This window comes from Tursiops truncatus, chromosome X (assembly GCF_011762595.2).
Source record: "Tursiops truncatus isolate mTurTru1 chromosome X, mTurTru1.mat.Y, whole genome shotgun sequence".
Lineage (NCBI taxonomy): Eukaryota > Metazoa > Chordata > Mammalia > Artiodactyla > Delphinidae > Tursiops > Tursiops truncatus.
In genome coordinates this window covers 34,320,086-34,392,174 of record NC_047055.1, presented here as the reverse complement: position 1 = coordinate 34,392,174, position 72,089 = coordinate 34,320,086, and the positions used below count along the sequence as shown (strand labels likewise).

At 42.0% G+C, this 72,089-nt stretch overlaps 2 protein-coding genes and 1 pseudogene across 2 annotated transcripts; 2 read left to right on the top strand and 1 right to left on the bottom strand.

Annotated features, from left to right (window-relative positions):
- The first annotated feature begins 23,042 nt into the window (after nucleotides 1-23,042).
- On the top strand, nucleotides 23,043-37,246 carry TRPC5OS (TRPC5 opposite strand). Its single transcript, XM_033850021.2, has 2 exons — nucleotides 23,043-23,954; nucleotides 29,074-37,246. The coding sequence occupies exon 2, from the start codon at nucleotides 29,377-29,379 to the stop codon at nucleotides 29,701-29,703; it is 327 nt and encodes a 108-aa protein (XP_033705912.1). The 5' UTR covers nucleotides 23,043-23,954; nucleotides 29,074-29,376; the 3' UTR covers nucleotides 29,704-37,246.
- Nucleotides 37,247-40,443: 3,197 nt separating this feature from the next.
- On the bottom strand, nucleotides 40,444-67,924 carry TRPC5 (transient receptor potential cation channel subfamily C member 5). Its single transcript, XM_033849272.2, has 2 exons — nucleotides 67,544-67,924; nucleotides 40,444-40,974 (listed from the first exon to the last, which is right to left on the bottom strand). The coding sequence occupies exons 1-2, from the start codon at nucleotides 67,919-67,921 to the stop codon at nucleotides 40,444-40,446; spliced, it is 909 nt and encodes a 302-aa protein (XP_033705163.2). The 5' UTR covers nucleotides 67,922-67,924.
- Nucleotides 53,825-54,366, top strand: LOC141277637 (ubiquitin-like FUBI-ribosomal protein eS30 fusion protein; annotated as a pseudogene).
- Nucleotides 67,925-72,089: the final 4,165 nt, after the last annotated feature.

Here is a 72,089-nt window from a genome sequence, read left to right as displayed (position 1 = left end):
GTCTCCTAGGACTGTTGTGAGGATTAAATGAGATACTCCACATGAAAAGTCATTGACACAGTGTCTGGATGCCTTGCACATAGTCAATTCTTTAAAAAGCGGTAGCTGGATTATTTGGAGTATTAATGACAACAGATAGACAAAAGTTAGCTCTGTGCTAGGCACAGAGTGAGTGTTCACTCAAATACCAAATAGTCGTACTTGTCTTATTCTTGCTGATTTGCTAGGGCTTTGGAATGCTGAAAAAAGACTGAAGTTTAGAGCTGGAGGTAGAGGTGTGGGAATCAGCAGGGCAGTGAACATAGTGGTTTTGGCCTAGAGGAGAGCTGACAGCAGAGGATTTACTCTGGAACAAGCTGTTTAATGCTTTAAGCCTAAATAAGCTTGAACCATATTATATGACAAAAGACAGGTGTGTGTGTGTGTGTGTGTGTGTGTGTGTGTGTGTGTGGTGTGTATGTGAGTGTGAGAGAGAGAGACAGAAAGCAAGTTCCAGCTCTCTGAATTTTTTTTCTCGTACCTTCAAAACCTCTCTCCCTGTGTTACACCTGAATGAACTCTAATTCCATTCTTTGAAAAATTTAGTTTTCTCTTTTTTTGCACTTTAAAAATCAACTTTATTGAGATATAATTTACAATAAAAAAGCAGCTATTTTAAGTGTACAGATCAATGACTGCAGTTTGAGTTCATCTTCATCACCCTAAAATTGTTCCCTCATGCTTCTTTATTTTTTTGAAGTTTTCTTAAAGATTCCAGTGTTATTTGTCCAAGTTACTATAGCAACTATAGAAAAAAATGACTATGCAATCTACTTCCTTGCTGTTAATCGTGGTTATTGGTCTCCCTGATTAGACTCTAAACGCCTGTAGGGCAGAGACCTTGGCTTATAATCCCCCGGCTGAGAAGTTGTGTTGCTGCTATTAAATGATGAAGGAATATATATTTGTTCATGATGTATGCGTGTGTGTTCCTGACTAGGGAGGTCCCTGATGGAGAAGGGAGAATGAATTTCAGAAGCAAGGTCTTTGGGAGATGAATGAAATGTGTTAATGTCTCAATGCCCCATTAAGTGATGGAAAAACTAGAAAAAAACAACGGGCCCCCCAAAAAAGAAAAAACGAAAGGTGGGACCCTAGCTGGGGGGAGCCTTCTTCTGATGGGCGGCTACATCTCTTACTTACCTAGATGGACGAGGAAGTTACCTACAATGCGATGGAAATTCCTATATTAGGGAGGTAAACCGTTGGGTTATGACACTGCTTTTTCTCACAGCCATCTTTTTCTAATGCCTTTGTGAAGGTCAGCTTTTCACTCCCAAGGTGAGTTCCTTTGTAAACAATTTACCACCTGCAAGTGTCTGAGAGGAGACAGAGGACAGTTTTGTTTTGCTGAGGGAGGGAGGGAGGGAGGGATGAGCTCTCTTTCCCCTCTAGGGAGAACATTTGGCTTTTTCTTTATCTGGCAGTTTTCACTCTCATAATCTAAATTTGGTTGCCCCCCATCATTATTCAAATGGGACACATATTTCCTGACACTGTTGTAAACGTCACTCAAGCAAATTCTCCTTTTTCTCGTCAGGCTGGATGGAAAGCCTATAGCTCTTGTATGGGGGGTGGTGATTTGAAAGTCGGGCCACAGACAAGTTAAAACTTAGCCTAAGGGAGCAAATGTATTCTCTCACAGACTGTCTTAGTTTCTGCATAACGTAACTTCCAGTTGATTCTATGTCAGATGAATATCAAGGCCATAACTGGTCTATACTATCCGGAGTTCCCTGGCAGTACTTAACTTACCTTAACTGTGGCTGTCATATACTTCTCTGAAAAAGTGAGAAGATGCAAAACTGTAACCGACAGACTCAAAATTCTTGGCTTCTCAAGACTATGGTGGTTGGTTTTGTTTTGTTTTGCTTTTCCCTTTCACTTACAGCTCATATTATTACTCGGTGCATTTTAGTCAGTCATGGCAACATTTCTAAGGTATTACACCGTGTAGTCGTCATGCTTGAATACCCCAGAGCCTAGGTTTAATACTGTTTTGGGGGTTCAGTCTGTAAGACTTCCATGTTGATGAGATGATTACGTATGCACGATCAGACTTGTGTTTCAGAATGATCCATCTTGGCTGTACGGAAGGTGAATTGGCAAAGGGGATGGGAGGGAGGGGACTGAGTAGGAGTCTTTTGTAACTTTCCAGGTGAGAGGCAATAAGGGCCTGAATTAGAGCAGTGGGAGTTGAAAGGAGGCGACGGTGACAGAGATATTTTGGAGATAGAATTGACAATATTTGGTAATAAATTGTGTGTTGGGGTGGAAGGTAATGAGGAGTTGAGGATACTCTGCTATTAAACGGTATATGGGAATCAGGAGATCAGGACGAGAACTGGATTTGGGATAAATGTGATGAATTCATTTCAGATACGTCTGGTTGGTCTGCTGTTGAGGGAATTCTCAGGATGTGGGGAATTTCAGTGCTAACGCCGGGAAAGTCCTGGGCAAACCAGGACTATTTGGTTACTCTAAATTTAGGATATGCTGGATTTGAAGCGTCTGCGGACAGTGGCCCGGAGGTGGTTGGGTATGGAGGAGTGGTGTGTAGAAAGGACATCAGAGTCAGAGGTGTAGTTTGGAGAGTTGCTGATGTAGAGATGATGGGTGAAACCGTAGGAATGGGTATGAGAATTAAGGGAAAATACAGAGCATGATATTGTAACTACCTCAAATCCCTTGTGGAATTATATCTATATCCTTGTGGATATAAATGAATGAATAAAATAATTAACGAAGAGAAAACAGTGAATGAGAAGAAGACAGCAGACTGGAGTTTGAGGCCCACCTACCTGTTGAGGTTAGCTATAGAAAGAAAGAGGCTGAGCCCCAAGAGATCTAAAGGGAACAAGATGATGATTTCATAGAAGCCAAGGAGGAAGAGAATTTCAAAAAGGTGGGAGTCAAGGAAGATAAATATTGAGGATAGGTGACTAGGTCTGGTGATTAACATGTTACTGGTCACCTACAAGAGAACATTTTCTGTGGAGTCCTCCAGTCTGTGGAGTCCTGAAATCAGATTACAAGATGCTAATTAAATGGAGAATGGGAAGAAAGGAAGTATGGGTAGTGAGCATAGACTCATCTTTCTCCTAACAACAAGAGTAATTTTCTCCATCGAACACCAACTCAAGATTCAACTCTTCTTGCATTTTCCTGAATGATTGCCATGCCTCCTGCTCTTCTCCTGAAAGTTCCTTTAGTACCTGGGGGCTAGACCATACTATGTAGGAAAAAATAGCTATGTGATGTACTTCTTTATTTTCTGGTAGCTTCATTGTGCTTGGTTAGTCTCCATATTTGAGTCTAAGCTTCCTTAGGGCAGAGACCATGTCTTATATCTCCCACAGTGCCAAGAAAGGCTTTCAAGAATATTTGCTAGTTATTAGGATAGGAAGGATAGAAAGATTTTCTAGTGTAGATTTTCTCACTCTCGACACTATTTACATTTTGGGTTGGGTAGGTCTTTGTTCTGGGAGACTATCCTGTGCACTGTAGGATGTTTAGCAGTATCCCTGGCTTAACCGACTAAGTGCCAGTGGTACCTCCCTTCCGGCCTCCAATAGTTGTGACAACCAAAAGTATTTCCAGAGAGTGACAAATGTCCCCTGGGGTGGGGGGAAACTGACTCAGTTGAAACCCATTGCTCTAGGTGAGTTGGGCCTAGCTTATTTATTTCTCTCGTACTTCAGCAGGGGCAATCCAAAGCCATCTCCCATTGAGAAACATTGGTGTCCAGTTCACAGCCTCCAGAAAGGGACGGATCTTCTTCCTTGGTTACTTGCTTTCAGTTCTGAGACCCTTACACTCATTCTTTTCTCTGTCTCTTCCCTGGAGTGAATGAATGGCTCAGTACTTGCACTGAAACACAAAGTGCTGAAACGGTGTCAACATACTTCCCCTAGGATCCAGACTATCAAAGCAAAGCTGGAGAGAGATTTAATTACAGCAGGGGTTTGTAGCATTTCTGCAACTGTAAGGGAAGCATTTATTAATTTGTTTGCAAAGTCCAACTAGTAGTTAATAATATTCAGTATTCTTCTTTTCAAAGTATGTTTCAAGTATATTGTATGTAGCCTCCTCAGAGATTGGCCAGAGGTTGGAGAAATCAGAGAAAGAGGGAATGTATAAAATAAAGGTACAGAAGGTTTCAGTGCCCCAGCAGAGCAAAGAACCCAGGAATCCTTGGCTCTCATTCTTTAGGCTAAACCTGAAGTGTCTCCCTGACACTTTTAGTTATCCCAGTGGGGCCTATGGTTCCGGGAAGACACTTCTTTGTTGTAGTTCAAAGCAATGACTATATGTGGGTTGAGCTCAACTGGGGGGGGGGGTGTGAGGATAAAGAAAAACTAATATCTCATCCTGTTCTTTCACCCTGTTCCAGGCTTCTGAGGTTCCTTGGTAGTGCCTTACGAACCTCCCTAGTGCCCTACGGGCAAGTCCGATATACCAGTCAGTACATTTTAATCAAGTGCCTGCTAAATACTCTTAAGACACCCAAAAGTGATGCAAATAAAAGGAGTGAGGTTGCACAAGGGTCATGTTTATTTATTGAACTAAGCATCTTCCAAGTAGTCTTGGATTTTGGCCCCATAACAGCCCGTGAAATAGGTATTATTACTCTCCACCCCCTTTTCACAGAGAAGGAAATGTGAAGCTCAGCGAGGTTAAATGCCATGCCAAGGGCTTATAGCGACAAGGTGACAGAGCTGTGATTCAGACCCTGATCTGTATAACTCCACACCCTGTGCTCTTATCCACTATGCTGATATGATTCATTTATCTAGTCCACTTTCCCCCTTTTTCAAGTGGGTAATTTACTGCATTTTATAGAAAGAAGAACTGAGGACCAGAAAGTATAAATGACTTGCTTAGGATGGCGTGGTGGTGGTAGTGGCGATGGTAGGCGTAAAGAGCAGAGGGAGAAGCTAGAAAACACACTTCCTTCCTTATACTGCATGTTTTTTCTACCTACCACATTCTTTCTAGTTCAGAAGATAAGATACTTCTCATTCTGGGAAATAATTGAAGAACTAGAAAAAGCAGTCTGTCATTAATTGTGTGATATTGAATTTCTGGATTCTGTGGTACAGACAAATCAAACGATACAGCCATTTTCTTTCCCAATGGACATTGAAGACCATTAGTCATACTTAGCCTGCCAGCAGGCTTTGAGTGGGGAGTACACTGCATCCCTGTGGGATCTTCCAGGGAGATGGAGGAGACCAAAGAATATATACGCTTTGACCAGGGAACTGGGCTAGAGAATCCAGCTGCCATAAAAAAGAAGCTTGCTATAGCATTACTAAGTTGCTTCTGAGACACTTTGAGGGGGGGTATGAGAAGAGATGCAGAACTAATTGGTATTTTCCAAGATTTAACTGAGTGATGGTGGCAGTACTGAACAACCTTGGGAGTTCCTTGGCCTTGAAGCAGATTGGCTTCCTATTCTCAACAGGACTTCCCCTAGATACCATTGTGCAATGAACTCCCTCCCGTCATTGGATCAAGGTGACTAATCAGAGGGATGGGGCTAGTCTCTTGCTTCCAAGAAACTAAATTTTACTTTTGCCTGATATAGACAGTCTATTTACATGCAAGAATTTGCTGTTTTCTTGGCAGACTATGGACTATTAAGCATTAGCATTCCTTACAACCCCAGGGATTACTGTAAATCCTCAGAGAATTTTGTTACATTGGATAAGTCCTAAAGCTCCTGGTTATTTTCACCCCCTCTCAATAATTTACTGTAAAAGAATCCTCATGAAGTAGTCTTTTTTGTTTGTTTGTTTTCCCACAAAAGTGGTCATAGCCCAGAGGTTTTATACAGTTGTAACCATCTCTTTCTTTTCAGCCATTGCCCACACCACACTCCTGGAGGCCTGTCACCAGATTTTCATGCCTCCCTCCCCATCAAAACCATATGCCTACACTACCGAACGTAAAATCGATAGCTAGTGGGAAGCAGCCGCATAGCACAGGGAGATCAGCTCGGTGCCTTGTGACCACCTAGAGGGGTGGGAGGGAGGGAGACTCAAGAGGGAAGAGATATGGGAACATATGTGTATGTATAACTGATTCACTTTGATATAAAGCAGAAACTAGCACACCATTGTAAAGCAATTATACTCCAATAAAGATGTAAAAAAAAAAACCATATGCCTGCTCCATTGGGTTTTTTTTGATGACTTTTTAAAAAAAATTATTGGAATATAGTTGATTTATGCCTACCCCAGTGTTGAGAAGCAGGCAGAACTGAGGAATAAGGACTGAGCTGATGAGGAGTGGTTTAGTCAGCATCTAAGGATGCTTAAAGCTCTTTGCTCATTTCCTGAGATTTTCAGGGCCAGAAATCAGTCCTGTAGTGTGATGGCTCTGGAAAGCACGGGGGTTCTGGAGTCAATTAGTTCTAGGTTGATATCGTATCTCTGTCACTCACTAGCCAGGTGATCTTCAGCAACTCTGTTTTCATACTTATAAAGTGAGGATAACAACTCATTTGTTGCAGCTGTCTATTTTTCCGACCTCATGGCCATTCACCTAAGTCTTTCCTCCTACTTGCTAAGCTATTCTGTCATTTTTGAGCTTTGCCCATTATATTTGACTTTGCCCTGTGATATCCATAGGGTATAGATTGTTGTAATCTAGGCTTCAATTCATGACTGTGCAGACCCTCTCTTTGTTTTGTTTGTGGAATGAAAACTCCATGAGGGCAAGGGCTGCGATTATTTGTGCTTACTATCATATTTCCAGTACCTAGGACCATATCTAGCACATAGCAGGTGATAAATAAAATTTGTGGGATGAGTGAATGAATGCATAAACTCCCCGGTCCCGGTGCCCAGATCAGCCCCATTGCCATAAGGCTGCACACAGCCTGATGTAAGGAGTGGTTTCATCCTACAGGAACAGGTCCTGTTCGGGCACTATCCAGTGAGCAGGGCTACTTACTCGCTTTGCCCTAGATAGTACCTACAAATTTCATTTGGTTCATTCAGGGCTGATACTGAGTCACCCTGTACTGAAGGGGTTAATAGGACTATACAGGCCTATTTAAGTTTAACTTAGAACCTGATAAGGATGACAAAAATGATTAGTTGGCCGAAGTGACCTCCCAATGAGAAAAGAATCAAAAGTATTTTACTAATAATTGAATTATACAAACACATACTCCCAAACCAAATAATATAGCAGGGTTTTGGAACCAATAACCAGTCTCTTGTCTCTAGGGTATTGATGAAACCATTAGACAGGAATTCATGGTTCATGCTCTGAGCTGCATTCATCATCCTGTTCTTAAGTCATCAACTGAGGACTTCAGTATCCTTTAATAGTCCAAGCCAGTATGCACCAAACTGGCTACTTCTTCACATTAGGCCTGATAAGCTAACTGTGGAGAGTTCACAGGGTCTACACATGCTCAGAGTTCAGCCTTGTGAAGCTTACACTCCCTTTACTGCAATTGTAGTGTGTCAGCTCTCTCTTTTCTTAACTGCCAATTGCACATTATAGGCAAAAGCTGTGGGTACAGCTCCTGTACTTGGGAACACTTTCTTCTCTAGCTATTAAAAACTGGTTACAAAATGTAGGTGTCCTGGAAAGAGTTATATAAACCATCTTGACTGGGTGAAAAGGAAATGTACTTCCAGGTGGTGTGTTACCTAAAAAAGTATCCCCCGGTTTCTTGGGGGGAGGGGAATTCAGTGGTTGCTTCCTGTGTTACATTATAAATACATCTGGCTGCAACGAAGCTAGAAGTAGTCTATTTCCTGTTGCAGTGAGGATACAGTGGGGTCATGTCTGTTTCCTTTTTATGACTCAGAGGGCAGCCTGAAACTACAGGAAAAGTGAGGTAATGGCAGATGCAAACTAAGTGAGCTAAAGGCTGAAAGGAATATATGATTGAGGTTACTCTTAGTAAAGAGTAACTGAGATTTAGCCGAGGCCTAAACAGTAATTAAGGCAAGGCCAGAGTCTATCCAGGACGTCAGGCTAGATAAGGCCTAGCTGGGGCTTAAGTTCAGTTAACTTATAGCCATGGCCTAGTCCTAGTTACACCTAACAAGAGTGTAGCCAGGTTCAAAGCCCAGTTAAGGCTAAACTAGGGCTAAGCCTATTTAAGGGCTAGTAAGCCCAGTTAAGAGGCAGCCAGGGCCAGAGCCTGCTTATGGCCTAGTTGCTCAGTTAAACTCTAGATAACCCAGATAAGGCCTAGCCTAAACATAGTTAAGGTCTAGTCAGTCTAGTTAAGGTGTAGTCAGGGCCTAAGTGTAGTTAAGTACTAGCAAGGACATAGTTAGGCCTGCCCAGAGCCTAAGCATAGCTAGACTTGTCAGAACCTTATTAAGGTGGAGCCAAGATGTAAGCCTAGTTAAAAGCTGGTTATCTTGGTTAAGGCCTCATCAGGGTATTGTTAAAGCGTAAAGAGTGCCATAGCCTACCTTAGGTCAAGTCAGAGCCCAGTAAAGGTCTAGATAGGGCCAAAGCCTAAATAAGTCGCTGTCATAGTCTAGTGAAGTCGTAATAGGAGGATAAAAAAAATTTAGTCCTAGTCAGAGCTTAGTTAAGACTTAGGCAGGGCCTAAGCCTAGTTAAAATGTAATTGAAGCCTAGTAGGTCAAGTCAGAACCTCAGCCTAGTTAAGTGTTACAACTCCGTTACACCTAGCCATGGCCTAAGCCTAAGCTTATGTTTGGTCAGAGCCCAGTTAGGCCCTAAACCTAATTAAGTTCTAGTCACAAATCAGCTGAGGTAGAATCCAGAGCGTAAGCTTATTAAAACCTATTCAAAGCAGAGTTAACGCTTAGCCACAGTCTTATTAGGGTACAGCCAGGCTCTAAACCCAGTTAACTAACCAAAATTGTTAAAATCTCCTCAGAGCATGTTAAGGAATAGCCATGGACCTAGCCTACCTTTTGTGTCCACTGAGATTTATCAATTGTAAACTGAGGCTCCTGCATTACAAATGCAGGGTATTCTCTCTCTCTCTTTTTTTTTTTTTTTTTTTTGCAGTACGCGGGCTTCTCACTGTTGTGGCCTCTCCCGTTGCGGAGCACAGGCTCCGGACGCGCAGGCTCAGTGGCCATGGCTCACGGGCGCAGCCGCTCTGCGGCACGTGGGATCCTCCCGGACCGGGGCACGAACCCGTGTCCCCTGCATCGGCAGGCGGACTCCCAACCACTGCGCCACCAGGGAAGCCCTGGCCTAAGCATTTTAAAGCCCAGTTATTCAGAAGCCAGGTAGGGGCTAAATCCACTTCAGTTTTAGTCAGAAACTGGGTGAGGTAGAATCCAGTGCCTAAGCTATATAAAGCCTAGTTACTCAGTTGAGGGGGACTTCCAGGAAGATGGCGGACGAGTAAGACGCGGAGATCACCTTCCTCCCCACAGATACACCAGAAATACATCTACACGTGGAACAACTCCTACAGAACACCTACTGGACGCTGGCAGAAGACCTCAGACCTCCCAAAAGGCAAGAAAACCCCCAGGTACCTGGGTAGGGCAAAAGAAAAAACTGAGACAAAAGAATAGGGACGGAACCAGCACCAGTGGGAGGGAGCTGTGAAGGAGGAAAGGTTTACACACACTAGGAAGCCCCTTCGCGGGTGGAGACTGCGGGTGGCGGAGGGGGGGAAGCTTCGGCGCCGCGGAGGAGAGCGCAGCAACAGGAGTGCAGACGACAAAGCGGAGAGATTTCCGCACAGAGGATCAGGGCCGACCGGCACTCACCAGCCCGAGAGGCGTGTCTGCTCGCCCGCCGGGGTGGGCGGGGCTGGGAGCTGAGGCTCGGGCTTCGGTCGGAGCGCAGGGAGACACCTGGGGTTGGCGGCGTGAACGCAGCCTGCAGGAGATTAGTGCGCCGCGGCTAGCCGGGAGGGAGTCCAGGGAAAAGTCTGGACCTGCCGAAGAGGTAAGAGACTTTTTCTTCCCTCTTTGATTCCTGGGGCGCGAGGAGAGGGGATTAAGCGCGCTGCTTAAAGGAGCTCCAGAGACGGGCGCGAGCCGCGGCTAAAAGCGCGGACCCCAGAGATGGGCGTGAGACGCTAAGGCTGCTGCTGCTGCCACCCTGTGTGCGAGCACAGGTCACTATCCACACCCCTCTTGTGGGGAGCCTGTACAGCCCGCCACTGCCAGGGTCCCGGGATCCAGGGACAACTTCCCCGGGAGAACGCACGGCGCGCCTCAGGCTGGTGCAACGTCACGCCGGCCTCTGCCGCCGCAGGCCCACCCCACACTCCGTGCCCCCCCCCCCCCCCCCCCCGCCTGAGTGAGCCAGAGTCCCAGAAGCAGCTGCTCCTTTAACCCCGTCCTGTCCGAGCGAACAACAGATGCCCTCTGGCGACCTACACGCAGAGGCGGGGCCAAATCCAAAGCTGAGCCCCTGGGAGCTGTGAAAACAAAGAAGAGAAAGGGAAATCTCTCCCAGCAGCCTCAGAAGCAGCGGATTAAAGCTCCACAGTCAACTTGATGTACCCTGCATCTGTGGAATACATGAATAGACAACGAATCATCCCAAATTGAGGAGGTGGACTTTGAGAGCAAGATTTATGATTTTTTCCCCTTTTCCTCTTTTTGTGAGTGTGTATGTGTATGCTTCTGTGTGAGATTTTGTCTGTATACCTTTGCTTCCACCATTTTTCCTAGGGTTCTATCCGTCCGTTTTTTTCTTAATAATTATTTTTTATTTTAATAACTTTATTATATTTTATCTTACTTTATTTTACTTTATCTTCTTTCTTTCTTTTTTCTTCATTCCCTCCTTCCTTCCTCCCTCCCTCCCTCCCTCCCTCCCTCCCTCCTTTCTTTCTTTCTTTCTTTCTTTCTTTCTTTCTTTCTTTCTTTCTTTCTTTCTTTCTTTCTTTCTTTCTTTCTTTCTTTCTTCTTTCTTTCTACTTCTACTAATGCTTTCTTTCTACTTTATCTCCCTTTTATTCTGAGCCATGTGGATGAAAGGCTCTTGGTGCTGCAGTCAGGAGTCAGTGCTGTGCCTCTGAGGTGGGAGAGATAACTTCAGGACACTGGTCCACAAGAGACCTCCCAGCTCCACATAATATCAAATGGCAAAAATCTCCCAGAGATCTCCATCTCAACACCAGCACCCAGCTTCACTCAACGACCAGCAAGCTACAGTGCTGGACATCCTATGCCAAACAACTAGCAAGACAGGAACACAACCCCACCCATTAGCAGAGAGGCTGCCTAAAATCATAAGTACACAGACACCCCAAAACACACCACCAGACGTGGACCTGCCCCCCAGAAAGACAAGATCCAGCCTCATCCACCAGGACACAGGCACTAGTCCCCTCCACCAGAAAGCCTACACAACCCACTGAACCAACATTAGCCACTGGGGACAGACACCAAAAACAACAGGAACTACGAACCTGCAGCCTGCAAAAAGGAGACCCCAAACGCAGTAAGATAAGCAAAATGAGAAGACAGAAAAACACACAGCAGATGAAGGAGCAAGATAAAAACCCATCAGACCTAACAAATGAAGAGGAAATAGGCAGTCTACCTGAAAAAGAATTCAGAATTATGATAGTAAGGGTGATCCAAAATCTTGGAAATAGAATGGACAAAATGCAAGAAACATTTAACAAGGACCTAGAAGAACTAAAGATGAAACAAACAATGAAGAACAACACAATAAATGAAATGAAAAATACTCTAGATGGGATCAATAGCAGAATAACTGAGGCAGAAGAATGGGTAAGTGACCTGGAAGACAAAATAGTGGAAATAACTACTGCAGAGCAGAATAAAGAAAAAAGAATGAAAAGAACTGAGGACAGTCTCAGAGACCTCTGGGACAACATTAAATGCCCCAACATTCGAATTATGGGGGTTCCAGAAGAAGAAGAGAAAAAGAAAGGGACTGAGAAAATATTTGAAGAGATTATAGTTGAAAACTTCCCTAATATGGGAAAGGAAATAGTTAATCAAGTCCAGGAAGCACAGAGAGTCCCATACAGGATAAATCCAAGGAGAAATACGCCAAGACACATATTAATCAAACTGTCAAAAATTAAATACAAAGAAAACATATTAAAAGCAGCAAGGGAAAAACAACAAATAACAAACAAGGGAATCCCCATAAGGTTAACAGCTGATCTTTCAGCAGAAACTCTGCAAGCCAGAAGGGACTGGCAGGACATATTGAAAGTGATGAAGGAGAAAAACCTACAACCAAGATTACTCTACCGAGCAAGGATCTCATTCAGATTTGATGGAGAAATTAAAACCTTTACAGACAAGCAAAAGCTGAGGGAGTTCAGCACCACCAAACCAGCTTTACAACAACTGCTAAAGGAACTTCTCTAGGCAAGAAACACAAGGAGAAGGAAAAGACCTACAATAACAAACCCAAAACAATTAAGAAAATGGGAATAGGAACATACATATCGATAATTACCTTAAATGTAAATGGATTAAATGCTCCCACCAAAAGACACAGATTGGCTGAATGGATACAAAAACAAGACCCATATATTTGCTGTCTACAAGAGACCCACTTCAGACCTAGAGACACATACAGACTGAAAGTAAGGGGATGGAAAAAGATATTTCATGCAAATGGAAACCAAAAGAAAGCTGGAGTAGCAACTCTCATATCAGACAAAATAGGTTTTAAAGACTATTAGAAGAGACAAAGAAGGAAACTACATAATGATCAAGGGATCGATCCAAGAAGAAGATATAACAATTGTAAATATTTATGGACCCCACATAGGGGCACCTCAATACATAAGGCAAATACTAACAGCCATAAAAGGGGAAATCGACAGTAACACATTCACAGTAGGGGACTTTAACACCCTACTTTCACCAATGGACAGATCATCCAAAATGAAAATAAATAAGGAAACAGAAGCTTTAAATGATACATTAAACATGTATATGTATAACTGATTCACTTTGTTATAAAGCAGAAACTAACACACCATTGTAAAGCAATTATACTCCAATAAAGATGTAAAAAAATAAATAAATAAAAGACTCCAAGAAAGTATAATTGGAAAATAAATGCATAATAAATGTCAATTAAAACTAATTAATTATAAAAATAAAAAGCAAGGAAAAAAAACCTAGTTATTCAGAAGCCAGGTAGGGGCTAAATCCACTTCAGTCAGAAACTGGCTGAGGTAGAATCCAGGGCCTAAGCATTTTAAAGCCTAGTTATTCAGAAGCCAGGTAGAGCCTAAATGTAAAGTTTTAGTCAGAAACTAACTGAGGTGCAAATTAGGGCCTAAGTATTTTAAAGCCTAGTTTTTTAGAAGCAAGGTAGGGCTTAAATATAGTTAAGTTTTAGAAACTTACTGGGGTACAAATCAGGGCCTATGCTTATTAGAACCTAGTCAGATCCAAGTTTTAGCCAGAGTTTTGTCAAGTTATAGCCAGGGCCTAAACCCATTTAAAACTTAGCCAGCATGGTTAAAATCTGTTCAGAGTATGTTTAGGACTAGCCATGGCCTAAGCCTAGCTTATGTTTAGTCAGAGCCGTTAGGGCCTAAATCCACCTAAGTTTTAGTCAGAAACAGCTGAGGTAGAATCCAGAGCCTAAGCATTTTAAAGCCTAGTCAGAGCTGAGTTAAGGCTTAGCCAGAGTCTTTTTAAAATACAGCCAGGCCCTAAATCCAGTTAAGGTAACCAACATGGTGAAGATCGCCTCAGAGTATGTTAAGGACTAGCCATGGCCCAAACCTAGTTTACGTGTAGTCAGAGCCCAGTTAGGGCCTAAATCTACTTAAGTTTTCGTCAGAAACTAGTCAGGGGTAGAATCCAGGGCCTAAGCATGTTAGAGCCTAGTCAGAGCCAAGTTAAGGTTTAGCCAGAGTCTTGTCAAGCTATAGCCAAGGCCTAAGCTTACTTAAGGCTTATTCATCCTAGTTAAAGTTTAGCCAGTCCAGTTAAGGTCTAATCAGGCATAAGCTTAGTTAAGTCCTAGTCACAGCCTATTTAGCCTACTCAGGGACTAAGCCTAGTTTACATCTATTCAGAGACTATTTAAGGCCTAGCTGGGACCTAAGTCTAGAGGAGGCATAATCAGAGTCTCACTTAAGGTGTAGCAAGGGCCTGAGCCTTTTTAAAGCCTATTTAGCCCAGTTAAGTCCCATAAGGGGCTAAACTTAGTTATGTCCTAGTTAGAGTGTAATTACAGCTTAACCAGGGGTAAGCCTAGCTAATGCCTAGTCAGAGTATAGCTGAGGCTAAGCCAGGGCCTAAGTCTAGTTAAGGCCTAGTCTTCCCAGTTAAGGCCTATTCAGGCCCTTGACTTTGTTAAGGGCTAATCGAGACTTAGGGTAACCAACTCTTTCCAATTTGCCCAAGATTTTCCATATTTAGTGCTGAAAGTGCTAGGCCCTGGAAAATCCTTTGGTCCCTGGCAAACCAGATTGGTTGGTCACTCTAGTCAAGACTTTTTAAAGAAAACTTTCTTTGCCTTGGAGTTTATAGTTTATAAAGCATTATTTCAACAGTATTTGATTATTGCAGCATCCATTTGAGATAGGTGTCATCATCATCCCCATTATATAGACGAATAAACTCAGGTTTAGAGAGAATAAGTGCCTTCCTCAATGGCATATAGTGAATAAGTATCAGGGGTAGAGTTTATATCTATGTTTGAATTCACAAGCCATGCTCCTATTTTTTAAACTAAACAGGCATCTCCCCATAATTAAACATTGTCTAAATCAGAAAAGTAATACTTGCTTAAGAAATTATCATCATCCTATTTTCAGATCAGGAAAGTGAGTCACAGTGAGTCACAGTGAGCTTAAGCGACCTGCCCAAGGTAAGAAAACTTTTAAACTTGAACCCAGTTACTCTGCCTCCAAATCTCATATTTTTCCCCTTAAAAATAACCTCTTTTCTTCATCCTTCCTACTTCCCCAGTGTCAAATACTTCAGCACATGCCTGTGTGGCTGAGGTTGTATGTTTTCATGTTTCAGTGATGCTTGCGTCCATTTATTATCTGAAGTCCATCAAGCATTTGGTAAACTATGCTTGAGTGGATGCTTCTGTTTTCAGTCTGAGGTTTCTGTATTGATGGTTGCTGTTTCATTAGGGGTTGTTTGTTGAGCCTGGAAGCAAAGCCGACTTGGTAGTAGGGTCAAGCCTCAACCTCTTGATTTGCTGTGATCAAAGGAAAAGGGCACTGAAGACAAACTTGATCTACTTAGTAATTCTTGGAAGGGTTATGGGATACATACATCCCTGTCATAATGACATTCTGGGGACCAGGGAAAGAGACCAGGCCTCTCTCGCTGGTACCGTGTATTCACCTGCCAGAAGGCACTGAGGACTTGGCTTGCCTTTTCCTGGCTGTGCCATTTCTGTTGCCTCCTGTGAGCTTACCAGGGGTGACAGGCATCTCTGTTAAAAAGCCTGTATGTAAATATAGCTGTATCTTCCACTATGTTATCCTGAGGACAAAATAGTTGCCACCCCTGCAGAATGTAGCAGCTTCTGGATTGGATGCCAATGGTAGCAGTATGCCAAGCATGAAGTATCCTGTTTCTCTCCTGCCAAGTAAACACCAGCTTCCTCTTCAGTGGTACATTTAAAGGGACAGTCTGCACTCTTCTTGTGCGGCAGCGGCAGCGGGGGAGAGCTTTCGCCATGGGCAGTCAGCGGCTTAGATGGTGGCGCAGTGGAAGCGGCCACCAGGATGCACCTTCCGTGGCAGATGCCATCTTAGACTGTAATTTCCCCCTTTGTGCGGTTAAGTTGCTTTGGAGAACTATTTGGTTTAGTGTGGAATGCAAGAGGAAGGCAGAGCTGGTTAGGAAGAAACAAATGATTTATTCCACTGAGCAGCTGGTATAGTCAAATGTTGCTTTCTTTCTTGGAGAGAGCACCATTTGGAAATGGAATCATTTTCTCTGACATTCACATGGCTATTCCCCACATAAACTCAGGTCTTTAGATAACTTCACGTGTTTGTATTCCCATGAGCAGGTGCAACACATTCAGCTTCAAGGCACTGGGTTAATGGCAGAAGCAAGGCGTGTCTCTGTCCTAACAAAAAATCTGGAAGGCCTTTCCTCAAGGACTGCGGGCTTTGCAGTAGAATGTTGGCAGCTCTGGGAAGAATGCACAGAACTAGGTTCCAGGTTCTACCACATTCCAGCTGTGTGATTTTGGGTAGATCTTTTTGCCTTTCTAGATGTTAATTTTCCTAAATGTAGAATGGAGATAGTAAACTCTGGGTTGCCCTACCCATGTTATGTGGTAATTGTGAAGATCAGATGAGATACAATGTGAAAACACTAAAGTATAAAACACTATAAAAAAGTAAGGAGTTATTAGTCCTGTTATTCGTTCAACAAATATTTATTGAGTACCTACTACATGCCAGACACTCTTCTTACCCTTGAACAAAATAGAGATCACTGCTTTCATGGAGCTTACCTTCTAGAGAGGGGAGACATAAAATAAATAATAATCATAATAAACAAGTAAACCATATCATATGTACATAAGGTGATAAGTTCCAAGAAAATTGAAAAAGTAGAGCCGAATAAGGAAGCCTAGGAGTGCCAGGTTGGGAGGGGGAGGTTCAGTTTTTGAAACTGTGCTAAGTGTAGCTCTCATTGAAAAGGTGAGATGTAAGAAAGGGTTTGAAGTTGGTGAGGGATTTAGCCATCCAGATATCTGAGTAAAGAACATTCCGGGCAGAAGGAATTGCCAGTGCAAAGCACCTAAAGAGGAAATGTGCCTGGTGAGTTTGGGGAATGACAGAGGCCAGGGTGGCTGGAATGGACGGAGGGAGAGAGAAGTAGAAGATGAAGTTGCAGATTATATCACGGGGTGCCATGTAGGCCGTTATAAGGATCTAGGTTTTACTCTGAAGGAAATGCAGAGACAGTACAGGAGGAGTGACATGATCTGACTCACAGTCTAAAGGGATCACTCTGGCTGTTGTATTGAGAAGAGACTGGAGTGAGGCAAAGAGAATCCTGTTAGGAGGCTGTTGAAATAATCAAAGTGACAGGTGGATGATGGTGGCTCACAATGACAGGTTGTTAGATTTTGGATATATTCTGAAGGCAGAGCCAACAGGGTATCCTGGTGGATTGGGTGTGGATTGTGGGAAAAAGAAAAGAGTCAAAGATAAACTCAAGCTTGTATAGCCTGAGTAGTTAGAAGGACAGAGTTGCTATCTCCTTCAGATGGAGAAGGCTATAGGTGGAGTAGGTTTTGGAGGGAAGACCAAGGACCCAGTTTTGGAAATATTGAGTTTTAGATAACAGAAATCATTGTGAAGGCACTTAGATACACAAGTATGAGACTCTGGAGAAGGGTCTGAGCTAGCTAAATAAATTTGGGATTCATTGGTAGATAGGTGTTATTTACACCCTGTATGAAATCATCAAGGAAGCGACTATAGACCAAAAAGAAGAGGACTTGGAGAGTGGTCATGTCAGATGCTGCCTATAGGACAAGCAAGATGAGAACTGGGAATTAACCACTGAATTTAGTAGTGTGGAAGTCACTGGCAACTTTGACAAGGGTAGTTAGGTGGAGTGGCCATTATATTTAATTAAATGTATGTTTGGGCTTCCCTGGTGGCACAGTGGTTGAGAGTCTGCCTGCCGATGCAGGGGACACGGGTTCGTGCCCGGGTCCGGGAAGATCCCACATGCCGCAGAGCTTCTGGGCCCGTGAGCCATGGCCGCTGGGCCTGCGCGTCCAGAGCCCGTGCTCCGCAACGAGAGAGGCCACAACAGTGAGAGGCCCGCGTACCGCCAAAAAAAACCCAAAAAACCCCCACAAACCCACAAAAACAAACCGTATGTTTTAGAGCAGAAATATTTAACCTGGTAATATCAGTCACAAGAGATGAGAGATTTTGTTCTTGTTGAGCAAAACTGCCTTGAGAATCCCTTGCCTCTAGGTAATACTAAAAAGGAAACCCTGTAAGGAATCCTATCAGGACAACTCCATCCAGTCCTTTGCTTGAGCAGCATGCTGGTCTGCTATTGGGAGGGCTCTCGCCAGAGGACAGGGCTGTGGCCCTGGTGTGCTTTTCTTTTTTTTTTTTTTTTTTTTTTTTTTGCGGTATGGCGGGCCTCTCACAGCTGTGGCCTCTCCCATTGCGGAGCACAGGCTCCAGACGCACAGGTTCAGCGGCCATGGCTCACGGGCCCAGCCGCTCTGCGGCATGTGGGATCTTCCCGGACCGGGGCACGAACCCGTGTTCCCTGCATCAGCAGGCGGACTCGCAACCACTGAGCCACCAGGGAAGCCCCCAGTCTGGTGTGCTTCTCTGAGTGTTAAGCATATAGGGGATGGAGTTCGCTCTTTACCCATGCTTAAAATGCTAACTGTTGGCCTCTTTATGAACCTTGAGAGGTAAAAGAATGAAGTCTTCAGAGGGAGAGGAAACAATAAATTTATGCCCAAGGGCAAAGCATTTTTCTTTTTGGGATATTAGGAAAGATTTTTTTCTACCTCACTTCCTCCAATTTATTCTGATTATGTTTATCTCAGAGGTCAAAAATGGAGAAGTTTGAAAACAGGAGACCAAGTACTCTTGTCTTATTTTTAATTTTCATAGGTCAGCATATGGTCTTAAGGTGATTTGAATGTTCGTTTAGGTTTTTGGTATCTTTTCTTTTTACTAGAACGTTCTAACTGTAGGTACGCTCTGAGAACAATAGTATTTAGGGATGAGGACAATGAAATGGTTATCCTCAAGGGGGCCTGTGGCCTACAATCCACTTGGTAAGCCACCCACCACAGCTGTATTGTGTTCTTGTTGACATCTTAACACTGCTTCATATTCTGCTGGTGATTTGGAACTCCCCAGAGCGTCACTAGGCAGACCACAGTGTAAGGGAGAGCACAGAGGGCTGAGAGGCTGAAGAATCAGATTCTTACTCTTGCTCTGCTACTAACCAGATATGTAATCTTGGCACATCTCTTACCCTCTTTGGTTCTTCACTTCCTCAGCTGTAAAATAGGGATAATCCTTGCTCTGCGGGATTGTTATGGGATTAAATAAGTTAATGTATGTGAGGGTACTTGAGGATATAATTAGCAGAAGGAGGAAGCTATGAAACACTGGAATGAGCTACCAAGGGAGGTTATGGAATCTTATTTTGAGACCATTAAAAACAGAAGCAGTTTTCTTTTGGTGGATAAGCAGTAAGTGCATTTGCAGGCAGAAGGAAGAAATGTATGACTTCTGATCTTCTTTCCAGGTGGTAAAATAAATGAACTGGGTCTCTCCTGGCAAGCTGGCATTTGCCACGGAAACCGAGAGGAGGCCACTACTGGTGCTTTGTCTTGCTCTTGTCAAATTTCTGAGAGGTATTCTTGAAGCTCAGTACTAAATCTGGGCTAGGATGGTAAGGGATACAAAGTATACAATGGTATTTGTATGATGCTTCCTTTCTTACCCAAATGATGCACATAGGAAGAGCTGAGAATCTGGGCTGGTTCAGGTGAAGCCTTTCTAGAAACGAGGTCATGGCCTTCATTATCTTGCCAATTACTTTCCAGGTACGGTTGATCCTTGAACAGTTCACTTATATGCGGATTTTTTCAATAGTATTATAAACACTACAGAACTACATGGGCTGTGGTTGGTTGAATCGCCGTATGTGGAGGAACCATGGATGTGGAGGGCCACCTGTAAGTTATAGGTGGATTAACCCCCATGTTGTTCAAGGGTCAACGGGGGATGTTTCCAAGGAATAGCTAGTTAATGCTTTGAAAGATTCATTGCCTTAATACCCAGTGGAGGGCCTTCTCCATGCAGCTTGCAATGTGTGGGAGGAATAACCAATGGGCAGCCTGAAGTGTAGTCAGTTTTCACCTGCCAGAGCTCAGAGCCAGAGTGAGCAAGGGCTTCAAAGGGGAGAGTGAAGTAGGCCAGGAAGATCCACTAATCCTCAAGGAGTCCCTACGTGACTGGTCTTACGTCTTCCGAAAGGGTTATGTGTGAATTAGAGCCACAAGACAGTCTTGCTCCCTCACATCTTTATCCAAGTGTATAGTCATGTTGGTTCTAACCATGAGATGACATATCTCTGGTACTTCCTTCCAGTTTCTGTAATGCCTGCAGTTGTCTCACCCTGACTGCCCCCTCCACCTTCCAGGGATCACTAGTCAGTACCCAGGATGCACCACACACTGTCTCCTGCATCCCAGAATTTTCTCCAGAACAATTATATTAGCTAGCATTTATGAAGAACTTACTATATACCAGGCACCATTCTAAACTCGTTGCATGTGTTAACTCACGTAATTCTCACAACTTTTATTATCTTCATTTTACAGATGAGGAAACTGAGGCAGAGTAGTTTAGCAAACGTCTAGTTAGTAAGTGAAAAATTTATAATTCAAATACAGATCTGTTTGACTACAGATCCTACTATTACAACCACTAGCATCATTTTACCGTGTCTCCCAAAGAAAATATACAAACAAGCAAAAACAATTTTCTTTTTCCCTCTCAGAAAGCTGAGGGAAGACTCGGGAATAAAATCCCTTTTCCTTTTACCTCGAAGTTTTGTTTTTATTTCCCTTATATTAGACCTCACCTTCTGCACTGGTAATATTTAAAAGCCAAGAATCTTTCTAGAAGCATTACAGCTCTTTTCAGGCTCTCTGGGAGCCTGTGGGTTTCTCATAACAGCCGAGATTCAGGGACAAGCCGGTGCAGAGTCCCACCAAGTCAAGATGGGGTTGCTGTCCTCATGTTTGAAGACTGAGGAAACTATTTGTCTGTCTAGGAAAATAACCAAGAGATATATTTTCAAAAGTGGCTGTTTTTCTCCAGTGACGAAGTTGTTTTTCTGAAGGGTAAGCAAGAATCTGTGATTCTCTCTGCAGCAGTGAACAACTTTGGAGGAGGAAGAAAGTAATTCAGTAGAATCTGATCTAAATTGACCATAAGGACATTTCCTACCCTCCATTTTTTCAGTTTCTGTTTTGAATTTTTCATATATTTTCAAGAAGGGGCCATGTTTAGCTCTTCAGCCACACAATTCTTTCCTTTCTTTCTTGATAAATTAAATATGGTTCATGGGGATTTTAAATGTCAGATCCTATAACAGGCAAATGCCTTATTGCACACAGTTTTAAAAATTTTTTTTTAACGTAAAGGATGGTAGCTTTTATTTTTCTTTAAAAAAAAAAGAGTTTAAAGGGTGGATCCTGTTGCTTTGTTCATTGTAGCCCCTCAGAGAGCTCCTGCTATGTCAAAATTATAAAATTTGCCCTTTGGGAACAAGGCCCTCTTGATGTTTCCTCAGGGGTGGGGAGGGCAATGAGAAGTAGCGTCTGGGGGGTGTTTTTATTTATTTATTTAATATCTTTATTGTAGTATAATTACCTTACAGTATTGTTGGGGGTGTTTTAAAAAAAAACCTGTGTTGAATGCATGTATCCAAATGGTACTGCAGCATTAGAAATGGGGCATTGTTAAAAAATTTACTGTTTGTAAATAGGAAGCTGGCACCTATACTCACCAAAGGCACATTTTAATCTCTCCCATATAACTGCCTCTCTTCCCGTTGGATATGAACTAATTTACCTTGCCTGATGTGGAGAAACTTATCAACTATAAACATAGACCCAGAGGATTTGGATTCCTTTGCTCCTTTTCCACCCTACTGTTAGACACTTATTGCCAGTTTGCCAGCTACGAGCATCACAAAATAGCAGGGTAGGACTGTCTGCTAAAAGAAAACTGGTGGCTTTTGATTAGTTGTGCTGACAAAAATGTTATAAGAGTGAGATTAATAAAAGTCTACGGGGTTAAAGATTCTAGTTATCAGATAGACAGCATGGCCTCTGCCCCAGCCGTCTTTCTGAGCTACTTATAAGATGTGGCTTATCTCATCTTCTGTCAATTTACAACTGCATCCAGCTACAAGGGTCTCTTGCTTTACTTAGCTCTGCCATGAAGTAGGCCAAGGACCCTTCTCTGTACCTTCAGACTTCATTCCATTTCCATTCTGTGATGACCAGCTTGCTGAACCCTGACAAGACTCTCATCACTGTCTTGCTGTCCTTACTGGTTTTATAGGAAGGAAACCCCAAATTAAAAAAAGAACAATTTTTTGAGCTATAGCATACATAAGGTGAAATACATCAATTTTGAGGGTACAGCTGAATGCTTTAAAAAAAAACATACGTAATTATATTGACAGAATATTTCCAGCACCCCAGAAGGCTTCCTCACATTTCTTCCCAGTCAATAACCACCCGCCCCCCACAAGAGGTAACTACTACATTCACCTTTGTTCTACAGATACATTTGCCTGATCTTAAATTTCACATAAATGGAATTATATGGTATGTACTTTTAGGCATCTGGTTTCTTTCAACATTCTCGTACGTGTATTTTTGTGGACATTTGTAATCTTTTATTTTATATACTTAGGAGTAGAATGACAAGGCCATTCAATAGAGGTATGTTTAGTTTTAGTAGATACTGCCTAACAGTTCCAAGGAAGTTGTACCAGTTAACACTTTCACCAATAATGTATGAGAGTTCCAGTTGCTCCATGTTCTTCTCAGTGCTTGGTATTGTCAGTTTTTTTTCTGTTTTTTCAATTTTAGCTATTCTGGTGGGGTTTTGTGTGTAATTTGCATTTTCCTCATGAGCAATAATGATGAAACTCTATTCATATGTTTGTAGGCCACTTGAAAGTTCTCATCTGTGAAGTGCTATTCGATTCTTTGTTCTATTTTTAAAAATTGGACTGTTTTTTTTCTTATTGATTTGAAAGAGTTTAAAATATATGTATATATTAGATACAAGTCCTTTGTTAAATATATGTACTGTGAATATTTTCTCCCAATCTGTAGTTGGCCTTTTCACCCTCTTAAGGTGTCTTTTGATAAATTGAAACTCTTAATTTTAATGAAATCCAATTTATCAATCTTTTTTCATAGTTAATGCTTTTGTGTTGAATAAGAAATCTTTAACTACTGAAGGTCCCGAAGATATTTGCCAATGGTTTGATTTAGAAGATTTACTGTTTTACCTTTCATGTTTAGGTCTATGGTCCATTTCAAATTATTATCATTATTATTATTATTATTATTATTATTATTATATCCAGTGTGAGGTAAGCATCATGGTTCCACTGATTTATTTGTTTGTTCTTGTGTCAGTACCATGCTGTTGTATAACTGTAGCTGCATAGCTAGCCTTGATATCTGGTAGTATATGTCCTCCAATTTTGTTCTTCCTTAAGATGTTTTGGCTATACTAAGCCCTTTATATATCCTTATACATTTTAGAATCACTTTGCCTAAAATGCCCTTTGGGGATGGTTTTGAGCTTATTAATTCATTAGCCTCCCCATGTCTTCTCAACTTCAAAATTGTTTGAGGGAGAGACCAGTAGTGTATTTGTGGCAGTCTCCCTCCCTCTAGTGAGAATTTGTCTCCAAAGTACCGCGAGGCTTGGGAGACTCCACTCAGACTTTTCCACGCATGTGCTAGGCTAGAACTCAGCTAACTTCAGGTGAGGAAAATTAGCCCTGCATTTCAGGCTTCTCAAATTTCCAATCCATTATGCTAGCCTCAACCTTTATGCAGATTTCTCATTTTCCTCTGTAGACTCCCTCTGCCTTGGTGCCAAACCTCATCTTCAATTTGTGCCCAGAATTAGCAAATGTCTCAGTGAAGAAAAGAAGTCTGTGATTATCAGCATTCTTACAAAAGACTTCACTCTCTGAAATTTTAGTTCATCTTGTCCTTGTTTCCACAGATCGCAGATATCTTTAAAACCTATTAATTGTGTAGTTGATCATTTTGTTGTTGTTTTTTAGTTGTGACAGGAGCATTCACATCCCATTTGAAAGCGAAAGTCCAGTAAACATTTGATAGGCATAACCTTGACCCTCTCATCCATCTTGGCTCTATCACAGGTGAGTAGTTTATGAGGGGGCCAATTCAGTAGGTCAGGGGAAGGGCAGGTAAAATGGACACAACATTCCTGTCACAGATGATGGAGATTGCTGAGGGGACTGAGCTGGCTCTCTCCATCCCTCTGCTTTGGGACTCACAGTCAACTTGGAATTCAGCCAGTTTCCAGGGATGGGAAATGAGATTAACATTTTGAGTTCTATTCCTGCTTAGAATGCGATGTCAGCTCTGGCCTGAATAAGGCAAATTTTCCTCCTATAGGCACCTGAATTTGTGCCCTCTGGCACAGGACTTTAGGAATCATACCTGGGCTGACTTCCAATTCTGTGTCTTCACTTACCATGTGGCGGTGGGCAATTTATTTAATTTCTCTGTTCCTCAGTTTTTTCATCTGTAATGTCACAGGGTTATCAAGTAGATTAAATGTTCTAATATTAAAAAAGAAAGTACCCGAAGTGTAATAGATCTTCAATAAATGTGAACATTTATTAGAATACTTAGGCCATGTCATCTCATCTGATATATAGTTTTTGAGGCTGGGGATCATGCTTGGTCACCTTTTGGGGGTGAGTAAAATTTACATACAGCGGGATGCACAAATATTAAGAGTACCATTCAGTGAGTTTTGAAAAATGCGTAATCTTGTATAAACCTGAATCACCTCAGAAAGTTCTCTTAGCCTCTTCCAGTTAGTTTCCACTCCCCTAGATGCAATTGCTATTTGGATTTTTCCACCGTAGATCATTTTGCATTTTCTAGAATTGCATAGGAATAGAATAGTACAATATATATTCTTTTGTGTCTGGCTTCTTTCATTAAGTACAATGTTTTTGATATCCATCCATGTTGTTATCCCTATCAGTAGTGGCTTTCTTTTTATTGCTGATTAGTATCATATTGTATGAATATATCACAGTTTGTTTATCCATTCTCCTTTTGATTGACATCTGGGCTCTTTCCACTTTTTTTGGCTATTATGCATGAAGCTGCTATAACCATTCTTATAAAAATCTTTCTGTGAGCTTTCATTTCTCTTGGGTAAATGCCTCAGAGTAGAATTGCCGGGACTGGATAGGTGCTTGCCTGGTTTTATAAGAAACTGCCAGACGTTTTCAAAGAGGTTGTATCATTTTATACTCCCATAAGCATGTGTGAGAATTCTGGTTCCTCTACCTCTTTGTCAACCTTTGATGTTGTCAGTCTTTAATTTTAACCAGTCCAGTGAGTGTATTGTGGTATCTCATTGTGATGTTAATTTGCATTTCCCTGATGACTAATGATATTGAATATGTTTTCATGTGTTTATTAGCTATTTATTTTTCTTCCTTTGTGAAATGTTTGTTCAACTCTTTTGCCCATTTTTAATTGGTTTGTTTGTCTTTTTATTATTGAGTTGTAGGAGCTCTTTATATATTCTGGTTACAAGTTCTTTGTCAGATATATTTTTTGTGAGTATTTTCTCTGTCTGTGCATTGCCTGCTCATTTTATTAACCATGTGTTTTGATGAATTGTTTTATCTTTGTACCCCCTGCTATCCATGAATATTTTGTTTTTGTTTTTGTTTTGTTTTTGTGTGTGTGTGGTACGCGGGCCTCTCACTGTTGTGGCCTCTCCCGTTGCGGAGCACAGGCTCTGGACGCGCAGGCTCAGCGGCCATGGCTCACGGGCCTAGCTACTCCGAGGCATGTGGGATCTTCCCGGACCGGGACACGAACCCATGTCCCCTGCATCGGCAGGCGGACTCTCAACCACTGCCCTATGCATGAATATTTGGAAAAGCCCTATGCATGAATATTTGACACAATAATATTTACTGAATGAAAGAGTTAAAAGTTGTTCCTCCCTCCCTTCTTCCCTTCCTTTCTTTCTTTAACAATACTTACCAGTTACCTACTATGCAGCAGCCTTTCTTCTATGCCTTGGATATACTGCAGAAAACAAAACAGACACGCTTCCTAATCTCATGGAACTTCATTTTAGTCTATATATATGTGGGGTGGGGTGACAGAAAAACAAATGAATAAACAAGAAAATATGAGGTGATCATAGGTGCTATAATGTAAAAATGCGCTGTATGCAAAACGAGAAAGGGATGATTAAGAGGCTTTTTCAGGTTGGAGGGTCTGAAATCTGAGGAGATGATATTTAAGCTGAGACCAGAATGACAAGAAGCCATTTTTTTTTTTCTGGGGGAAAGGGATTCTAGGCAGAAGGAACAGCTAATAAAAGGGTCCTTAAGGTGAGTTGGGGCTAGGTGCAAACTATCCAAAATACACCTTTAAGCAAACAACTTAGGTTCAGGGTTTGGTTGCTTTGGAAATTATCGTAACTGGAATAAGCTGATGCTATACTCTTACTATTTCCTAGCACTGCAGTACTCGCTAATTTCTCAACACCCTCCCTGCCCTCGCCCCATCCCCAGCTCCTAGGTTCCAAGATGCTTTGAAGATAGGAATTGTGGATTAGCCAACACAGTGGTCAACAGGGTTAAGGCTAGGTCAGGAATGTTTTTTTCCCATCAAAGGTGACCAAGAGATAGAAAAAATAAACCAAGGGTTGCATAAATAATAGATAACTACATTTGTCTTTATAAGATAGCAACATATGAAGTGTTCTACCTCTCCGCTTTTTATATTTAGATTGTGTCTTGTAAAACTCTGTAAATACATCTATTTGATTAATGGACTATAATTTGTTTCTAAATTTTGGCCAGCTTAGGGAGAGATGGAAGAAAAGATGATGGGAAGGGGTAGTGTAAGATGAAGATACAGAGAGAATGAAATAGAATGAAACACATAGGTGAATAAATGGAGGTGTATTGACAAAGAAGATTAATAACAGAGTCCTAGAGGGAGGTAGAGAAGCTGAGAAAAGAAACTGGGTGAAAGGGAAGCCGGAAGTTAAATAGGTTTTGTGTGAGTATGTTCCTATTACCCTCTTGTGCCCTTGGGCTACGGGCACTGTAGTAGTTTATTGCTTCCTTTGAAAAGTTTGATGGTGCTCTCTACTACTATTCAACACACACCTTACTTCTGTGTCTTTCTTCTGATGAGCTGATTCACGCTCTACATTAATGCCAAATTCCTCTCATGATTTTTTACCATTATTTCCTTCCACTAGATTGCTTTTTCTCTAATCAAAAACAGAGATCCTGTGAGTTAATGAACTGCCACGCATCTAGTACCGATTCTCCCATATTTCAGATGGAAGTTGCCTCCAGCCAAAATCATGCCTTCTGGTTATTATGGTTAGGACCCTTATCATCAGGGCAAACCCCATGTCTACTGTCAGGATTGGGGGCGAAAAAAAAAAAGTGAGGTTCTGATAGGACTTATGCTAGGTGAAGATAGTATATAACTGAGTGGGTCAAACCATACCCTGTGGAAACTAGCAAGCTCCATGTGAAAATCACAGACCATCTGGCGGATGATTTGCTCTACTCCAGTAAAGGCCTAAGGAGTACAAGTCGCTGTGGTAAAGCTTGTGGCTTGCTGGGCCCCACTCTGGTCAGAACTGCTGGAAACAGGGCAAAGATAGATTTGGCAGTATCCTAAAAGAGGGAGGTGGATGGTTGCTTCCTAGTACTCTCCACTGGGAAAAACTTGACTGAGGCTGGAGAGAGGAAACCAGCTCAATTTGCAGGACTGCTAGCTAGAAATTTAATGTGTATATATGCCCAAGAAAACAACTGGCCAAAAGAACATAGCTACACTAATCAGCTGTGGACTTGAGATATATATTCTAATAAACAGAAAATTACAGGATTACAGAATTACAGAAAATTACAGAAATTTACTGCAGGAAAAAACAATCTGGTGAAGGGAGATATGAAAAGAAATCAATGAAAGAAATTTAGCAATTCATGTAGGACATGTACCAGCTCATCAGAATGCAAAGACAGAATAATCTATTTAGAATAAGAGAGGAGACAATCCTGACCCCCGCCAAAACTAATACAGACTCTGCAGTCTTGGGAACTCCAAGTCTCAACTCAGGTCCCTTTTCAGTTCAATTTAAGGTTGCAGATTGGGCATGTGAAAGCTCAGGGCATGTGGACATGAATATTCTAGGTAAGCAGAGGAGAAAGAGTGGACAAAAAAAACTATGAATCAAAGAAATGAGTAAGCAATATGAGCTATGCTGAATTACTAAAATCTTGAAGCCTCAACAAACTCATTTTTAAGGGGAATGGGGGATGGTAAACCAGACAAATGTGATAGGCAGATTATATTGGGCCATTCTCTAGATTTTTAAACAAGGAATATTACCTTAAAGAGGTATAAACTTAGGAATAGGGCTTGTAGAGCACTCAGACATACAGATGAGAATAGTATGACCATGGTTTTAGACAAATTTAGGAGAAATGGCTGCTAGATATGGAATATTGGCAGTGATAGGAAATGACCAAAGAACTAATTTTATAACAGAAGTTATATAAAATTTGGGAAAAGACAGAGAATGTGGGACTTTCATTTATTTACCATAAATTCCCCAGACTGTAGGGGCAATCGGAAACTTTAATGAATGAATTATTAAAAACACAGAAAGAACTTAGCAGCACCAGATATAAATGGAAATGAGGTGAAGGTACTAATAAAACAGGATTAATTGAAAGACTCTGAGTGTATGTATCCTCCTCAATAGAGATGTTCAAGAAAGATAGACAAACTACCTATGCTCACTTTGTTCTCAAATCCCATAAGAGGTAAAGACCATGAGAAGTGTAAAGGGGACTATGAGTAGTAGAGCCTCATAAGGCCATCAAAAAACGAGGAGTAGGACTTCCCCGGTGGCGCAGTGGTTGAGAGTCCACCTGCCGATGCAGGGGATGCGGGTTCGTGCCCCGGTCCCGGAGGATCCCACATGCTGCGGAGCAGCTGGGCCTGTGAGCCATGGCCGCTGAGCCTGCGCGTCCGGAGCCTGTGCTCCGCAACGGGAGAGGCCACAACAGTGAGAGGCCCGCGTACTGAAAAAAAAAAAAAAAAAGAAAGAAAAAAAAAAAGAAAAAAACGAGGAGCAATAGCTAGGGGTACATTTTCAACGTTATCCTATAGCCAGAAACTGTATGATGGAGAAAGGCTCAAGGATACTAACTTTATATTTCTCTTTTCTATTATTAGATCTGCTTTTCTGTTTTCTCTTGGCTGTGGCAATCTGTCTGATGGTCGTTATAATAGCAGTTCACTACCAACACAAACGAGAACCACATGTAAATTTTGTGGAAGGTTCACCAAATTTATCAAAAGGTACTGTAGGACCACTGGCCTCATTCTGTACTTGATCATCATCATCATATCAACAGCCTCATTTCTCAACCAAACCAACCACAGAACCATTGCCAGCTCCATAGGATCCATTGTCACCAAGAGCCCATTTACTACAACTTTTAGTAATATTTTATCTACTGAGGAAAGCACAGAGGAATGGAGTCTGTGTCGACCCCTGTACTAGTTGGTGGACTTGTTGACTGTGTAGCCCAGTTAGTTAGAATAGCTGAAGAGCTTCTACGGTTGATTTCACAAGAACCAGTTCCTTGTGAAGAGCAAGATGACAGAGCAGAACAGATAGAAACAGATGCACCTCTTTCCGAGGAAGCTTCACTACCAGACCTTGCTGATCTCCCAGACTTAGAATCGATACTTACACAAAGAGAAGACGAAGACTTAACCTTTGATACAGATCAACCTATGTTAGACACAGAATTATATGAAGAAGCACTCTCTAGTATTAACAATGACTTAAGTAGATAAAACCTCATTTGCCTCCACCAGCATGTGAAAACTGATCATTTCTCTGTGTCAAATATATTCTAATTTTTCGGGATGTTAGCAATAACAGTTTTTCTCCAAGTTTTGCCCAGGTTCATTACTAATCTATTATAGAACAAGCACTATTTGATTGGCTTCTGGCAGAGGCTGGTCTCTTTTCTTCTTTGTATTTATTTATACGAAAAGCTCTGACTTTAGCAGTAGGGTTCTTTCTTTACCTGTACTTGTTCTCCTGTTAGGATTCCTGATAATAGGAGCAAACACTAGCAAAGAAAAGAAACTCCTTACCTAACAATAGAGTGAAGACCTGATGAACTCTATCACATCTTGGGACTCAATTTCACCATTCTACAATGAGTGGAAACTAAAAGGGGAATATCCTCCAGGATGGCAGTATAGTGAATACAGTCACATTAATAGGACAATATTGGGGCACTTTTACTTGAAAAGATAGAACTACTTACTAGGCCTTTCGGACAGAATGTGTCAGCCAAAGGATGCTGTAGTAGACTGGGGGAAATAATTCTAAAAATCAGCCATCTACCAGATAATAAAACTGCAGAAAGCTTTACAGATAACTTTTGCCTGGGAGAAACCTTTGAAAAAGCTGAGGCCAGGAAGTTCCAATACAGGACTGTTCCCTCAAATGCTGACCCATATCACAACTACTCTGCAACATTGTTGCTCAAATGGAAATGGCAAGTTACACCAAATAACAACCGGAGAGAAGTACTAGTACTAGAAGGGCTAGACAAAGCCCTAACAAGGACTATTTGCCTATGGAGAAGTCAAACACTTATGGCATAGGCTTAGAGATGATGGTCCACAAGTAGAAGCAGATAAAGTACACCTTCTTGGGTATAACTACATTTATAAAGAATAGCTGATAGGCTTATTATAAGGGAAACTGCTTCAACCTTGACAGAAATCTTTACTACTGAGAAATGGGAGCAATAATGATTTTAAACAAAATGTGGACTGGTTATACCCACAGTAATTCTACAGCTACCAGAGGGGGGAAATGCAATAGTTGGAAGACCCCCATATCAAAACAGAGAGGGACTAAATACACATTCAGGAAATTCACTGATCATACTAATTGCATGCCATAGGGTACCCTTACTTCCATTTGGAAGAATAGCTACCTTTCATACAAGCCTGTGGACATTACGGTCCTTCTTCCTAGAGAATGGCCTTTGCATCTTACAATATGGGCAACAACTAGGTAAAGACATAGAAGTATACCATTAGACAAAGTGATATATGAAAATTGTGAAGAAATGACATGTAGAAGTCAATCCACATTCGTGGGAAACCAGATTATACCAATTTACATAGAGTCCTAAAGTATATTATAGTCAAAGGGATTAAAAAGACTTTTAATACAGGTGGATTCAGAGCTAACCAACATGACAGATGCTGCATCTAATACTAAGTGAGCTCTGCATACACAGATTATTAGCTACCTTTAAAGGTAAATGGGGAAAATTATAGACTGTATAACCAGGTCTTATTTGGATGAGCAGTAGCAGGAGAAACATAAGTCAGTTTTGCCACTGAATTTCAGGATAAGTTTATTTAACAAATTTAAGAAAGAGATAGCTAATAGCCAAGGCATGGAAGCAACCTAAATGTCCATCGACAGATGAATGAATAAAGAAGATGTGGTGGGAGGGGGATGAGGGAGGGAAGGACTAGGAGTTTGGGATTAGTATATGTAAACTATTACATATAGGATGGATAAACAACAAGGTCCTACTGGATAGCACAGGGAACAGAGAAGTATATTCAGTATCTTGTAATGACCTGTAATGAAAAAGAATATATATGTATTACTGAATCAGTTTGCTGTACACCAGAAACTAACACAACATTGTAAAGCAACTATACTTCAATAAAAGTTAAAAAAAGATTGCTGTATCAAGAAAAGCTACAGACTCCTTTTTTTACTTTTTTTTTACACAGACTCTTAAATTTTTTTTAATTGAAATATAGTTGCTGTACAATATTATATGTTACAGGTATACAATATAGTGATTCCCAATTTTTAAAGGTTATACTCCATTTATAGATATTATAAAATATTGGCTATATTCCCTGTGCTGTACAATATATCCTTGTAGCTTATTTTACACCTAATGGTTTATACCTCTTACTCTTCTACCCCTATCTTGCCCCTTCCCTCTCCCATCTCCCCACTGGTAACCACTCTATATCTGTGAGTCTGCTTCTGTTTTTTTATATTCACTAGTTTGTTGTATTTTTAGAGACCATTTTGAAAATCAGAAGAACTTATGGAGCTACTGAAAAATATTAGTATGAGAAAGTTTCACAGTACACTGCTACGTGGGAAGATTGATAGAGTAGGTGAGAATCCAGGAGACTTAGAGGGGTGAACAAAGACACAAAGAGTAGAAATAAAAGTTATATTACAAGCAACTACTGTGGATAATTACAAGCCATACCAGACAGCAGATTGAGGGACTTTACTGCTGCAATAACTGGACAAACTGAGCCTTACTTGCCCAGGGTAGGCCACTCTATACACTATGTCCAAAGTGGTAAATAATAGATGCAGTGCAAAGGAACTATGCCGATTAACCTAAATAGAGCAGTGGGAAAACAAGAAGTAACCATTTATCCCACCATTCCAATAGGAGCAGTTTTATAAGGAAAAATAGTGATTAGAGTTAAATAAGGAAATCTATATATGTAGCAACCAAGAAGAAGAATAACAGAGTACCTGGATAAAAGTTAAAAGATAGAATCTATGCTTTAATTAAAGGTTTAGAAACAGTCAGGGAAGATATACACTCTCCACTAGAAATTTGGACTTCAGGAAATAGAGCTATAACTTTGTGTCAAAATGAAACTCAAGGCATAAATACTTGTGCAAGATCAGGAAACATATCCAAGGAGAGAACATCAATCTGCTATGAATTCTATTTGATGAGCAATTTAACTGTAAATGGAAAGATCTGGTACACCTCAAATAAGATGGATACTGAAGGGTAGCTATTCTTCCAAGTAGAACTCTAGAATATGGACTTCATAACAATTCCACAACAGATTAGTGAGCCTGTTAAAATTGTTAGTAGTAATGAGAGAACACAATCAACCATACTTACTCAAGCAAGTCATCAAAATACGTCAAAAGAAATCTGTGAGACTACTCCAGACATTGAAACAAGATAAAGCTTGAACCAGCCTATAAAACACGTAATAGTCAACATGGTCCTTAGGTGTCAAACGGGAAGGTGCTACAACAGTGTAATATGTGGAACTATCTAGCCTCTTGGCTAGATGGGTTCACCTGGAAAGATTATACTATAATGGCACCTTGGGATTAGATAAAATATATTGCAATGTTTGCTTTGATTGTGTGATTATATGTTTTTGAATTGTTAAGATTGTTACCTTGCTCCAAGCAATGGATTGTTGTATTAAGTATGTTTGCTCTTACAGAACAGAATTAAAAGTAAAGTTAATAGTGATAAGAAATAAGTGCAGGAAGTAAGAACATACTTAGGAATAAGAGCTAGTAGGGAAGGTATTTTTAGGAGAGAGAAGAAAAGTAACAAGTCGTCAACAGTTATGCAGTTTATGGTGGAAAACCGTGGTGTAGAGTTAGTTCCTAATTGCATTTATGAACCAAGCCTTGTTTTTGTCATACGCAAATTAGACAACCCTAAGTTGTTAATATTGATAGAAATAATTGGTTGGCAATTGACACAGGTCATGCACTTAAAAGCCCAGTTAGAGGAAGATGGATTAACTAACTTGGCAGTCCACTGATTGGATACCTCTGATTGGAATCCTGTGTCTCCCCTCCAGTCCTTTATCCAAACTTTTCTGGATCTTCCTGAGAACAACACCAAAGTCAATTCTTGTATGGCATGGAGGGATAGAGAGGGGGATAGGCTCACCATTCTAAGACAAATTTAGGTGTGAAAACTAAGGGAGATAGGCTGGTAGATTGCAGTGAATTAGGAAGCATCTAATTCTTCATCCCTGTGTGCTTTGGCTAAATGTGTGGGAAGTTGTAACTACATAAGTTGCATTCTTTTTTTATTTTTTATTATTTTTTAGTTGTATTCTTATGATGATTACTGCTAGTTATTAGATTATAACTGAATATAGTCCTTATTAGCTATTGGTCCATACCATTTTATTGTTACGTGTTTTAACAAATTTTAACTAATAAACTTTCATTCACAAATCAAAGAACTTGGGGTCATCTTAAATTACCTGTTGGTGAATTTGGAGGCTACCAAACCAGCATAAAAGAACTCCTCTCAACAGAAGGTGGAATATACTCAGAGAAAGTATTATACCAGGAATCTGAAGTTCTTCTGGCTTTGTCAGATAGATAGTCTTAACACATCTCTGAAATATAGTTCTTTCCTGTTTGTCAAATGATAGTTATAACTTTTTTGCCTACCTTCAATGGTAATAAGGAACACACAAAATGATATAGTTTTCAAAGACTTTGGTTGATATATCTGACAATGGGAAAGAATACATGAAATCAGAACTTTTTAGGAATAGCTGAAAAATGTCTATATGAAAATACCTGAAAATCTATGTGACATGTAAGGATTATCCAATAGTTTTATACCTGTTTTCTAAGAGATTAGAGCTTCCTTATTTTACTCGATGTCGAACTTATAGTTGGAATCAGTTTTTGTTTCATTCTTTTGAGCTTTTTTTCCCCCACCAAGTTAACTTCTTCTTGGGAGCCTACTCAGTTCTTCTAGGAATAGTAATGAGGAAAAAACAACAATGAAAAAGCCACCTTTCAAGAAATAGTGAATTATATTCCATTTAAGGCTAAGATTTTGTTCCTGAGGAAGTTATGTAACTCTGCACATTATTAACCCACTATTATCCAACTAGATTTATTTTTTACAGCAAAGCTGACTATTGTGTTCTTGTATTGACAGCCATATCTTAATAGACTAGTGGTATTTAGCCATTTCACCTAGGGTATACGTCTTATTTTTTTCAAGGACCCTACCCCTCATTTAAAACTTGTTTTTCTTCTGACTGTGTAATCGTTAGCTCACAAACCAGCCAACCAACCAACCAAAAAACCCTAAAAAAAAAGAAAAAATAACCTTTAGTTCCTGAAGTTATTTGGGAGCTATTTGTATTGACAGATACAATTATCCATGGGTCTCAAGTGTCACATCTCTTCAGGGTAATAAAGAGTCTTTGAAGGTGATCTCCATTTATACCTCTGAAGAATGAAACTGCATTTTAGCAAGGTAAGGAAAACCACTGAACTCTTTACCCCTTGTCACAATTTCGTCTTAAAGACCCTAGTAAAATGCTGAAAGCATCTCAAGAGGTATTTTTTAATTTAACACAAGTATTCATGTAAAGTAGACTAGGGAGTCACAGGTAGGAAACACAACTTCAGTGTTTCAGATTCCTTTAATCAAAGATGCCATTAACAAAATCTGTTGTTGAAAACATAAATACACATGCCTCTAGATGATAAATTCTGGCAATACTGATCATTTTTAAATAGTTTTATTCTTACTTAAACTTGGGGAAACATTGGCTTTTCTTGAAACCATTATCTTCTAAATTTTTAATATTGGCAACTCCTAACTTCCAGTTTTGGAAAATCAGTTGTGTTGCAGCTCATTTTATAGAGAAAAATATTTTGTTTTTTTGAATAAAGCTTTTTAGCTCAAGGTTTAAGAGACGTAGAGACATATTGTCTGTTTGCAACTTTTGATGTGAGCAGGCTTATCTTTGGGTACTTTCACCTGATGAAGGAATCTCTAATGTTCCTCCCTTATAATATCTCCACCTGTTGAGAAAATTTCGATTTGTACTGGGAATTTCTGCCCTGCTGGAATCACAGCAAGCTTTGAAAGAAGACTGAACAGGGTGTCAGCAGACATGACACTAGAAAGTGGAGAAGTGGTGTATCTGCTTTTTCCTGCTCTGAGTATAGACACTGAGAAGAAACCTATCTATTCTTGAAGATAGACCCCCATGGTCCAACTGGAATCAAGCATGTAATCAAGTATGAAAAAGAAGACAAAATTTCTGTTTTTGCTTAGTTGTCCCATTCCCATCTACAGGTTGTTTCTCCTTTGAATAATTCTGGTCCTGGGAGATAATTCTTGTCTAGCCTTCTTAAGGGCCTGAAGGTCATCTAGAAAAGTCTAGACACCTTTAAGAAAGTGTCTCCAATTTTTTAGGGGCTCGTAACATGCAACCCTCAAATTGAATGTGTTCCACCAGACCCTGGAGTGTGACTCACTTAAGATGTGAATATATTTTTCTTGATGAGTAAGCACACATAAAGTATATGCCTTCAAGGAATCTGAGGAATTTTATCTAATGTAGCAAAGCTGAGTTCATTTGCTATAGATATAATAGAAGGATAAAGTTAGTTTTCATTTGTTTATTTGTGTCCATCACATTCTACAAAAGGAGTTTGTATGATGAGAATTGATGATCAATGCTCGTGACCTTTTTTATGCTTGTGGCCTTAAGCACTGTGTGTATGTTTCACTTTTTTAATGGCTAGATTATGGATATTTATTGAAAAAACTTATCAGTCTGCTTCCTTGGATCAAGAGCTTCTGAGAATGAAGTGCTCAGAGATACCTGAATTATTAGAACCTCCGTAACTCACAGGACTCTGCTTCTTATCCAAACACACTAAACTTGAAATAACAAAAACACCCCTAAAATAAGGACATTGCTGATTTGTTCAAGGTGAGAGTATTCAGTCTTAAACTTGACATGTGGATTTGAATAGAGAAAATTAGAGACTATACTCATTTGAGACTCAATGGAACCACAGATTTAAAAAATCTATAATTCACAGGTTGGGAAGGATTACAGAGTTCTTTAGCAGAAATGAAGTTACAATTCAGAAGAGAAACTAAACTAAAATTTATCTGTGGTCATTGTTAAGATAACTTGTCTAGGTCCATCCACCTCACTACAAATAACCCAATTTCTTTTCTTTTTATGGCTGGGTAATATTCCATTGTATGTATCTGCCACATCTTCTTTATCCATTCATCTGTCGATGGACACTTAGGTTGCTTCCATATCCTGGCTATTGTAAATAGAGCTGCAATGAACATTGTGGTACATGACTCTTTTTGAATTATGGTTTTCTCAGGGTATATGCCCAGCAGTGGGATTGCTGGGTCATACGGTAGTTCTATTTTTAGTTTCTTAAGGAACCTCCATACTGTTCCTACAGACTGTCATACAGAGTGAAGTAAGTCAGAAAGAGAAAAATAAATACCGTATGCTAACACATATATATGGAATTAAAAAAAAAAGGTTCTGAAGAACCTAAGGGCAGGACAGGAGTAAAGATGCAGACATAGAGAATGGACTTGAGGACACGGGGAGGGGGAAGGGTAAGCTGGGACGAAGTTAGAGTGGCATGGACTTATATATACTACCGAATGTAAAACAGATAGCTAGTGGGAAGCAGCCGCGTAGCACAGGGAGATCAGCTAGGTGCTTTGTGACCACCTAAAGGGGTGGGATAGGGAGAGTGGGAGGGAGACACAAGAGGGAGGAGATTTGGTGATATAGGTATATGTATAGCTGATTCACTTTGTTATAAAGCAGAAACTAACACATCATTGTAAAGCAATTATACTCCAATAAAGATGTTAAACAAATAATAAAGTATATTAATAATCACCAACAACAAAAAAAACAAGAACAACAAAAAGAGATAACTTGTCTTAGGAAATGTGGAACTAAATATGTAAATTCTAAAATAATTCTGAAGTCTCTGGCCATGGGACTAAACTTTGGGCCATATTTGAGTTTATGTGGCTCTATGAGGGTATATTATTTTTCATGAAATCATTGACATTGAAGTTGACAGTCACTCATTATCCTTGCTGCATTTGCTGCAAACCTGGAGTTGAAGTTTGATGTGGTCTGACTGAAACAGCTCAGTCTGTCAAATTCCAAAGTTCTCATTGATTTGATTCACAATGATGAGTGAGTACCACCAGACCTAAAATTGTTGATCTCTGCATAAATACAGTGCTTTTTGGATTACCTTTGTGTTACTGCTGAATAGCCATAATTTTAATAGCTAAAAGATGCTACTTTGCCAGTGTTACGGATTGAAAATAATGTGGTCTGCAAAATATGAAACTCTAATTGTATGGGCTCACTATTGAAAGAAAAAGTAGACACCCAAAACTTGCCCGTCTTCAAAAAAATGACTCCTAGTGGTCATGATTGCACAACATGAATGTACTTAATGGCACTGAACTGTATATTTTAAAAATGGTTAAAATGGTAAATTTTGTGTTATGTATAGTTTACCACAATAAAACAAATGATCCTTTCCACTTTAATGTACACAGCGAATAGACTCTGAGACCAACTTTGGAATCTCTGATGTTTAATTGAGAGAGCAAAAGGAAATATAAACCTTTGCCACATTCAGGTTGGTCTAATGATAGATAAGAAATATATCACATGAACATATAGAAACATGGAGATATTCTGTAATAACAGTAATAAGAGAAATTATGAAATAAGGGACATGGAGGACAAAATTTTAGAAAAGTAAAAGGGCTAAAACATGAGGGAAAAAATGATGAGAAGCTTAATGAGGGCTGGAGGGCAGTGAATGTAGAACCCAAGGATGACTCCATGGTCATATGCTAAGCAGATCCCCAGGAGAGTGAGGAAGTCATCACAATGGTTTCCAAATGGAGCAGAAACTGAAACTGGCAAATGATGATTATAGGAGCAGAAGGGATCAAATGATAAAGTAACTGGTAGATGATCTACCAATGCAAAATTGATGAAATATTGTAATGAAACTGTTTGAAAATAAATACTTTGTCAGTTTTCAGGGGGATGAGGCCCTACAATTATGGAGTTTATCTGCTATCTAGTGAGGGAAGGAATGCAAACTTTAGTTGTATTCTGCAATATCCGTTTTTAACACTTCTATTCCCATTAACCATTTTGTCATCTGGAAGCAATTCGTATTCTAAACATACTTGTTATTTTTTTTCTTACAGTATTATAACAATTTATGTAAAGTGAAAACCACACTGAAATCATAATGTACATCATTAATGGAAATATACACGTATATAAAACTGAAGAAAAGTCAATTAGACCTTATAGCAGACAACTTAACACAACTGCTACTACATATCAACAGTAGGGTGGCAAGAGAGAGGAAGGGGTAAGGGAGGGGATGGCCATTGCTGTATCTATTACCTACAATTTTAGTACACAGAATCAGATCATATACCCTGGGTCCCCTGTGTGTAACAATAAAAATGAATAATAGTAGCAGGTAATATTTATTGAATGCCTAATATATGCTGAATCTTGTGCTATGCATGAGCATATTACCTGTTTTGTTTAAACTTTATATTTCTCTAGGGGGGTAAGTACTCCTATTATCCCTATCTTTCAGAAGAGAAAAGTGAGGTTGAGTAACTTCAGGCTTAATGAAATTACTTAAAGCAAGTAGTTGCAAAAACAGGATAAGGAGACTCAGGGGTGGGTCTATCCATTTCCTGTCTCCCCCATGGAGCCGTTAAATCTCCATGTGGCTCTTTTGTCATATTTTATCCCCTTCGAGGTTGCCCCAGTACTCATTTCTGCCTCATTTCAGAGGGGTAGTTTTTTTTTTTTTCTTGTCTGAGAGAAAGGGACCAGGTGAGCACACATGTGATTTGCCTCAGAGCCTGGACCCATGAAGGGATGGCGCTGCTCGTTGCCCTTCAGACAGCAAGCACTTCTCGGTTCAACCCATTTGAATCTGACTCCAGGTAGCATTGGAAGAGAGATGGAAATGGACATTAAAGTACATTTATTTTCATAATAGTCCTATGAAATGGAGGAACTATTGTCATCTCCATTTTATGAGAAGACTAATGTCCTGAAATTTGAGGGACTTTCTTCAGGTTGTACAGCTGAAGGCTATTCCATCCTCAGTTGCTCTGGCTCCAAAGTCCCTGCTCTTTCTACCATGCTTCCTCCTTAGAGAGCTAAATGAGGCCTGCTAGAAGGCTCCCCCAAATTGTTTGATAAGATGGCATAGAACAGGGCTTCCCTGGTGGCGCAGTGGTTGAGAATCTGCCTGCCAATGCAGTGGACTCAGCCTTCTGCAGAACCACACACCCTCTGTGTGACTCCATCTTTCAAATGTACGTCTCAGCTTTCTTGCTGAGGGGCTACCAAGGACTTAGTTCTGTCAACAACTACCAGCATCCAGACAGCAAGCCCTTTGTGATCACTATTGCCATGGCCCCGGTATATAGGGTAGGATCCTTTTTATGTGTTCTCAGAAGTTCTTCCTCAGAGCCTGATGTTAGTTTGTAATTATATATTTCACTAATGTGATCATTTACTTACTGTCCACCACTAGCTTGTAAGCTCCGTGAAGGCAGGGGTATACTTGTTTTCTGTATCCCAAACCCCTAAAACAGTGCTAAATAAGCATTTGCTCAATGAATGAGTGCTTTCCCATCATAGAATCAGATTTTTCCCTACTTATCTGGCCATAAAGAAAATACGCAGAGGTTGTATGTGCCTTGGATAAATATGGGCCTCACTGTTTTTGAAGCCTGTCTAACCATTTGTTTGGTGGAGAGCTAAGTGGTAGGAAAATGCTGACTCTTGTTGGTCTCCTGCTCTGGACTCTGGAGGGCTTAAGCGTCCCCAAAAGCAGAGAAGAGCTCAGCTTACCTCTTTCTGATGGTATTTGATGGCCACCTTCAGCTTGGCTAGGTCATGGTACTTTTGAGGGTCAAGCTCTTCACTGTGGTCATCTCGATGGTTGAGGATGATCTCCAGTTCCCGGGAGCTCCGAGCCTGGTCCAGCAGGTCTTTGGCAAAGAGCTTGCACTGCTGGGAGAGCTCCTCATACTCAGCCTTGAACTCATTCTCCATCTTGCTGAGCTCCTTGAGCTCCCAGCCCAGGCGGAAGGCAGTTAGGATGGGGTCCTCGCTTGATAAGGCGATGAGTGAGGGGCTTGCCAGCGCTTTATAGATGTTCAACCGGGAGCGGGAGTGGCGCAGGCTGTCTACCTCTGAACTGGACACACACTCCACACAGTTGCAGCGGATCTGGTGGGGCCGGGGGATAGTGACCCGTTTTTGGACGAGCAATTTGATGATTTCGTAGTTGTTGGTGTGGGCAGCAAGCATGATGGGAGTAATGTCCGGTGTGAACTCAGAGAACTGGGTGTCCATCATCAGAGTGGGGACCTAGGTACAAGAAAATGAAAAACACATAAAAGGGCAGGATTAAGGCTTGGAGCATAGAGCCCATCAAATGTTAATGATTCAGGAACTGGGGTCACCAGTTTTTTGGTCAATTCTTCTCCTTATCAGAATAGCTAGTTGTGAAATGCTTACTGTACACCAGGCATACAGCACTTTACATATATTTACTCACTTAATCCCCACAACCACCTCATGAGGTAAATATTCTCCCCAAATGAAGAAGCTGAGGCACACAGAGTTTAAAGAACGTACCTAAGGTTACTCAGCTTTAGGTGCAGAGCCAAGATTCAAACTCAGACAATATGACTCTGGAGCTTGGCCCTTAAATTATGCCAGTTCTGTCTGAGGCACAATGAGGGGTTGTACAGAGAAGTAAAGGGCATTTTTCCTGGAATCTGGTTGGGTATATCAGACTTCTATAAATTGGTAAGTAGGAGTTTGTGTTCAGTTCCAAATGAGCAGTAGAGACTGCAGAAATATTTGTTTGAAAGGCTAAAGACAACCAGTAATCTTAAAGCCCATGCCACTAAATCAAGCCCTGGGGGCTGAAGAGAAGACATTCCCAAATTGTGACACTGTAACTTCAGGGGACCAAAGACCAAAGCCAGACAGTGTTCCTCCAACTTCCTGTAGATCCCAGCAAGGTAGAGAGAATCTGTTATTGTCAGGAAGAATTGCTCTGTAAATGAGGACCTCCAGGCTTGAGGTTACCAGTAGCAAAAAGACCTCTGATAAAATTGGTATGTTCAAGTTTCTATTTCTAAACTTTGTTCCAAGATAAATATTATGCAAATAAAGACTGGCTCACTTTCAGCTGTGGAGTTTGAACTCTGTAACAAATACACAAATAAACAATTGACTCTTGACACTCAAAAAAAAATTGGTATGTCCATGATGTAATGCTTGGTGTAAACAGCAGCTATAGGTGAAAGGTATGGGGTTCTTTGGGTGTGCAGGAGCATACAGTTCTGGGTGAGTGAGCAGACTCTGATCAATGAATTGAAAACAAATCTTTTGACTTTAAAATGTGTCCTTTGGGACACGCTGCACCCAACAGAAGAATCTCAGTGTGATAGAATCTGGAGCTAGACAACAAGGAGAACTGGAATAGTCTGAAGAGTCTTCATGGAGGGGTGCAGCTGAGGATTCAAAGCATGGATAAAATTCCAGGAAACTGTGAAATATTGATCTTAACACATTTTTTAATAAAGCTCCAAATACTCAGTTTAACTGGGGAGAGCAGAACGTGGATGATGGAGATTCTCATGGAATAGACAAATACTGTTTTAATCGCTAGTTTCTTTTTACTCTTAAAAAAATTATTTTGGAAACCCACAGTTGCTGGCGAATTGACGGAGGGATGAGCTACAGTTTTCATCATCTTTGCCTCCTTCCCATCTTGGATGAGGGATTCCCAAGCAGGGAAGTGGTCAGAAAACAGGGAGTGGGAAAAAGGCAGAGGAGAAGAAAGTGGAGAAGTTTGCAAGAAATCTGTTTCCTTCTCGGGGTGGTTACATCATCCTCTGAATAGTTGAGAGTTCACTACACACTGGTCATCAATTGCTTGGATGGAGCAGCGAGTAAACATTGTTAAACATTTAGAGGGAGCAGCTACAAACAAGCAGCAGGAAGTGAGCAAGTGACTCATAAAGTAAATCGGACACAGGAAAGAATAATCTCAGAAATTAACATAAACCTGCAGGCTAAGGAAGAAGTAGGTCTGAGTGGGCCTGGTAATGAACATAAACACAACAACCGGCATAAAGCCTAGAGGTGGGAGAGATGGCAAGTGAACAATGTATCATAGTCTGCCTGGGAAGAAAGGAGCTCAGATCCGGAATCTGCCCCTCCTCGGTGGGCAGGAGCATTTCTTTCTTTCTTTTTTTTTTTTTTTTGCGGTACGCGGGCCTCTCACTGTTGTGGCCTCTCCCGTTGCGGAGCACAGGCTCCGGACGCGCAGGCTCAGCGGCCATGGCTCACGGGCCCAGCCGCTCCGCGGCATGTGGGATCCTCCCAGACCAGGGTACGAACCCGTATCCCCTGCATCGGCAGGCGGACTCTCAACCACTGCGCCACCAGGGAAGCCCAGGAGCATTTCTTAATCTCTGTCATGATCTACAGGCGGAGGTGGTGGGTGGAGGGAAGATGGCTTATGGCACAGGATTCCCTGGGTTAGACTGGAGGTACATGTCTGCTCCCTACCATGATGCTCTTCCTGTCCACTCTCTCTACCCACTTCCTTGCTCTTTCTTTTCCTACTCTTTCTTTCTTCTCCTCTATGTCAATGCTGACAGACCTGTCCAAGACACACAATGGGACTTGTGAATAATGCTCAGCCCCATTTGTGTCATGGAGCTGAAAGGTTGCTGTCTATGCCTAGAGTATGACATGCTTTCCAGAGCCATCTGATTCTGTTGTCTTTGACTTGGTGCTCAACAAGGAGCCTCTGATTCTCCATTTGTCTTTCTGGATACATGACACCAGAGAGTAAATCTTTTCAAAAGAAACTGGTCGGCAGTGCCCAACCATGTCCTCCTACCGAGACCACCTTTTCTCTTCCAGTCAGCCTTATCATTCACAGATTGCCACACCCACCTCATTCACTGCTCTCTGTATGTATATCCTTGTGGCATATCCTGTGTGGATCCCCACTTCACTGCCACTGAAGGGCCACAGTAAGCCCTGACTTCTTCCGTAGATCTCCCCTTAACTTGATCCCACCCCTTACTGACCACCCAGATGTTGTGGGCACTAGGTTATATCCAAGATGTCACTCTTCTGATGCAGGCTTATATTAGTTTCTAATTATTTGATACAGGTATTTCTTGCTTCTTCAGTCAGGCTGTGAGCTCTCTGAAGGCAGAGTTGTCTTAGTCCGCTCTTGTTTTCCCCATAGCCTCGAGCACAGTGCTAGACACACAGCAGGCACTCAGCTAAAAGGAATTGGTTTTTATTCTCAAATTAAGACGCTGGCTCTTGTTTAGAAGCCTGGATCCACACAGCTGGAGTCCGTGTGAGCTAGTGTCCTTGGGTCTTTCCTTTCCATGTCTAGCTGAGAAGGTAGACATTCTAAGACTCTCAGGAAGGTTAGCAAATGGTCTCTATAGGGAATACCTTGAGGTCACAAAGACCCAGGACAGTCCCTGCTTGTCATGTCCACAGTGCTATTGCTCCAAGGTGGAGACTCTGACCCAAAGACGACATATTTCTACTCCTCTTCCCCCTCTGCTGCTTCTCCTCATCCAGCTGCTCTTCCCTTCCTAGACTGTGCAGGGACCATGGACTCTCATCAGGACAGCCACGGCAAAGAAAGAGTCTATCATTAGGGTCAGAGGTTTCTGATAATAATCAGGACTTTGTAATATGGTCTACAACAGGGTCCAAACAGATAACAGGTCACAGAAATAAAAGCTACATGTGGGGACATATGCATAATTTGGATGAGTAAATGGTAGGCGTTGGTGAGCTGTGGAGCACATACCGTCTCAAAGGGGGCATCTGCTGCTCAGCCCCTTGTTGTGATCAAATTGCTGTTATGTGCGTGAATGAGGACCCAGTGTTGTCATCTTTCGAGAAAAGTCAGAAATATGGATTTGGAGGTAGAATTTCCTAAAGTCTTCAATGTTGGCTCAAAAGAGTTAAAGATAGTGTGCATGCCAAACAAAGTATATATATGAGGCAACTGAGGCTTGAGTGGGCCACTGTGTGACCTTTGAACTCGCACAGAAGTTGCTAGGAGGAATGGGAGAGGAAGCTGGACACTTAGGCAGGGGCCAGATAATAAAAGGCCTCATATGCCATGAGAAGGAACTTCATGTGATCTGTTGGCCATAGGGAGCCGCTGAAGAATTTTAATCAGGAGAGTAGTGTGGCTGAACAAGTGTTTTACAAAGATCAGTTTGGCCGAAGTGTGGAGAATTGGCAGTGGTATATGTGCCGATAAATGTTTAACAAGCAGCTTTCCATTAAACAAAACAAAACAAAAACAACCACCTTGATTTGTAGTGTTTGCCAATTTCTGTGGTGTAAATACTCCCACTGTGGCCAGTTTCAAGCTACCAATATGACATCCTGGAACACAGAGTTGGGAAGAGATGCACACAACCAGTTCTCACCAGCTGGCGTAAGCCAGTTCCAGCACACCATTGGATGAGTTTCAGAAAGATAAAACTACTTAAAAGATATCAATAGTCCAGGTGAAAAGATGGCAAGGTCTTAAACTAGACAGTGATTCTAGAGATAGAAAGGAACAGATTTAAGACATTCATTGGATGTGTCAGGTAGTACTGCAGGGAGAAGAAACCAAGGATGTGAGGTTTCTGCATTGCATGCCTGATTGAATGGTGGTGTCGCCGTTGGAGATAGTGAATACAGGAGGAAGAGCAGGTTCAGGGTTTCAAAGAAGTTCAATTTTAGACATGTTGAGTTTGAAGTACCTATTGGGAGAGTAGCAGGAAATTGTATAACTCCAGCATGAATGTTGAAGGAAAAAGGTCAGGGCTGAAAATGTATCAACAGATGTGACAGTCTTCAGCCTATAACAGTAGGTTGAAACCAAGAGAGTGTACGGGGTCAGCCTCTGCCCACCTTGGCTCCCACACGCTCTGCCTCAAGGACTCAGCCCTGCCCCAGTTTCCAGAGCAATCAAGGCTTGAGGTAGGAAGTACCCAAATGACCAGCCTCAGCCTCCTCCATTCCAAATTCCGATCTTTAAGGCTCTGCATTAGGGTACTTTCCCCTTTTGAATAGTTTCTGAATTCCAGCTTCTTCCCTACCTGTGCCCTGGTTCATAAAACAAGATTTCTCCCTGGATCCCTAGTCTTGAGTTTCTGTTCACACAACTGGCCTAACAGCCCAGGTCTAGTATATTTTCTGGATTGTCCATGCCTTTGATTATCTTTGAGTTGTTTTACAACTCTGCAAATTGTAATGAAAATATTTCTTGCCTGGCAAAATGCGATTGATTTGTGCATCTATATGCAAATTTCTTTGCATCTATTTGTAAATTTCTTTCAGCATTCCTGATGGCCTATATCAAGGGTTAGCAAGCTTTTTCAGTAAAAGGCTAGATGGTAAATATGTTACGCTTTGTGGACCTTACAATGCTGCCACTGTAGCAAGAAAGCAGTCAAAGGCAATATGAAAAGGAATGGGTGTGGCTGTACTCCATAAAATTTATTCACAAAAACAGGTGACAGGCTGGATTTGGTTTGCAGGTCATAGTTTGCAGACTTCTGGCCTCCTGGTTTCCTCACTAATTAATGAGTGAAATAAAATATTAGACATGTGTCCACTTGTGTTAACTTTAAATTTGTATGAGGATCAGGATTTAACTTTTTTATTTTTTGTATTTTTTTTATTTTTTGCGGTGCACGGGCCTCTCACCACTGTGGCCTCTCCCGTTGCGGAGCACAGGCTCTGGACGCGCAGGCCCAGCGGCCATGGCTCACGGGCCCAGCCGCTCCGCGGCATGCGGGATCCTCCCGGACCGGAGCACGAACCCGCGTCCCCTGCATCGGCAGGCGGACTCTCAACCACTGCGCCACCAGGGAAGCCCACTTTTTTACTTTTAAATTATCCTTCAACAGCAATTTTGTGTTCAGATCGAGGACAGGTGGCAAACTGAATTTTATTCTTTTCTTATCAAGTTTTGCCTTCGCTTTGAACTCCAAAATTATACTGAACGATCTGAGCTTCCCATTAAAAATCATGTTTTTTTAAAAGGTAAAAAAGGGTGGGGGTGGGCTTCCCTTTTGGCGCAGTGGTTGAGAGTTCGCCTGCCGATGCAGGGGACGCGGGTTCGTGTCCCAGTCCAGGAGGATCCCGCATGCCGTGGAGCGGCTGGGCCCGTGAGCCATGGCCGCTGAGCCTGTGCTCTGCAGCGGAAGAGTCCACAACAGTGAGAGGCCCGCGTACCGCAAAAAAAAAAAAAAAAAAAAAAAAAGGGTGAGGGTAGGGGGAGAAAAGGGAATGAAATCAACACACCAATAAATTAGATTTGGTTCATATTATCTACAACTGTACTTCTAAACAAACCTGGTACATGAACCGACTTGATTTAATTTTTTAATTTGAAATGATGTGGGCTTAGTGCATGGTCACTAAAGAAGTTACATTGCCTGCCTCTTCCTGGGGCTTTGCATTCAGGCCTTAATGAGTTTGCTCCTGGATCTGCCCTAGGTCTCCCTGTTGAAAAGCTGGCCTTATATGCTAGGATCCTTTTGGATTAATGAAAATGAGACAGTCACTCGGCTCAGAGGTCATTGCATAAAACACCTGCAGTACAGTGAACACTGAGCGAAAGCCCGCTTCTTCATATTTTCAGCTAAATTCCATTGCCAGAGGACACAACAGAGGAACAGATGATGCTCTACTTCCACTCCCAGGACTGGCTAGGGCTTTTGCAAGGTTACTGTTCTCAAGGGGCCCGAATGATACATTCATTTCCGTTAACCTCATCACTGGACACAATCTGCTAATTGGAATTCTCCTGAACCCTATTGTTACCAGCTTTAGGCAGACGCACTTGCTGGAGTTTATCACAGGCTTCTGAAATTAAGCCCCCCATTTGTAATTAATGGGCAGACCCTTATCAGGAGCCACCTCATTCATACCCACAATGCTGTCTGGTCATAGGCTGAACCTCTCCGAGTGGTACTTCCTCACACAGCTGGCCTGATAGCATCATGTTGGAAATGAATCTCCCATCTTGTGCCAAGATTTAGTGAAATTTCAATACCTCTTTTCCACCTACTGGGTATCCTCTTCCCCACCCTAACATGCCAGATAAAAATCAATGTTCAGTCTTTTTCATCAGTCCAAGGGACTGTTGGAAATGAATTTCATTTCTCTGTATTACTCAGAAATGAAGAACACTAGCATCTAATCACGTCACATGACCAGCTGCCCACTCTGCTCTACCCACAAGGTCAGTTAGCTAGTAGTGGTGCATGAGATACTTTGGAGCAGCCATTGGTGTCAGATGGGAAATAATTTGTTTCCCAGACTGTGGTAAAAAGAGAACCATTATAATCAGGATTCCCTGGATCATCTCAGCTGATTTCAAGGTCAAAGTGTATATAATTTAGATTGGAAGACTAAAATGGACAGAACTTATTTGCGGGCAATGTCACAGAACGCACCTGATGTTTTAAAAAAGACAATATTTACATGTAAAAATAAATAATGTATGTAACAATGGCCAGCATTAGCCTGATTAGCAGGGGTGAATATAATACAAATGGCTACTGGTTATTGAGCACTTTCCATATGCTAGGCATCATGCTGGAGTATCTCATTTAGTCCTCACCATGGCTCCGTGCTATAGGCATAATAATTATCCTCACTTTACACCTGAGGAAACTCAGCCATAGAGAAGCTTAGTGCCTTGTCCAAGGTCACATGGCTAGGAAGTAGGGTGACCAGAACTTGAACCCAGGCAGTTTGGCTCCAAAGCCTGTCCTGTTAACCACTATACTACTTCACCCCCAACCAACAAAAGACCAACCATTTGATTTATTACATCAGCAAACAAATCTACAGTCCCAACATTGAATATTCAGACATATTAAATCACAGGTTATATTGGATATTAATTAACCTCATCAGGTAATGTTCTACCTTAAACCCAGATAAATATTATATAGTATAGCTCAAGGTTTGGGAGCCCACAAAACTATTCTTGATTTCTCATCAGATGGGGGCTCTTAATTTTTCGAAAGACAGTAGCTAAATCTATGAAAAAATAATACATAGCTAACTCCATAGGTTGTGAGGGTTTATAATTTCAGAGTTCTAGTTGTAGGAAACCTGGAAAGCCATCTTTCTCAAATCTAGATTGTCACAAAGAATTAAATGAACCATTCCATACATTTTCTTTTGCAAAATACGGGTTATAATGAATGGTGAGGGCATCAACTCCAAAAGTAAGGTGAGTGTTTGGATGGTTATTAGAAATAACGGAAGAGGTAAAAGAAACCAAGGTAGGAAGGGGATACGTTATGGGTAGCTTTTAGGGAGCCAACCCTCTCTGAAGGATCCCTTTGTACTGTTAAGATATGCCATTTCCCAGGAAATTGTGAAAATGATGCAATGAGTTGAAAAACAATAAACCAGAGGATATAGGTTATTACGGAGATGGGAAAAATGTCAGAAGTAAAGGTCTGGTCGTTGTGTCTCTAGGGCTGCACAGAGGAATGGAGCCCCAGTGTGCCAATGTGAGTGTAGTTAGCTTTGCAGGTAGCCCTCTGGTGGAGCTTGAAACATATAGCTGTTTAGGAAAGCCATTGTTCTTGATTCATTTTTTTATAGGTCATCATGTAATTTTTAAATTAAATTTCTCTTGTAGATTGCTTTACTGGAAAGAGGATGCTGCCAAGCTGATTTAGAGTTTTCCATGTCATTGCTTATCACCTGACTAGTGGGAGTTTGATAAAGATTTCTGGAAAGCGCTGAGAACCCAGGTGCAGAAACCTTGGTGATCCAACCAGGGCACAGGACCATGTGAGGGCTAGGGTAACCAGATTGACATCAGATATATCGCAGGATTCAATACAAATAAAGGTCTATTATTGTATACTTTTTCCAGTGGGTAACAATCTTGATAGGAGCACATTTGCCAGCAACACAAAATCAGAATGAACAAAGAGGGTCTTTCATGCAAAAAGAGGAGTCGGGAACCTCTCTTTTGTTTTAAGTAGTTCATAGCCATAGAATTGAAAAGTATGTTCATTGCCGTAAATTGAAAATTGGTAGGTATCACCAGGAGACCCGGTTTAGGCCTAGAAGAGCTCGAGTGATACAAATTAAGCTCAGTTGGTTCTCAGAGTGTAAAGGATTATAAAAGGGTAATTTTCACCATTATTCTCAAAAGCTGTGTGGGATAAACGTGAATAAAGAAAATGACCTAAAGTCAGCTAGTGGTAGGTAAGAGACATTTTAGAAAGGTATAAAGAAAACCAGACCAGAAATCTAGAAGCAGAATTCATGTTAAATAATGTCAAGAGTATTCCCTTTGCCAATCATGATTTTCATTTCATGCTCCACACACATGCGAAATGATGTTTTGTTTTAAAGTTGCTCAGTTTATATGCAGGCATCGGACTGAAGCGTTATATGATTGGAGGACGAGCTTGAGAGAGGAGACTGTGTCACATTCATGAAGTAATTATTGAGCCCCACCTTCCTGCTTCTCTCAGTTATCCACACCCGAGGCAAGCCAGGCAACTGGCGCCAACCTCCAGAAGTAGAATACTACCTACCGCTCAACAGCTATTTATTTATTTATTTTATTCTTTAAACACAATTAAAAATTGTTAGACTTTTTTTCTCACTAGTTATCTATTTTATACATATTAGTTAGTGTATATATGTCAATCCCAATCTCCCAATTCATCCCACCCCCTCTTTCCCCCCTTGGTGTCCATATGTTTGTTCTCTACATCTGTGTCTCTATCTCTGCCTTGCAAACAGGTTCATCTGTACCATTTTTCTAGATTTCCCATATATGTGTTAGTATACAATATTTTTTTTTTCTTTCTGACTTACTTCACTCTGTATGACAGTCTCTAGGTCCATCCACGTCTCTACAAATGACCCAATTTCGTTCCTTTTTATGGCTGAGTAATATTCCATTGTATATATTGTACCACACCTTCTTTATCCATTCATCTGTCGATGGGCATTTAGGTTGCTTCCATGACCTGGCTATTGTAAATAGTGCTGCAGTGAACAATGGGGTGCATGTGTCTTTTTGAATTATGATCTTCTCTGGGTATATGCCCAGCAGTGGGATTGTCAACAGCTATTTAAAATGTGGGCATAGTCCCTGAGGAGGGAGGAAGTTAATTTTTCTTTACATGACTATCCTTGATCTTTTCAGCAAAGGAAACATTATAAGGTCATCAACTATCTTCCATTTTCCAAGTCTCCAAATAGAGGTAAAGCATCTATCTGCAGGGTTGAATTTTGCATATCTGGCCTTGCTGGTTGCCAGAAACATCTCTAGACATTGCCAAACGGTCCTCCTGGGGTGCAAAATTGCCCACAGTTTAGAACCATTAAAGTAGAATGTAAAGCAGAGGCTTGCTTACACGGCAGCAAGGCAAGGGCTCAGGCATAGCTACCAAAAATACAAGATTCAGAGGGGACCAGCAGCTTAGCTGACTGGGTACTGAAGTGCTGAGCTGCTGGCCTCCAGTTCTGAGAGTCTCTGTGACTAGGAACAGGATTAGTCCCAGAGCCTGTACTAGAAGAGTCACCCATGGGAATGAAGGGTCTTCATCTGGTGGGGGGGGGTGGTACTGAAGGGCTACAGTGGCAGGAAACTGGGCAGGTCATTATGGAGATGACCTTTCCATGGCATGGTGCTATGATTCTTTTATCTTCAGCACCACTGAAAAGGGGTCAAGGCACATGCATCTCATGGAAGTAACATAGCTCCCTTGGTTATCATCAGAATGGAAACTCCATGAGTTATGGATGTTTTGGGAAAACGTGAGACAAACCGACAATGAACACTCATGGCAGGAAACTTGTTTTATTGGTTGGTACTGCTGGAGGCACCTTGGGGGAGTTTTGTATTTAGGTTCTTTCTTCTTGAACTCTCTACCCGGAATTTCTGAGTGGCTTCTCTCAGAAACACCCATGCAACAAGGAGCCCCTTGCTCTGCAGCAGGGCTTGGCTAGAGCTGGGAAGCCTTTGAGAAAAGAAGCTTGAGCCTGGATAATGCCAAGAAGCTTAAGCTGAACTAGCACAGACATCTCAGCAGGACTCTTTCTTCTTTAGCGGAAAAGCAGGCACCATGACAGCACACATCATAATGAGAAGTTGATTTTTTGGTATTCAACGGCCAGGATTAAATTCCTGGGTCATAGTAATAAATGGGGGCATATTTAAAAAAGAATACGTAACTTTTGATTGACAGGAAAAGTAGCTTAAATCATTTTGTGATTGAAACCGTGACTATCACGTGGACATCATCAAGTGCAAGCAAGATTTTTTTCCAAACACAGTCTTTGACAAAGTTTACTAATATCCATGTAATGCATTTACTCATATATTTTCCCTCTATTACATTTCGAGAGGAAAAACTTAAGAAAAATGCCCCCCCCCATAATTTCTCCCTCTTTCACACATTACTTTTAATTGTATTCCTTTGAACTGGCAGGTGTGTTGTCAATCGTGCCTTCTGGAGCGGATTGCCTTTTGTTCTTGTCAGAACAGACCAAGTGTTAAAGGAAAGGAGAAGCAGCTTGGTTGCCTCTGGCTGGAGATGGGAGAAGGGAGAGCGACTCTGGGTTTCTAACCCTACTGCTACTGCCTCTTGCCTCTTTTTCTCCCAGTATGCTTGCATGCTAAGTGTGGGCTGCTATCTTCCCTTGAGAACAGTAAGCTATGTGCTGCTCTCTGCTGAATTAAGAAAACATCAGCTATCTTGTCCTTATTTCCCTGAAGTCAAACATGCCCCAAATCTGAAACTTGGAAAGGCAAAGATATTTTGAACGTAAATATGACCTTTCAGGGCTTCCCTGGTGGCGCAGTGGTTGACAGTCCGCCTGCCGATGCAGGGGACACGGGTTCGTGCCCCGGTCCGGGAAGATCCCACGTGCTGCGGAGGGGCTGGGCCCGTGAGCCATGGCCCCTGAGCCTGCGCGTCCGGAGCCTGTGCTCCGCAACGGGAGAGGCCGCAACAGTGAGAGACCCGCGTACCACAAAAAAAAAAAAAAAAAAAAAAACAAAAAAAACCTTTCAACCACTTGCAAAACATTTCCCTCTCTTTGAAAGACACATGTAACCAGATACCTTAGTGCTGCAAGAAAGTCTTTTCCTCTGTAGCACCTTTTCAGGAATGCAGGCCAGGGCTAATGGAAAGGAGGCCTTGGAAGGGACAGAGGTCCAAACTAAATTCACTACTGCTTAATTTTCTCCTTCATATTCAGTCAATAGGGGTTAAGAATCTCAAAGAGCGACGAAAAGTTGCAAGAGTGGTAGTGATCAAGGCTCCCAGATGCTTGGTTATTCTACCCCCGATTTCTACTTGGGGAGGAAACAGCACTCAGCTCTTAGAGGGCTTCGCAGACACAGGGGATTGTTTGTCTATTGTCAGAAAAGAGCAGCAAAGTAGATCAGGTATGCAAGGAGGAGGCTTAGTTCCAGCAAACTCTCCTTCATCTGTGGTCTCATGATACTGTTCGTTCATAAACTCGAGACTCTCTGGAGGCCCCAGACACACATTTGAGAAGTTGGGGCAACGGACCCTTGCACAGAATTGTGTTGGGACTTCTTTCATACCTCGCCAAGCTTCCGTTCCATCAAATTAACATGGGGGTGTTGAACTCTTTCAGAGGCTAGAGATGACTATACCATGGATTGGTTGCAGTGACAGAAGAATGACTAGATTGCCACTATTGTATTCAATTAATCCTGATGATTCTATGATTATGTGGACCACAGCCAAACAGATATCCACCAGAACTCCAGAGGTTTTATTCTAGAAATACATCAATGGCGTCACTCCCTGTGGAGTTATTAGTGAACTCCCCTGTGGTTTCTGTATATACTGGGGCTCTGTATTCTTGCCTCTCTACTAAACCAGTTATGTGTCAGGCACAGCACCTATTTAATGTGGGTTTATAAAGTAGTTTTAAAACAATTTCGAAACAGTTTTCATTTCTCTCCACTGCTGAAATCATGGTTTTGAAATTGGGTGGCCACATTTCCTTCTTCCCCATCAAACGCTCCTCAGCACCTTTGGGCTGCTCTCTCTAGTATGAAATTCTTTATCGAGAATGCTTTCCTAGGTAGCGAGGTGGCACACAGCAGGCTAAGAGGATGTACTCCCTCCTATTTCTTGACTCCGCCTTTGCGGCAGCGGCAGTGGAGGCTGCAGTGGATTCAGTAGCCAACATACAGTTCTTTGTTCGTGTCCAGGAACTACACGCCCTATAGCCGACTAGCCAGGAGACAGTTACTCAGATCAAGGCTCTTGGAGGCTCACTGAAGGGCATCACCCTGGAAAATCAAATGGTGCTCCAGGCAGGCATGCCTATGGAAGCTACCCTTGGCCAGCATGGGGTGGAGACCTTGACCACCCTGGAAGTAGCTAGCCATGTGCTTGGAGTAAAGTCCATGGTACCCTGGCCTGTGCTGGGAAAGTGAGAAGCAAGACTCTCAAAGTGGCCAAAAAGTATGAAAAGGAGGGGAGGTGAGAGGAGAAGGAGATGCTGATGGGCTGGGTCAAGTGGCAGATGTAGTACAACTGTCGCTTCATCAATGTTGTACCCACTTTTGGCAAGAAGAAGGGTGTGCCAATGCTAACTCTTAAATCCTTTGTGACACCGTTTTTTTCTAACAAAGCCACTTGGTGCAGTTAAAAGAATACTTTCCTATCTTACAGTTCATTCCCTCTAGGTACAAGATGTGTCCTTGCTCCTCTGACCAGCTTACGGATGCTCAAGGGTCTTTCAGGAAATATTTAAATCTGGTTCTAAAGAAGCAGCTCAGGATTGAGAGTGCTAGCTCAGTGTTCTCGTTACACCATAGTCTTCGGTCTGGTTGCTAGATTGAATTCTCCAATCCTGAAGACCAAGGGGCATGGAAATGATACTACCACCTGAACTGTTTAGTTGAATCTATTAATTCAGGCTTCCTCCTAGGTAGTTTAAATGTAAAAGTAGTGGGAATGACCAAAGAACGATCTCCAGTTAAAGATAGCTTAGCTCATTCGAGTAGCTGCCCCCAAATAAGACCTATGGCATTTTCTCCCCAGTAAGTTCCAGGATCCAGAGAACACTTTCCATTCTAATCAGACAAGCTATTACCCAGAAAAGCTTAGCAATGACAGCAGAATATGCAAGCCCGCTTTGTTGGGCTTCCTGGTTTACAAGTGGGAACCAGCTAATTTAGAAATCAGCAGTCTCTTATTAAAATGATGGAGACTTTAACACTGGAAGAAAGAAATCATGTTCCCAACAGGGAAGGTAGAAAACTAATGACAGCAAGGTCAAGTCAGGGCTTACCACTGTGTACCCCCTCCGTAGGCCAAGGGAAGGCTATTTGGCTAGCAAAAGCTGTGAATTATGACCACATAATAACAGCCAGGGGCTGTTGGTTACAAACTAAATAGGTTTGGTTTTTAGACACAAATGTGTCTTCACATTGGCAAACTCTAGCTAAAACAGCCATATAGACTTTCTTTCCTTCTAACGAAGATACTTAAGCACTAAACTGGAAACTTAAAGATAAAAGAATGACGAAGCATGAATACTCTTTCACCCAAGCTCTCTTACATCAGAGAGAGACACTAAGACGTTTAAAGCATCACTTAAAACAACCCTGTACTTTTATACTTTTAAGCATGAATACTCTTTCACCCAAGCTCTCTTACATCAGAGAGAGACACTAAGACATTTAAAGCATCACTTAAAACAACCCCGTACTTTTATGCAGACTTAGAATACAAATGAACTTTGTTCTTTGCTGCAGACTTGCTGTAAAACTCAGGGTAAATCATTGTTTTTTTTAATACATCAGGGTGAACCTTTTTAAAGAATGAACAAAGTGCTAATGACCTTAATATACAAAGAGTTTAGACAAACTGTAAGAAAAAGATGGAGATTCTAGTAGAAGAACGGGTTAAAAAATTAACAGTAGATACAATGGAGAAAAGGCAGCCTCTTCAATAAGTGGTGCTGGGAAAACTGGACAGCTACACGTAAAAGAATGAAATCAGAACACTCCCCAACACCATACACAAAAATAAACTCAAAATGGATTAAAGACCTAAATGTGAGTCCAGACACTATCAAACTCTTAGAGGAAAACATAGGCAGAACACTCTATGACATAAATCACAGCAAGATCCTTTTCGACTCACCTCCTAGAGCAATGGAAATAAAACCAAAAATAAAGAAATGGGGCCTAATGAAACTTCAAAGCTTTTGCACAGCAAAGGAAACCATAAATAAGACCAAAAGACAACCCTCAGAATGGGAGAAAATATTTGCAAATGAGGCAACTGACAAAGGATTAATCTCCAAAATTTACAAGCAGCTCAATATCAAAAAACAAACAACCCAATCCAAAAATGGGCAGAAGACCTAAATAGACATTTCTCCAAAGAAGATATACAGATTGCCAACAAACACATGAAAGGATGCTCAACATCACTAATCATTAGAGAAATGCAAATCCAAACTGTAGTGAGGTATCACCTCATAGCAGTCAGAATGGCCATCATCAAAAACTCTACAAACAGTAAATGCTGGAGAGCGTGTGGAGAAAAGGGAACCCTCTTGCCCTGTTGGTGGGAATGTAAATTGATACAGCCACTATGGAGAACAATATGGAGGTTTCCTTAAAAAACTAAAAATAGAACTACCATACGACCCAGCAATCCCACTACTGGGCATATACCCTGAGAAAACCATAATTCAAAAAGATACATGCGCCCCAATGTTCATTGCAGCACTATTTACAATAGCCAGGATATGGAAGCAACCTAAATGTCCATCAACAGAGGAATGGATAAAGAAGATGTGGTACATATGTTCAATGGAATATTACTCAGCCATAGACAGGAACAAAATTGTGCCATTTGCAGAGGCGTGGATGGACCTAGTGGCTGTCATACATAGTGAAGAAAGCCAGAAAGGGGAAAACAAATATCATATAATATTGCTTATATGTGGAATCTAGAAAAATGATACAGATGAACTTATTTGCAAAGCAGAAGTAGAGACACAGATGTAGAGAACAAATGTATGGATACCAAGGGGGGAAGTGAGTGGTGGGATGAATTGGGAGATTGGGATTGACATATATACACCACTATGTATACAATAGATAACTAATGAGGACCTACTGTATAGCACAGGGAACTCTACTCAGTGCTCTGTGGTGACCTAAATAGGAAGGATATCCAAAAAAGAGGGGATACATGTATACCTATAGCTGATTCACTTTGCTATACACCAGAAACTAACAGAACACTGTAAAGCAACTATACTCCAATAAAAATTAATTAAAAATTAACAGTTGATTCACAGAAAAATAAAACAAATTACTTATCATATGAAAAGATGTGAAATACCACTTATAATAAAAGAAATTCAAATGTAAAACAATAATGAGATAGTATTTTTTACCTGTCAGATTGACAGAGATGTTTTAAAATTGATTTTTTTTGCAGTCTGTGATTGCAAGGATGTGAGAAACAGGCACTTTCACATACTGTTGGTAGGAGAACAGTTTGGCAATATATATCAAAATTAAATAATGCACATACTCTGTGATTCCATAATCTTATTACTACGAATTTACAGATAATAATCACACAAGTGTTCAAAGACATATATACAAGGATATTCATCACAGCATTGTTTAGAAAAACAAAAACCAAAACCTAAATATCCTTGAAACAATTTAAATGTTCATTAATAGAGGACGGGTTAAATAAATAAGGCACATTTATATGATATAATACAGTATTGTCATTAAAAAGAATAAAATACATATGAATATCCTCACAGGGAACGATGTCCACAATGTATTGCTAAGGAAAATAAAACAAGTTGCAGAACATCTGTGAAGAGATGTCTGTGTGTGTGTGTTTGTGTATATTTGTTTCTGCTTGAATATGCATAGAAAATACCTAGGAGGGCGTACCTATATCATTAATAGTGATGACTTGTGAGAGTGGAAATGGGATGTTTTTCTTCACATGCTTTTATACTCTTTTAATTCTTATAGTATTACTTTTATAGAAAAAACTCCAAAATAAACAAACGGATGTGGAGCAGGGTGGTGGTGACCTTGGACCCTGATACTTGAATAATTTCATACCTCAGTTTAAGAGTTAAGAAATAAGAGAGGGGAGAAAGTAAATATGACAAATATTCATTTTGGTTGGGTAGACAAAGCCCAAACTGTCTTAGACACCAGGTGTCTCAGTGGGGATAGAAGCCTTCCCGCTGCAGGCCCACTAGAACGTGGGGAGACAACTATCTGCCTATTTGATGACGACAGTATGGATTGGAGGATTTCTAGAGGTCATTTTTAGCCCCAAAGTTCTATCCACTATTCTGATACAGATAATGGAGCTGATGATGTCCCAAACATCAAATCACTTCAGGTTGCCCTTGAAGAGCAGAGGGGTATTTGGAAATGACACTCTCCAGCTTTAGAGGTATTTTTTATGGGTCATCACTCCCCTTCTCTTGGGGAGGAGGCAAAGGTGGCAGACTCACGAGAGATTCGTCATGGGACCGGCTTCATTTCCTTCTCTGATTTGGATTTCTTTGGAAGGTTCTTTCAATGCCTTTTTAATATCTGGCTCGCAGCCCTCCTTTACTAATGGACAGACAATAGCAATCCACTTGATAGCAAGGTGAACCAGGAAAATTTGCCTCATTCAAGCCCCTGGTAATCACGTGCTGATTACCTTCCCTCTACCGAGGACTTCAGAGGGCTGACATACTTCTTAGAATAGACTGGCTGCTGGAGTGGGGTCACTTAATCCTGCCAGAGGTAACAAAGTGTGCATTTATCGGTAGGTCCCTGAATCTGGGATGGCCCTCACTAAGGTGGCTTTCCTTCTGACTCCATAGACTTTCTGCAGATACAAAAAGCCACTTCTTTCATCCTGTCTTGTCTGGTGGCTTCACTATCCTTCCAATCCTAGGCTCGATTTATCAGTGACAATTCAGCATGGTTTGAGGGGTCATTAACCAACCCTCTTTCCTCAAACTATCAACCCTGTGCCTGTATTTTGAACTCTATTCTACAGGAAATAAGGAGCAACTGTGGTCGTTTGAGTGACGTGATCAGATACCTATGCTCCCACATATACAGCACTTTCTTATCGCTCACAGCATTACACTTGGACTCATTGTATGTTTGCCTCTTCACTTCAATTAAGTTATTCAAAGGGAGTTGGTATCCAACTGGGTGTGGGTGGCTGAAGGAGAGAGTGAAGATGAAGACATCTGCAAGGTTTCAAATCTACATAATTGAAAGGATAAATGGAAGGGTAAAGGTGCTATCACCTGAGAAAGGATACACCGGATGAGGAAGAGGATTTGGAGGGCAAAACGAGGCTGGCACGAGGATTAACAACACAGACTCTGCTGCCAGACTGCCTAGGTTTGAATCCCAGTTTGTCCACTTACTAGCTGTATGAGCTTGGGGGAATCATTTAACCTCTTGGTGCCTTGATGTCCCCATTTGTAAGAATGGATAATAGTATTGGGTTGGCCAAAATTTTCATTCAAGTTTGTCCATAAGATGGTACAGAAAAACCCGAACGAACTGTTTGGCCAATGTAATGTCCTGCATCACAGGATGGTTGTGAATATTGAATAAATTAATGTAGGTTTATGTACTGGTGCCTGGCACCTAGTAAGTGCTAAATTAGTGTTTGTTAGTGTTTGATACAGGGAATTTCAATGTTTGAGGTACATTTAAAATGTATTCTGAAATTTTGAAAATAAATTATGGATCTTCTGATAGATATTGGGCTAGAAAAGGAAAAGTCACAGAACTCTGGACAGCATGGATATTGAAGCAAGAGAAAAGATAAGGATTTTACAAAAGACTAAGAGGCAGTGGTCAGAGAGGGAGGAGGAATCAGGTAGCCTTGATATCCTGGAATCCAAGAGAGTTGTCAACCAATGAGATTAAAATGGGACACAGACATTGTACCCGTGAGTATGGGGAGGTGTTGGAAGAGAGGAGAGAGAGAGTACCATTTGGGGAAGAAGATAGATAAAAGGAGAGAGAGTCAAAGATCAATATGGTCAGCTCCTCACAAATAGTTTTTGAGGGGCAGACCTGTCCAAAAGGCCCCTGGGTGATCAGTGGGTCCAGCTTCTTTCTTTCATCCCACATCACTCCTCTCTGTCCCAACTGCCAATCAGAGGACCAGTAGCAACCAGCTGGGATAGTGGAGAGTGTTCACCAAGGTCCCCCCTAAGGAGCTGCTCAGCCAGTGGCCATACACTCATTCTCCTTTACTACAACTGGGATCAGAGGATAAAGAGGGAGGGCAGATGAGCACAGGAGCCCAAGAACTACTGTTTCTGATAAGACTCAGGGCCCACCTCACCCAGTGTCCTGACTCTGAGTCAGGTATCTGGGGCCTTCCTCCATGAGGTTAACCTCATGAGGGTAACAAGAGTCCCAGGCATTGCTTTCGTCACCAGCCCTTCACTCCAGCACCTACTGTGAACAGGCCACCACCATTCCCACTACCCATGTCATTGCTCATTCACTTCCATCTGACAAATGTCCCGTCCCCTTCTTTCTTCCTTTCCAGCTCAAAGTTTATTTCTTTTCTCAAATATTCCTCCCCTGAAAGCTCTTTGTCTACTTGTAACCAGAGTGGCCTTCTATATTGTCCACATCACACGTTTTGGATAATGTAACACATATTTCCTTGCACCGTTCTATTTCTGTCCCATGTTTGTTGTTGGCATATGGAAAGGAATCAGTACAAGGCAACATTTGGTGCTCTGGGGTAGGACAGCTGGAAGGAGAGATGGGAGGAGAGTGCTGAGTTTTGCACTGATATTTCACACTTGAACGGAGTTTGCAACAAGAACCATAAGTTGAAAAAAACCAATATGATGAGCAGCCTGGGGTGAAAAGGAGACAGAAGATGGCTGTCCTCTACATAACTGCGCATGTGAGGTGAAGGAGGAGGGGGTCTGTTATACACAGCTGCGATCCACCTACCCAGAGGAGAGGAGAACAGGAAACTCCCTAACTGGACATGTGTATGTGGGTCAAGGCCGTATACAACCCTAAGCATGAGGCTACAGAAAGGAAGCCCTGTGCTGGTGGGAACCCTGAAGGGGGAGGGGGGGGGTCAGTCATGGCTAAAAAACCTCATGTGTTTTTATTTAGTGACCTGCTTTTGAGATTATTTCATAGTCTCCTCCTTGTGAAGTATTATGCAGGTAGCTCCCTTGGTCTACTTGGGACCAAGTTTAAATAATTATATTTTTCTTTCTGAAAGGTAAGCATCACTAGCTTAGGTTTTTTGTGTCCCTTGGGAGCACAGGAGGCCAGGCCCACTGAGGGGGCGGACTGGTTGGACAGCCTGTGCATGTCTTTTCTCCCCATGAGACTATCAGTGTCTTGAGCGCACTCACTGTATCTTTCATTTTTATCACGAGGCATATGATTAGTACTCACACATACTTGGAAAACTGAACAGAACGAATCATTTGCTGGAACTTTGTTATGAATGAGTTGTTTTAGGTAGACACTACTTGTAGTTGCTTTGTTGATTTTCAGCTTTGTTGTCAGTGTTACTGCTTCTGATGATTCCTCAGAGGCAGTGTGGGGTGGTAGAAATAGTGGCTCGGGAGACAGGAAGCATTTGTGCCAGTTCGAGCTCAGCTGAGCGACCCTGGACATGTCATTTCAGACCAAATGATCTCTAGACCCTATGATTCTGCTCTGTGAGTGAAGCAGCCCATGTCTACAAAAAGTCAGCCCAGGTACAGGAGAGGAGAGAATTCACTTTATCAGTTTGGCCAATACGATGCCGTGCGGTCATTCTGACATTTTCTTCCAATGAAGTGGCTGATTTATTTTCTTGACTTGATTGACACAACCCATGTTTTTGGCCTAGAACTTTGACTTTGGAACGAAACTCATAGAATCAAAGCTGTGACTCAGATTACTATAGCGATAAATACCTATTGTTATATTGGGCAATTCAGGTAACAAAGACTTAATAATATTTTGTATTAATTCTAATGATATGAGTATCATTATTGAATGCTGTGTGCCACAAATTATGCCAAATGTTAAAAAATAATTCTCATTGAAACCTCGCAACCACTTATGATGTAGGTAATATTAACCCCATTATACAGATAAGGAAACTGATGCTCAATCAGGGCAAACAACTTTCCTAAGGTCATGCAGTCTGAACTCTTAGCCACTATGTGCTAGTGGGTGCTTAATACATATTTAAAAATGAATAAATGAGATTAGCCAGCAGGAGTTCTCAGCATGGCTTCAACTAGTAGGAACAGGAACAGTACTGCCTCCCATGTATTGAGTATTCACTATGTCAGGCACCCGTTCTAAGTAATATACATGGATTATTTCATTTCATTTTCACTAGAACTCTATGAGGTAGGCTCCATTATTGTTGACGTTTACAGATGAAGAAACTGAGGTTTGGAGAGATTAAGTGACTTGTGCAAGGAAGCACATCTACTAAAACTGCTAAGACTCCAAAGTCTCTGTTCTTTCTACTACTCCAGGCTGCCTGTAAATAGAGTGACTTGTGCAGTTCTGTTCTTTACTTTCTGCTCTCCTGCTGAGTACTTGAGATTTATAGGCTAGACACTGTAGGCCCCTTTTTTTGCACCAGTCACCTTTTCCTAGGCCCTCAGTGTCCCCTCTACACTGTGCCATCTCTCCCTGGGACCAAGGATCAGATAGGGGAAGGGGTAAGTGGAGTGCTTTGTTGCTGACTTTCTGCCATCTCAACACAAACACTTATCGGTGTTGTTGAGACTTAATCTCGCTAGCTCATCTGTGAGACCAATTTTAATTTGGAGCCATCTGCCACAGACAAATGAGTAATTACGGCAGAGCCCAGAGGGGCGGGCCATGGGGAGAAGGTTGGCCTAGCCTCTTGCCACCTCCCTGCATTGACGCAAGTGACCAAGAAAGAAAATTCCTTGGGTGGGCTGTTGATGCAGAGGCCAGCAGCGCTACCTCCCTGTTGCTCAAATCCTTAGACTCCAGTGAACAAGGAGGGATGAATGTGGGGTCATGGCAGGAGAAGAGGCTCTCCCCGTCACCGTACTGGCGGTGCCTTGTGGTGAGCACCACTTACCAGCTGATCTCTCCACACAATATGACAGGCTAAGTCAAACTGATGGAGTGAAGCTGAAGATAATAGTCATTGAACTCTGTCTAGCATTAACGTTTGTTGCAGAAGACTTTACTATATCTTTATCTTCTTCCTCACAACAGCCCTCTATATTAGGTAGGGGTGGGCATTGTGAGCTTCATTTTATAGATGAGGAAATTGAGTTGTAGGGTGATTCTATAACTGGACACTTGTAAAAGACCTTATGACTTGCCCAAGGTCACCCTGTTAGCTACAAGCTGGCTAGCACCTCAAACTCCAAATTAGAGTCTGTCATTCTGTCTTCTAGACCAGTGGTTTTCCAGTTATGCTTTCTTCTCAGGGCCAAGGAGTTATGGGTGTGTGTGTGTGTGTGTGTGAAGAAGTGGGGCTTTTGGCCCTGACCTGCACTTAAACTAGGGCAGCTCTGCTTGGGTCTGTTTGTTTTACGTCTCCGTAGGATTTCATTGAATGAAAGACTCCGCTACTGAAAATGTTTGAAAACTACTTGTCTAGGCTAGTATTTCTCATCGAGAGTGTAGTGGGTTGAACTGTATCCCCACAAAAGATATGTTCAAGTCTTGACACCTGGTACCTGTGAATGTGACCTTATATGGAAAAAGGGTCTTTGCAGATGTAATCAAGTTGAAATGAGTTAGTCCTGAATTAGGGTGGGCCCTAAATCAAACAGCTGGTGTCTTTATAAGAGATAGGAGAGGGAGATTTGGACACAACCACACAGATGAAAGGCACAGAGGAGAACCCCATATAATGACGGAGGCAGAGAATGAAGTGACGCAGCTACAAGCCACGGCATGGAACAGATTCTTAGAGCCTCCAGAAGGAACCAGGCCCGTCAACACCTGCATTTCGGGCTTCTGGCCTCTTGAACTGTGAGAATACATTTCTTTTAAGCCACCCCGTTCGCCGTACTTTGTTATGGCAGCCCTAGGAGATGAATACAGAGAGTCACATAGACCTCTTACCTAGAAACGGGTTGGGGGTGGGCTTATTAACATGCTGATTCCAGGCCCAAACCCCAAGATTCTAATTCTGTAGGTATGGATTGGGGCTCAGGAATCTGTATTTAGACAAGTTCTCCATATGCACAAAGCTTCATCTTTGAGCTGGTTTTGACCATAGACAGACACAAGACTCCTCCCTGGATTGGAGCTGCATTTGCGCCCCCTGCTGACGATGCTCCTCTAGTGGTTCCAAGAGTCAGTGGGCCAAAGGCGGTAGGTTTCATGGACAAGCAATAGGCTGGTATTAAACCTTCTGTAGTCCAAAATTTTTTGAGAGACTACAGAGAATAATGAGAACTATCTGAGTGTTTTCCCCAAGGAATCACAAATCCCACAGGTGGCCAACATCTAACCCTAAGGAAATAGGCTGTAGTGGTTAGGGAGTGGGTGCTTCCAAGAGGGTCGGTTTCCTGGAGTAGCAAGAAGACCACAGAATAACACACACGTGCACACACGCACGGAGTCTTCTACTTGTTGTCTGGTGCAGGAAATTCTATCTGATAGAGCATCACCCTTTTTACTTTAAGATTTGGTACCTATTAAAAATGCAGGTGTCCATGTGAGTGATGATACTTGAAGCCAGAGTCAGCCATGTACACCCAGCCTCCAGTCTTTATCTGAGAGCAGTTTTGATAGGCTAGAAGAGGAAGAAAAGCATGATGGGCTGGGGTAAGGGTACGGCAGAGGGGGTCTTACTGCCAACCTGAAGCCAAACTCCTTGCTCAGTAAAGCCAAAGAGGGGACTAGTTTATCCACCCAAGATTGATGGAGGTCAGCTGTGCCCGATCCTTTGGCGAGCTGGGGGAGGGCCTCCATGAAAAGGGACAGGTGTTTGGATTCTGTGTGTGTGAAGAGTGCCTTCCTGGGAGTAGCCTGCCCAGCTGGACCCAAGGTCCTTCAGGAGTCCTGTGTTTGCTCACATCCCTGACTGCTCCCAGGTAAGCAAATCTTGTTTCTATCTCCCAGAGAGGCAGGGCTCCAGCACTGTGGCAGCCTGTTGTTATAGTTACTGATATATGACTTACCACAGCAAATTGTCAGAGCAATGGAAGAAAATGCAATTTAGTAGCGGCCGGTGGTGGAGTTTAGGAGAGAGGAGAAAGGGAGGAGAAGGCTGCTGAAGAGACTTCAGTATGATGTACGGCGGACAAAGGAGGCAGTGAGTCTGAAAGGCCCTTGGTGAAAAACAGCCTGTCCCCAGTAGCTTCACCCAGGTTTCATCTGCCTGACATTCTACCAGTGGTGCTTCATGTGAGGTAAGCACTGCTTCTATCCAGGGGAGGTCATGCCTTAGATTGTACTTTCGAGTGACTTTACCTGGCGCCTTTCTTCCTCAGCGTTTGCCAGAGCAATGGGGAAAGATGGGAGAAAGGGTTGGCCATCAAATAAGGACTTGGCCTCCTTTCAAAACTCAGATAGGGCTGCCATTGCTAGTCCCATCTTTGCAAATTTCCTCTGTGCTCTCCCCTCTTTCAAAACAGGTATGAAGCTAAATGGGATTGAATGTGAAAGTCCAGGATGTCTTGTTCAAGCAGCTAGCTATGTGCTTTTCTGGGAGATACACTTGACTCCTTCTTGTTCATCAGCAAGAATTTATCACCCATTATATACTAGGCGCTGGGTCAGGTGCTGATGGGGGATGCATGCAAACAGTTGGCCATTAGAGTATGCGTCACATTTAAGAAACAATCTAGTTACAGAGACTAAACATTTATACAAGTAAGGCTGACCAGTAGTATGTATTAGTGTGTGACTGGTGTCAAGTGAAGGGTAGAGCCAATGGCTACATAATCTCAGAGGCGGACAAGATCATGGAGCAGAGTAGCTGGGTAAGTCTTAGTTCAGATTAGCACATGAAATCACTCAGACACTTAGCAGGGCTCTAGGGAAAAGGGGCCCAGAACAAATCAGTTGTGATGGGGATGGAGACGTGGACTGGGTAGGGAACATGCTTACACCTCTCTGCTTAGCTATATATCCAAATCCTATAGGCATGTCCTTTCCAGAGAGGTCATCCATCCTCCACTCATCTATCCTGTCTCGGAACTCCTGTGCTGGGAGTTCTCAGACTTAACTCAGACTTCCAGGAGAGCAGGATAGCCTAGTGGTTAAGCGGGTGGGGTTAGGAGCTAGGCTGCCTGGGTTTGAATTCTGGCTCTGACATTTATTGTGACCTTGAACAACTGACTTAACCATCCAGTGGCTCAATTTGTCTCATCAGTATCATGGGGACAGTAATAACAGTGCCTGCCTAACAGAGTAGCTGAGAGGATTAAATCGTGTCAAATGCTTAGCACAGTGCGGATGCATGCTATTCACTCATAAAATAAATATTTACTGAGTGCCTTTGATATTGCAGGCACTTTCCCAGTGCTGGGATACAGCAGTGAAGAAGAGAGATAAGGTCTCTTCTCTCTTGGCACTGTGTTAAATGTTGACTCAGGCCCTTTACCCAAGGAACTTTTAATCTAGTACCTTGCTTTCTGCTCTATCAATTCCAATTCCTAGTCTGCGAGTTATCAGCTAGCTTATTTTCATTCCTCCTTGTTTAACTAGGCAAGTATTAAAGCTATTAATTCCCTTTAAACCCAGCTTTGGTCATGTCCCATACGATTTGATGTTGAGTGTTTTCATTATCGGTATTTTTTAAGCACTTTGCAATTTTGGTTTGGGTTTGTACTATTTCTACTTTTTAATGTATTGTGGTATTCCATGTTTGATGACTGTATTTTCTTTGTTCCTACTACATGCGCCTACTGTGCTCCAAAGGAAGAGAGACAGTGGAGACCTGTCTAACTTGAGGGGTTTAGAAGGGACTAAGGGCGAGACAGGACTAGAAAAGACCATTAATGAAGGGTATTCAGTGCTAGGCTTCATGGGCTGGTTTCTCTTCTAATGAAGAGACATTGGAGTCACTGAAAGGATGGACAGGAATGACAGGATTGTTATGCAATCTGGGAAAGAATAAGCCAGTATCATTGTTCAGTATGTATCAATACAAGATATTGGGAAGGAAGAACTCGCAGGGCTTGGGGATGGAGCATGGAGACAGGGCAGAGGAAGGACTCGGAGATGACTCCAGCGTGTTAAACCTAGGTGCCTCAGAGGACAGGAGAATCACAGAGGCAAACCCCTGAACGTCTGAGGGTGGAATGCATTCACGTGAGTGGAACTGGAGAGGTGTGTAGGCCCCTGTATCCATTTGCATCTGTGCCGTGGCACTCAAGTTGAAGGGCCTCCCGTCCTTCTTCAGGAGAGAGTGGGTGAGCAGGGGAAAGCTCAGGTCTGTGTTTGGTTTCTCCTTGTCCCCCCTTTCAGTGAGGAAGGAAATGAAGATGTGGAGCAGGGGGTAGGGGGGGTAGAAGGAGCTTGACTGTTCTGGAAACAGAGAAGATGCTTTTAGGTCGAGTGTTGAAGGTATATGGGCAAGTACTAATAAGGAAAAAGCAAATGAGTAAAACTCAGTGTGGGCCATGTGGGGTAGCTCTAAGATCCCACCTGAGATCACTGATGCTATTCTTGAGAGCAGAGGGCTGCCATGATAGGGCTTCTCAACTGCAGCCCGCCTATAACCTTCCTTAGTTTCAAGGCTTCTGACCCTGCGGTGCTCTGTTGTCCCTGGCTACCTCCCCGGCTGTGGGGGCTTCTTACCTGCTTCTCTCCACTGGGCCGCCTGTAGCTGAGCAGAAGCTCCACAGCGCCCACCACTTCCTTGCGGATGGCGTAGAGCAATGCGTCACCGACGTACACGCTGTGGTTCAGCAGTAGCTCCATGATCTCCAGGTTCTCATTCTCAATGGCAATGAGCAGGGCGCTCCGGCCCAGTGGGTCCATGCAGTTGATGTTGACATTGTAGTAGATCTCGGCCTCCTGGAGGGCCTGCTTCACAGTGGCGTAGTCCCCCTTCTCCACGGCACTGAGGAAGGCCTTCTCCTCTGCAGAGAGCTCCGTCTCAGCCCTCACAATTTGCAGGGGGATTCGGTCTCTGTAGGGTGAGTAGTTGACCCTTTTGTAGTACAGCTGGGCCATGGTTCATAGCAATTTAGAAACCTGAATGAGGAGAGAGAGGGAGACCAAAGATATTCTTAGATACCTGCAGGTCTCAAGTGGCCAGTTATGGAGGCAGCCTTGCTAATGACTTGGAAAATCCTCACCTGTTTTAAAGCCACAATCTTTCTCCTCTTGCAAAGGAGTATAGCAGAAAAAGCCCTGGCTTCTGGGTCAGAAAGACATGGGTTCAAATCCTGGCTTTACCAGGTCTGCGACCTTAGGTAAGTTACTCAAGCTCACGGTGTTTCAGTTTATTATTATTAAGCTTATCGATATTAATAATACTAATTGTGCCAGGCTCCACACTAAACACTAATTCCCACCTCAAGGCTACTGTGGGAGTTAAATGAGACAATGACTGATTAAAGCAACTGGCCCAGAGGAAGCCTCCTGAGACATGGCACAAGTTAGTTTCTTCCTTCCCTTCTGCTGTCTGGAAATACTCGTGATATTACTTCTGACTGGTGATGCAAAGTTGGACCTCATCTTTGGCCAGTTTCCTTTGGACCCCGGGCCTGTGGGCCTGTGCTAGTTTGTAGGATTACATTTGCAGCTGCCCCAGATGCAGATCCTGGACTGAAACACTGCTGTAGTGCTAACTGAAACATTCTTATTGCTGCTCACTGGGGAAGGGGTATTGACTCCAACAGATTAAGCCACTACCCCCTCTGCCCACATGATTTTTCTCCTCCATGATTCTAAACCAAGCAGCTGACAGATATGAGAATCTGTCTGATTCAATTATGAGAAGTGAACGGCCTGTTTTACATGTACCACATCTAAAGCCAGATTTTAACAGAAGTGATTTCAAAGCAAAACCTATTATTGAGTTCCTACAATATGTTTAACTTTCTCTGGGAGACCAAGAATAAAAGGCAGACTTTGCCATTAATTGCATAGGATGAATCACAGTATAGAGCTCTTGCCTTGTAGGTTGCAGAGTAAATTCATGCACATTCCTCATTGACTCCTTGTACTAGCCCTATAAGATGGGAATGGTTACCCTCCCCATGGGAGAAGATGCGGCTCAGACCCATTAGGTGATTGACTCTCCTTTCCCTACCATCCTTGGGACCTCCAGAACCCTCTGGAGGCTGAGTTTGGATGAACCCATTTAAGTGTCTTTCATTACCGAACTGTTTTGCCAGCAAAAAGAAATGGAAATGTGATAAAGGGCCTCTTGTCTCATCTCCTGGATATAAGAGAAGATGAAGACATGCAGCTTCCACAAACATTTGCCTTACTCTTCCAGGTAATTATATCTCTGCTTTGGCAGAGTGAGAGGCATATATTATACCAAGTGGCATTTGCAATTCATGTGCTTGTGATCTTCTGGGAAGTTGGTATTTGAAGGTTAGTGTTGCCTCTTGCCCTGAACAGGCCCAAATGACAAATTTCTCTCTACATCCAACTCTCAGGAGAGCAGAGTGCTGCTTGGCTGTCTTGAGAAGCACTGATATTTTCTTGTGCTACTTTGAAGTAACTCAGCAATGACTAAAGGAAAGTGGCGTTTAGAGGAAGCATTTGTCACTAAACAGCAAATTACTTTAATAATACTAATTGTAGAATGCCTCCTTGTCTCCGTTATAAAGAAAAAAGGGAGGAGAAAGAAGGGACAGTGTGACCTCCTGAAAAGAGACTCAACAACCCAATTCAGTTTATATTTATTTAATTAATCAATATGAACACAGTGGAAGCCTTCCATGTGCCTAGCACTGAGCTAGTCACTTTTGGAACAGAAGAAAGAAAAGGTCCCTGCCTTCATTCTCTCTCACCTGGACCATTCCACCTCCTTATAATTAGTTATCCTGACTCCATTCTCTCCCCGTCCAGATCGTCTTCCACACCACCCCCAAGTTATCCTGTGAACCACAAATCTGATCCCATTTCACTCTCCTTGGTTAGTATCCCGCTGCTCTTGTGATGAAATCAACACTCCTTTCTGAGCTCTACTAGGTTTTGGCTTGTGCTTTACCTCTCCAATGTCATCTTAAGCCACTCTTACACTCTTATCCACTATTATTTAGCCCTGTGGAGCTTCTTTTGATTCTTCCAACATGCCAAGCTTTCTCCCACCTCAAGACCTTGGATCACCTCCTGGAATACTCTTCTCCAGCTCTTTTCATCTTTCAAGCCTCAACAAAATGCCACCCCTTCAGAGAAGCCCTAATTAACTACCCTGTATTATAAAGTAGTTCCTTCATATTCTTCTCTCCATTGGAACCTTTTCTCTTCCTTCTTGATGCTAATCAGAATTTCTAGTTACATAGACATATTTCTTTGTCTTCCTGGGTAATCGTCTGTTCAGTCCAATTTGCTTTAAAGCTCAAGTGCAGTTGCATCTGTCCTGTTTTTCACACCCTGGATACATATTTGATGAATGAATGAGTAAACCTTCCATGATATTCTCTCATCTCTCTCCATCTCTCCCCAAGTTCTAGCCGTACTGAGTCATGTTCTCTGAGTTGCCCTTTCATGACCATGCGTTTGCATGTGGCTTCATCCCACCTTCTCCACTTAACTAACTTCTCTCTACTTCAGCACCTTGCTCATAGGTCCCCTTCTCCGTGAAGCCTTCCCCCAAGACCCTCAGAAAGTTAGCCAATCTCCCTCTGAGTTCCCCACTGGCACTCAGATCACATTTCTCCAATGTCACTCAACTGCGTGTTTGTCTTCCTGCCATTCGGGTAGGAGTACCTTGATTCCTGCCTTCCTAGCACTTACACAGGCTCTGGAACATGACGGGTGCTCAACAGATGGATGTTTGACGAGCAAATACAATCTAGCTGAGGAGGTTGGTGCAGCTACAGAATGAAGGGCTAAATTGTGTGCTACTGATTTGATGCTTTGGGGTTTCAGAAAGGGCTGTGTGAAGCTGGAAGTCTCAGAGAACGTTTCATGGAGAAGGTAGCTGTTACCCAGTCCTTGGAGGACGAATTTAGTGTAAAAATATGAGGGTAGTTCAGGTACCACACGAACAAAGGTGGTGAGATTGATCATAGCCTAGTTGGGAGATAGTGGTGGGGGCATATTTTTAAGGCTATAATAGGATACAGGGACTAGAGGTAAACTAAAATTATAAGGCAATAGCTCAAAACCTCACTTTCCCCATATAAAAAAAAATGACCATAGGCACCTGTTGCCCATTTGCCACTTAAGGGGCTAACATGGAGGAGAAGGCTAGATGTCTTCTCATATGGTGTCACTTGTGGTGCTGGGCTAAGCATTATTGCTACAGGAAGGTCTGTGCCCACTTTAGCAAGGTGCGGCTTGGGGGGAAACCAAAGGCAAATGTATCCCAGGGAAAGGTGAGAACAAAGGGAACTAACTCAATCGGTGCCCTATTGTGTGCCAGGCACTATGCCAGGAGCCAGTGCAATAAAATAATTATTACAGTTCTGAATAATTAATATGCCCTGGGCACTGTGCCAGGTACTGGGGCAGCACTAATACTAGTACTGCTTCTGATAGTAATAATAATGAAAGCAACAAAAAGTACCATTCTTTGAACTCTCACTCTATGCCAGATGTGTGGGTGACAGTAGCAAAGAGAGAGGACAGTAAAATCACTGGAAATTTGTGACTTGAAGTGAATATGATTGGATGATATATAGTCAATTCAGAGTCTAGTGTCACTTTTCACCTCTTGCATTTGAAATTAATCTGGTCCATTGCGTGTCCAGCGGGCTGTGTTATGAGAAGCCTCATGGTATTCCTCTGTAGAGAAGAAAAATCTTTCCTCCAGAAGTTTGCCTGAGATGTACTATTAGAGACTCACTCCTTTGCTTTAAGGCACTACATCTCTAAAACTACCCCTGGAAGGAAAAATAAATCATGTGGCCAATAGCTAATAGCACCTTAATGTGGATTCCTTGATTAGGAAAGTTGCTGTGGCCTTGGGAGTAAAGAGATGTATGTTTAGTAGGACATGAAAGATGTGATGGAGGGGAAAGGAGAGGCCTTTTATGGTTTCATGCCCACCTCTACACTACACGCTGAGAGTGATGTAAAAATGGGTTCCCTATATAGTTTGTCTACATGCAGGCTTCTTTAAATGTCTAATGACTTTGCCTAGTTTCCTGCCCTCTGCCAATCCCCAAAGCTGGCGCCATTTGACCCTCACTTACAGCTTTAGCCTTGCTGCAAG

Excerpts from the sequence above, each read along its gene's own strand:
- TRPC5OS (XM_033850021.2), top strand. The coding sequence starts at position 29,377 with ATGGAGTCTGTGTCGACCCCTGTACTAGTTGGTGGACTTGTTGACTGT.
- TRPC5 (XM_033849272.2), bottom strand. The coding sequence starts at position 67,921 with ATGGCCCAGCTGTACTACAAAAGGGTCAACTACTCACCCTACAGAGAC. Across the intron at positions 40,975-67,543 it reads GGCCCAGTGGAGAGAAGCAG|GTCCCCACTCTGATGATGGA; the intron begins GTAAGAAGCCCC and ends TCTTGTACCTAG.